At 35.8% G+C, this 72,089-nt stretch overlaps 1 pseudogene; it reads left to right on the forward strand.

The window, feature by feature from the left end:
• Nucleotides 1-9,582: 9,582 nt before the first annotated feature.
• On the forward strand, nt 9,583-48,628 carry LOC129498153 (cyclin-dependent kinase 2-associated protein 2-like; annotated as a pseudogene).
• The last annotated feature ends 23,461 nt before the right edge of the window (nt 48,629-72,089 follow it).

The raw sequence follows: 72,089 nt of genomic DNA on the forward strand, positions 1-72,089 counted from the left end.
TGGAGAGATAAAATAAAACATAGGGGAAAAGCTTAACAGATAGTTAATGTAGTTGAAGGCCATATACAATTTCATAGTCTTTTCTAGAAACTTTTCCATAAATTTGAAATTACTTTGGAAAGATGAATATTTCTAACAATTGATAATAGTAGATCTTATTAAGAAATTATGCTTTATGCTTTCTTTGCTTTTCCTTTGTCTTCCCAGCCCCTTCCCCTGCTTTCTTGAGATATAATTGATACATAACATTTCATAAGTTTAAGATGTATAAAGTGTTGATTTAATACATTTCTATACTGTAAAATAATTGCCAGCATAGCATTAACTAACACCTCTGTTCTATCATAAAGTTATCATTTCGTTTTGTAGTGAGGACATTTAGTTCTATCTTTTTTGGGAGGGAGGACTCCATTCTGACTTCCAAAGAGGCTATGCCAATTTTCATTCCCACCATCATTGTGAAGTTTCCCTTTTCTTCACACCCTCACCAACACTTGTTATTTCATCTCTTTGATAAGTCATTCTAACAGATTTGAGGTGATATCTCATTGTGGTTTTGATTAGATTTCCCTGATGATTAGTGATGTTAAGCATCTTTTTATGTAGGTCTTGGCCATTTGCATATTTTCTTCAGAAAAATGTCTATTTAGTTCTTCTGCCCATTTTTTAACTGGTTATTGGATTTATTTGCCATTAAAGTATAGGAGTTCTTTATATTTTGGATATTAACCTTTTATCAAATACATGATTTACCAATATATTGTTTCATTCTGCAAATTACCTTTCCATTTCCTTTGCTGGGTAGAAGGTTTTCAGTTTGATGTAGTCTCACTTATTTTGCTTTTGGTGCTTGTGTTTTTGGTGTCATATTCAGATAATTGCTGCTGAGAACAATGTCAAAGAACATTTTCCCTGTATTTTCTTCTATGAATTTTATGGTTTCAGGACTTAAATTTAAGACTTTAATTCATTTTAGTGAGCTGTGTAAGATAGAGATCCAATTTTGTTCTTTGGCATGTGGTTAGTCAATTTTTCCAACACCATTTATTGAAAAGACTATCTTTTCCCCATTAAGGGTATTTGACTCCTTTGTCAAATATTAGTTGACCTTATATGTGAGGGTCTATTTCTGGGCTCCTAATTCTGTTTCATTTGATTATGTGTCTATTTTATGCCAGTACCATACTATTTTAATTACTATAGCTTTGTAGTATAGTTTGGAATCAGAAAATGTGGTGTCTTTGGCTTTGCTCTTATTTCTCAGGATAGCTTTGACTACTTGAGAGGAGTCATTTCTAGCTCCCTACAAATACTAAGATTTCTCTTTCAAATTCTGTGGAAAAAAAATGAGCACTTGGGTGGTTCAGTCAGTTAAGTGTCTGCCTTTGGCTCATGTCATGATCCCACTGTCCTGGGATAGAGTGGCAAGTCTGCTTCTCCTTCTCCCTCTGTGATCTCTCTGGCTCTCACTCTCTCTCAAATGAGTAAATAAAACCTTTAAGAAAACATTCTGTGAAAACAATGCCATTTGAATCTTATTAAGGATTTCATTGAATCCATAGATAGATGGCTTTGTGTTGTATGGGCATTTTGACAATATTAATTCTTTCAAATTATGAATAAGGGATATCTTCTGATTGTGTATTCTTCAATTTCTTTCATCAGTGTCTTATCATTTTCATTGTACAGTTCATTTTCTTGGTTAAATTTATTCTTATGCATTTCATTGATGATGCTATAGTGAATTGAAATTATTTCTTCAGTTGTTGTTAGTGTCTAGAAATACAATTGATTTCTGCATGTTAATTTTATATCCTGCAACTTGGCTAAATTTATTAATTAGTTTCAACTGGTTTTTGGTGGCTTCTTTAGGATTTTCTTTATAGAGATCATATAATTTAAAAACAAAGATGATTTTACTGTTATTTTCCTATTTGGAAGCCTTTTATTTCTTTTTTTCGATGCAAACACACGCAAGGTTTATTTACAAGCTCGAGCTTGGGTCCAAGTATACCCGACACAGCAGAGCAGGGACCTGGACCCCGAGGTGGGTTTCACCTTAGTTTTAAGCTCTGTTCTTATTCTAATAGGGGCTTCCTGCCACTGGCTTGGGCTCTGTTCTCATTCTAATAGGGGCTTCCTGCCCTTGGCTTGGGCTCTGTTTTTATTCTAATATGGGGCTTTCTAGGATGTTAAGCTGTAAGCTGTTTTCTTCCCGTAACTGAAGTAAGGTAAAGTTCAGCTCTTATTCACAGGGGCCTGGAATGGCTGTACTTGTGATAACGCTGAACTTAAAATGGAATGGCCTTAATTTTCTCAGCCTCCACATTTTCCCCTCTCAGAGGAACCTAAGGAAGGACCCAATCATGGGTCCAGGTTGCTCTCAGAGTGAGCCAGGGGGAATGATTAAACCAGGATTCGAACCAACCTTGTTGCTGTTCTCGCTCTCATTTACATTCCAGCGAAGAAGGAACATCCTACGTTAAGGCAGCACATAACCCCCCCCACACCCTTTGTTGTAAGAAGACTAAATCTAATCCCCTTCTATTTTGAAAGACAACCTCAGACTAGGGAGTCTTGGAGGTGGGAAATAAGTGAGAACGGCACAGTCTTAGCTTTAGGGGATTGTCTTTGTCCGGTTGGCTTTTCCATTCTGGAACAAAGTCCTTGAGAACACCGTGTGGGTCAGCTGGCCACACGTGGGTGTAGTGGACCCATGGAGTGAGTAATCCTGTCGACCTTGAGAGCGGTGGGAGTGGTCAGGATCATGATGTAGGGTCCCTTCCAACTAGGTTGAAGGGTCTGGTGTTGCTATCTCCGCATGTACACCCAGTCACCTGGCCGATATCGATGGGGGTCCGGGGGTGGCCCAGTCTCGTAGAGGGCCCTCAGCTTAGGCCACACCTGCTCATGGGTTCGTTGTAACATTTGGAGGGAGAAAAGAAGTTGGTGATCATCAAATTCAGCAAGAATCTCAGGTTTTAAATTGGGGATAATAGGTAGAGGATGACCGAACATGATCTCGTAGGGAGTTAGTCCCATCTTATATGGGGAGTTCCTCACCCTATATAGGGCAAAGGGGAGGAGTCACCCAGTCCCCGCCAGTCTCCAGGGCTAATTTAGTTAAGGTCTCCTTTAATGTTCTGTTCATCCTCTCTACCTGTCTTGGGCTCTGGGGCCTATGTGCACAATGTAATTTCCAATCTGCCCCAAGTACTAGTGCCTCTCCCCGTGTTACCTTAGAGACGAATCCTGGGCCATTGTCTGACCCAATCTTTTTTTTTTTTTTTTTTTTTTTTAATTTTTTTTTATTTATTTACGATAGTCATACAGAGAGAGAGAGAGGCAGAGACACAGGCAGAGGGAGAAGCAGGCTCCATGCACCAGGAGCCCGACGTGGGATTCGATCCCGGGTCTCCAGGATCGCGCCCTGGGCCAAAGGCAGGCGCCAAACCGCTGCGCCACCCAGGGATCCCTGTCTGACCCAATCTTAACAGGAAAACCATACCTCGGTAAGATGTCTTCCAGCATGTCTTGGTCACGGTCTGTGCTGTTTCATGTTTGGTGGGAAATGCCTCTGTCCATCCTGAAAAAGTATCTACAAACACTAGTAAATACCTGTATCCGTATTTTCCAGGTTTTACCTCAGTGAAGTCCACTTCCCAGTAGGACCCCTCCTGGAGCCGGATGCCTGGGTTAGATCCATGGGCGGTGGCATTAGTTAACCGGCATGGGTGGCAGCTCACCACAATCTGCTCCATCTTTGCTCCAGAGTCTTTAATAGTGATCTTTGCATGTCGTGTGAGGTCTTCCATCTTCCTTGTTCCCATGTGAGTACTCCGATGCATTCTGGATAGAACTCGCCGTCCTAGTTCCTCTGGCAGGATGATGCTGGAGTCTGCGGCCCTCCACCAGCCAAGCAAGTGCTGGGTCATGGGCAAGCGTTTGATCCAGTGTAAATCAGTATAGTTGGGGCTGTCAGGCAGGGTCGGTGCCCCCAGATCGGGTCTCCGTTTCCATGGTTACAGCTGCCCCCGCATCCGATTCCTTCTCAGATGAAACTGCTGCCATCCGTGTACCAGGTGGCATCCGCATTCTGCAGTGGCTGGTCCTGGAGATCAGCTCTGATTCCATGGACCTGTGCCAAAATTTCTTGACAGTCATGCAGAGGGGGGGTCCCGGTCTGTGTTAGGGAAACGAGAGGCATGGGGTACTGGCGGAACCTGACATGGTTGGCCCCCGGCTTTAGTTATGGCCGGTCAGTGCCAGGCCAGCCCAATTCCCCCAGGTTCTGCCCACACTTGAGGAAATTCCTGCAGTCAATGGTCAATGTCAGTCATTGGGGCTGAGGGCGTTTGGTGGAGACAATATTTGTCTTCTGAACTCAAGAGAAGCACCTGAATCGGGTGCCCCTCCTTGTTTAGGATTTTTGCCCCTTCGCGATGGAAGCAAATTTGTGCCCCCATCTTGGTGAGCAAATCCCGACCTAACAATGGGTAGGGACACTCAGGGATGACCATGAAGGAGTGGGATACCTGGCCCATGCCAAGATCCACAGTTCTTCGGGTAGTCCATGAGTACTGTTTGGTGCCCGTGGCCCCTTGCACCCATGAAGTCTTGTTTGCCAATTTCCCTTGGGGTTGTAATAAAACTGAATGTTGTGCCCCAGTGTCCACTAGGAATTCAACAGGTTGCCCCTCCACTTTAAGAGTTACCCTGGGCTCGGGGAGGGGTGCCGAACCCCGACTCCCCTAATCGGCCAGGTCCTCCATTTTCAAGATCTTGGCAGGGGCCTTAGATCTTTTGTTAGGGCAGCTTTTTACCCAGTGGCCCTCTTCTTCTCAATAAGCACATTGGTTTTTGTTCAGCTTAGGGCGCTCCCGAGGGGGACCAGGGCCATCCTCCTTACCTGTCCCTGAAGCCAGCTTCTTGAGGTGCCTCCGTCTTTCCTGTGGGTCGTCCATGGTTGTGGCCAGCAGGATCTTGGCCAGGTTTTGGGTCTGCCGGTCACTTAGTTTGGTTTGTTGTTCTTCCGGACTTTCTCTATTATTATAGACTCGTTCTGCCACTATCACTAAGTCCTGCAAGCTCTTCTCTCCCAGCCTCTCTACTCTTTGCAATTTCTTTTTAATGTCTGGAGCGGCCTGGTTAACAAAAGCCATAATTACGGCCTTTGTTTCCGGGGCTTCTGGGTTCATAGGGGTGTACTGCCTAAAAGCCTCTATGACTCGCTCTAAGAAGGCTGCTGGACTCTCATCCTTACCCTGCCTCATATCCTAGACCTTGGCCAGATTGGTAGGCTTGCCCGCGGCAGCCTGGAGACCTGCCCCTAGAGTCTCGCGGTGGTCCCGGGGTCTCTCCTTACCTTCAGCCGAGTTGTGCGCTTTGGGGGGTAAAAAGGGTTTTAGCCAAGGAGGGGAATTCTCGATCATGTCCTGCCAGGCCAGGATGTTGGGCATCTGGTCAGGGTGGCCGTCCGGTTTGTCCCTGAAGATCCCAGCCTTAACCACGCGTGAAACCCTCCAGATGGGGTCCTGGGGGTTTCTCGGATCCCAGATGAGCCCCCAAATGTTGTGCCCAAGATTGCGAATCTGAGGAACCACCAAGGAGCCTACACCGATGCAAACACACGAGGGTTTATTTACAAGCTCGAGCTTGGGTCCAAGTATACCCGACACAGCAGAGCAGGGACCTGGACCAGCCTTTTTTTTCTTAACTAATGGCTCTGTCTAGGACTGAGCCACCCAGGCATCCCACGATTTGTGTGTTTTGAGCTATCCTTGTAACCCAAGCATAAATCTCACTTGATCATGCTGAATTATAGTTAATAGGCTGCTGAATTTGATATGCTAATATTTTGTTGAAAACCTTTTCATTGATATTCATCAGTAATACTTTTTCTTGTGGTATCTGTATCTGGTTTTGGTATCAGGGTAATGCTAGCCATGTAAAATATGTTTGGGAATGTCTCTTGTTCTTCCTTTTTTTGGAAGATTTTGAGAAGATTGGCTAGATTATTTAAAAGTTTGATAGAGGGATGCCTGAGTGGCTCAGTGGTTTAGTGCCTGCCTTTGGCCGAGGGCGTGATCCTGGGGTCCTGGGATTGAGTCCCACATCAGGCTCCCTGCGTGAGGCCTGCTTCTTCCTCTGCCTGTGTCTCTGCCTCTCTCTCTCTCTCTCCCTCTCTCTCTCTCTCAGTGTGTGTGTCTCTCATGGATAACTAAATAAAGTCTTTTAAAAAATTAAAGTTTGATAGAATCCATCAGTGAAGCAATTTTCCTGGGGCTCTTTTATGTTGAGTGGTTTTTTGATTACTGATTCAATCTTACTAGTAATTGATATATTCAGATTTCTATGTCTTTATTATTTGGTATTAGTAGGTTAGGTTTCTAGGAATATCCTATTTCATCTAGGGTATCCCCTTTGTTGGTATATATATCTTCATAGCAATCTATCTCATGCTCCTTTGTATTTCATTATTATCAATTGTAATTGATTGTAACTTTGTAACTCATTTCTGAGTTTGAGTGCTCTCTTTTTTCTTAGTTGAGCTAACGTTTTGTTACTTTTGCCATTTTTTTTTTTTCAAAAACTAGCTCTTAGTTTTATCAATCCTTTTTTTATTCTGGACTCTATAGCATTTATTTCTGCTCAGAACTCTATTTACTTCCTTCTACTAAGTTTGAGCTTAGTTTATTCTTTATTTGCCAGTTCGTTGAGGTGTAAAGTGAGGTTGTTTATTTGTGATCTTTCTGGTTTCTTAATGTAGGGGTTTATAAATTCCCCTATTAGAACTTCTATTGCAGCATCCCATAAGTTTTGATATGGTATGCTTCCATTTTCACTTGACTAAAGGTATTTCTTGATTTCCCTTTTGATTTCTTATTTGATCCATTGATTATTTATGAGTGTGTTGCTTAATCTCCACACACTGTGAATTATCCAGCTTTCCTCCTGTTATTGGCTTCTAGTTTCATAATATTGTGGTCAAAAAAATATTTAGTATTACTTCAGTCTTTAAAAATTTGCCAAGGCGTTTTGTGACCTATCCTGTGATCTATCTTATATAATGCCTTATGTGCGCTTGAGGAGAATGAGTATGCTACTACTAGTATTGGACAGAATGTTCTGTAATTGTCTGTTAGGTCCATTTGGACAAATAAGTGGTTGAAGTCCAGTGCTTCTTTGTTGATTTTCTGTCTGTGTGACCTATCCATTGCTGAAAGTAGGCTATTGAAGTCCATTATTATTATTATTATATTGTTATTTCTCCCTTCAGATCTCTTAATATTTGCTTAATAAATTTAGGTGTTCGGGGATCTCTGGGTGGCTCAACGGCTGGCCACCTTCCTTTGGCCCAGGGCGCGATCCTGGAGTCCTCGAATCGAGTCCCGTGTTGGGCTCCCTGCATGGAGCCTGCTTCTCCTACCTCCTGTGTCTCTGCCTCTCTCTCTCTTTCTCTGTGTCTAGCATGGATAAAAATAAATAAATAAATCTTTAAAAAAATAAATAAAAATAAATTTAGGTATTCTAATGTTGGGTGTATATGTATTTATAATTGTTATATGTTCTTCATGAATTGACCTTTTAATTATTATATAATGACTTTGTCTTTTCACTGTTTCTTATTTACAGTATATTTGTCTGATAAAAGGATAGCCACCCTCACTTTATTTTGGTTTGGACTTTCATGGAATATCTTTTTCCATCCCTTCACTTTTAACCTGTATATATCCTTAAGCTGAAGTGAGTCTTCTAGATGGCACATAGTTGGGTATTTTATTTATTTATTTTTAAATCCATCCAGCCACTTTGTATCTTTTGATTGGAGAATTCAATTCATTTATATTTAGATCATTTTTGACATTTAAAGACATACTAAACCCATCTTTTTCATTGTTTTCTGGGTGTTCTGTGGTTCTTCCCCACCCTCAGTCCCCTGCTGCTCTCCTTTGTAACATGATGATACATGATATTGTATGCTTTCATCTTTTCATCTTTCATGTATGTATTGTAGATTTTTCTTTGTAGTTCCCAAGAGGCTTGAGGAAAAAAATCATACGTGTAATTATAGTGTATATATTTTATGTATTATATATAATCATACATATGTCTATTTTATGCAGATAACAATTTAATTTTTATTGAAAACAAACTCTCCCCTTTTACTTTTCTCTCATTTGCTTTTGATGTCACCATTTACATAGTTTTTACTGTGTATCCATTTACAAATTACTTAAGCTATACTGTGTTTAATACTTTTGTCCTTTAGCTTTTATTGTGGAGTTAAGTAGTTAGCATATCACCATATTACAGTTAAGGTATTCTGAACCTAACTATATACTTACCTTTACCAGTGTTGCATATTTTCATGTGTTTACATAGTACTAATTAGTGATATTTTGCTTCAGCTTGAAGAACTTATTTTAACATTTCTTTTAAGGCAGGTTAGTAGAGATGGATTCCCTTAGCTTTTGCTTATTAGGTAAAGTCTTTATTTCTTTTTTTAATTCTGAAGGACAACTTTGGTAAAATATTTTTAGTTGGCAATCTCTTTAGTTCTTGGAATACATAATGTCATTTTTCTTCCAGACTTCTTCTGAGAAATCTGCTGGTAACCTCATTGGGGTTTCCTTCTATGAGAATTTGTTTTTCTCTTGCTGCTTTTAAAATGTTTTTTCTTTAGTCAGACAGTTTTATTATTATTATGTGTCTTGGAGAAAAAGGTTTTGGTTTCAAAATTTAAGGTGACCTATTAACTTCATGAAGTTAGGTGTTCAAAAATCTCCTCTAGTTTAAGAAGTTCTCAGCCATTATTTCTTTAAATAAGCTTTAAACCTTTGTGTCTCTATTCTCTTTCTGGGACTTCATTATACATATATTATTTATTTTGATGATACTTTTGCTTATTCAAGACTTCTATTAAGCTCTCTGTTGAATTCTTCAGTTCAATCATTGTATTCTTCAGTTCCAAAATTTGTTAGGTTCTTTTTTTTTTTTCTGTTTTCTTTCTCAAAGTTCTATTTTTGATGTTAAATTGTTTATATTCTTTTGTAATAGTATGGGTATCTGTATAATAATTACTTTGAATTTTTTTATTTCCATTTCTTTGAGGTCAGTTACTAGAGGTTTACTGTATTCTTTTCATGGATATGTTCCCCTGATTTTTTGAAGTCCCTGAGCCTTGTGTAGATGTCTGCACATTTGAATAAACACCCACCTCTTCCAGATTTATGGACTGATTTGGGTAATGGGAGTCTTTCCCCTGAAGATGCTGTATCATGCTGTGACCCTGGGTCTGGCTGTGGAGCATGCCATTGCAGGGGAAGCATGATGTCTCTTCAACTGAAGCCATCAGGGCCTACAATATTGACAATTATGTTGTACTTGTCAAGCACCATGAAGAGTACACAAAAGCTTCAAATGTTGTTTGGTCGTAAGTAGTGCCCTCAAGTCCAATAACTAGGAGCCAGGGCAGGGAGCAGTGGTGGCCAGAGCCAGTAGTTTTTACACAGTTAGCTGAAGTGGCCAGCTATAAGTGCCTAGGTAGTGAGAGAGGCCAGTTATAGACACGCTACAGTGATGGAGGTTGGGGAAGGTAACAAGGCTGGGACCAACTACGGACTCACTGGTATCTGTGGAGGCCCTAGTTGTCAGTGTGCTCTCCTGTGGCTTTACACTCCAACCCCGAGTGTGCACAATGCAGCGAAGACCAGTGACAGGAGTCATACTGGGGAGTATGCAGGTACACAGATGGAGATATGGGCTAATTGTATGTTGTCACACTGTGGCCAGCCACTGACAGAAGAAAGGACCTGATCTGGGCCTGTGAGAAGTTGTAGGGACCCACACTGTCAATGTGATCTCCTCTGTTGCACACTTTCCCTCTGGGCATACACACTTTAATGGTGGATGGTGATGAGGGTCAGGCTGAGAATATGCAGGTGCACAGTGGGAGTGTCAGTGAAGGACTGAAGTATCTGGTATTAGCAAACACAAATATCTGTGGGCCAACAATTGGCAAGATCTGAGGGCAATCCACAGTTTGTATTGGCTGGTGAATATTTCAGTAGCTGAAGCTGCTGAGCTCATTTGCAGAACAGATCTCTGTGACCCACAATATTACCTTGGCCTATCTGCTAATAATAGTCTCTGCTTCTCTGCTTTTCTTGTTTGTTCCTTTTTTTTCCTTCTTCTTTTTTCATTTTCTTTTATTTTTTTTTCACTTTTTTTTCCTTTTTTTTTTTTCTCTTGTTTATTCTTAACCCACTTTATAGGTATCAGCTTTTACAGTCTGGGTGGTAGAAAACCAAAGTATAATGCCCAAGGAGGCTTGTTGGTCACCCATTCTTCCTTTCTTGGTGAGAACTCTTGAGAGCTCAGAAGATGCTTCTTGGCAGAAAACAATGCCAGTTTGGGGAATATGATGATGCAGGCCAGATAGAGTCTTCCTCCCTTCTTGTATAATTGTTCTCAGGTTTGTTTTTTCCATGGTGTGGTTAAAATTTCCCAAATGTGCTTTCAAGGTCTTCTGGAGCTGGGGCACCTGGGTGGCTCAGTAGCTGAGTGTCTGCCTTCAGCTTCTGTCATGATCTCAGGATTCTGGGATCGAGTGATGCATTGATCTCCCCACAGGGAGCCTACTTGTGTCTATGCCTCTCTCTATGTGTCTCTCATGAATAAATAAATAAAGTCTTTTTTTAAAAAAAAGGTCTTCTGGAGCTACTTTTATTTATGAATAGCTGTCCAATCACTGATCTTCGTGGGGGGTTGGGGAAGCTGGGCTCTTGTACATTATCACTTTTTTCTACAACTGATTCCTTTTGTGTCTAAATGAAAGTACTTTAATATTAACCTCTAGCAAAGTAAAATGAACCATGAATCAAGAACTTATGAATTCACTACTGTCTCATGGAGTTTTATATTTTGTTACATTTCAACATAAAATTATTTTTCTACAAGATCCCTCCCCCCGCAATTTCTTCCAATACTACTTTTACAGTGAACAAAATTTCTATAGACCAGAAGTAGAACTGTGTGGTATAGTTCTCATACAGGCTTTAGACCAGCCCTGAGCGTGGCAAAAATAGCTTCTTTGTACAGTTAATGCATGATGTAGGTATAATTCATTCATGGAGAACCAAACACCTGTGATTCCATATGTTCTCATTTATTTCACTAAGTTGGAACCTCATGGATGAATTTCTGTATAATTAGATGAGCACAATAACTTCCCAGAAAGATAGGCATCCCTGGAATAAGTATTATCCAAGTGTTTGTGAGTTTAGAGAGAAGCGAGGATGGATATCTAAATAGTCATACATGTGTACTATGAAGTGAATTAACTTGACACAGCAAATAATTTCAATAATATTAAGGAAGTAATGAATGTTTAAAAATGTGATCCGCAAGTGTGCTTTGCTAAAATACTTCTTACAAAACATTAAATCTGACTGAATAGAAGGATTGTGCAGTGTAGCTGAATAAATCTTAGGCCTGCTTCAATTTGTGCCTCTCTGGGTTAGGTCAGTATTTAGATTCTTTAGAGAAATGTACAGCTCTACAGACATAATACAATCTTTAAGAAAATCACCTGCTGTCTTTTAAAAAATTGAAAAGACACAGGGATGCATATAATTTGATATTTTTTTAGCCAAGAGCAAAGGGATTTTTTTATATTCATGATAAACTCACTGAAAATTCAGTACATGATCTTGATATTAAAGAGATAGACTTATTGCAAATCTGAAGCACATACTTTATTATAGCTGCCAACTTTTCTTCCATCTAGCTAGATTTTGCTGTTATTTTCAGAAGAATTAAAACTAGAGTTCCAAAATAAAAATAAAGTCTAACATTCTGAACCATGAGATATAAAAAGTTTATAAATGATTGAAAAGTAAAAAGAACATGTTCCTTTGAAAATATAAAAGCCTAGAGAAAAAAATGATTTAATGGAAAAATAAATGAATTATAGAAATGTCATACACCATATATGCATTATAGATCTAACATTTTTAATCCTGTTGATACAATCTAAATATCAACAGAATGCTCTTATGAGAAACCAAATTGAGTTTTCAATGACAAGCAGAAAGTTACTGTACTATAATGTCAAGAGAGAACTGAAGTACTTTCTTAACTTGAAATATTGACAAATTAAAACCCTCCAGTTGGTGCATTAATAGCTTATAAAATAGATTCTGAGTACATAAAGTGGGTATAGAGAACCCTTTGATTACTTTAATATGCTTAAACAATTGTGTATTAACAGATGATTCTGAGCATATTATTTTCTCTTAACATGAATTTAATTTCTACTAATATCTACAAATTAAACATATAAATATTAATTACTTAAGTAAAAGGCTTGATAAGTTCCAAAAAACATGGGAGAAAGAAAGATGTAGAGGAGGAAGCAAAAAAGAAATGGACTTGAGGCTAGATAATGGAAATACAAGAACATCTTATTCTGTAGGGGTTTTTTTACACTAGGCAGTAAGCAATTCAGTGTTTACAAACAGGATAGAATTTATAAATGCTAATAGGGGAAGGCATAGGTAGAGTTAATTTTTTTAAATCTTCTGAAAGTAAACACCTTAAACATGTCAATAGGATGTAAATATAGAGTCCTAAAAAGGTTTGAATATTCAATGGCATTTCCTTTCACATCATTAATTTTTAGATCATTAATAAAAAGTTACCCTAACTACATGATGATTTAAAAATGTTTGGTCTTTGGATGTGAAAACATTTCAGCACTGGTGAGAAAGTTAAAGCAAAATATAAACTAATGTCTCATCATATGTATTGATTGTACTCAAAAAAAGTAAAATTACCTATGTTATGTTTCTTTCTTTAGAAACCATGCTGTCTTTTACCCAGATTTTATAATTAAAGATTCTGTGCTATTTTTAAATTCACCAGCTACCTATTTTCTGAAATGAACACATCAACTCTATCATTACTCACTAACTTTTTCTAGATAATTAAATCTCAAGTTAAAATTTTTGTTCTTAGTGCCACTAGCCACAATTCAAACATTCAATTCTGGCTGGTGGCTATCAATTCAGGTCAAGGACATTTTCATCAACACAGAAAATTATCTTAAGCAGGTAGGTCTAGAGTATACTATGTTTATATAATTCATTGCTTTTTTTGGTGAGGGGTGTTTTCTTCTGTATTTTTAAAATTGTAACAGAATTGACCTAATTGTATAAATTTAAGGTATAAAACATGTTGATTTGATACAGTTATACGTTGCAATATGATTACCATCCTAATTTTTCCTAATACTTCTATCACATCACAGAAGTTTCTTGTGTGGTAGGAAAAATTAAGATCTAATATTTTAGCCACTTTGAACTTTATAATATAGTATTGCTGTCTATAATCACTGTGATGTGCATTAGAGCTTAAGGACTTTATCTACTGGTTGCAGATTTGTACCTTAAACAGTGTATTTTCTAAATTCCCTATACCCCTGCCCCTGGTAACCAATTCTACTGTTTATAAGTGTGACTTCTTTTTTTTTTTTATAAGTGTGACTTTTTAAAAATTCCACTATATGTGATACCATACAGTATTTGTCTCTCTCTGACTTATCTCACTGAGCATAATGTGCTCAAGGTCCATCCAAGTTGTCACAAATAAGCAGGATGTGTTTCTCTTCCATGGTTGAATAATAATTGTGTGTGTGTGTGTGTGTGTGCGTGTGTGTGTGTGTGTGTGAAAGAGAGAGAGAGAGAGAGAGAGAGAGAGAGAGAGAATGATCACATCTTCTTTATCTGGCTATCCATTGATGGACGCTTAGGTTGTTTCCATATCTTGGCTACTATAAATAATGCTACAGTAAACACGGGAGTTCATATATCTTCAATATCTTGTTCTCATTTCTTTGGTTATATAACCGGAAATGAAATTGCGAGATCATATGGAAGAACTATGTTTAATTTTTCAAGGATACTCCATATTGTTTTCTATAGTGGTTGAACCATCTTGCATTCCCACAAACAACGTACAACGGTTGTCTTTTTTCCACATTCTTGCCAACACATCCCTTCTTGATGATAGTCATTCTAACAGGTGTGGGCTGATATCTAATTGTGTTTTTTTTTTATTACATTTCTGTGATGATTAGTGGTGTCAAACATCTTTCTAGATACCTCTTGGCTATTTGGCAGTCTTCTTTGAAAAAAAAAGTCTTATTTAGTTCCTCTGCCTATTTTTTCTACTGAATTTTATGAGTTCTTTGTATATTTTGGCTATTAATCCATTATCCAAGAATAGTTTACAAATATTTTCTTCCAATGTAGGTTGCTTTTTATTTTTCTGTTTCTTTTACTGTATAGTTGCCCTTAGTTTGATACAAGCCCACTTGTTGATTTTGGGGTTTGTTTTGCTTTGGTTTTTACTTGTGCTTTTGGTGTTCTATCTAAAAGTTAATTGTCAAGATGAAAAAGTCTAGAAGCGTCTTCCCTATGAACTCTTTTAGCACTTTTATAGTATCAGATCTTATGTTAAAGTCTCTAATATATTGTGAGTTCATTTTTGTAAGACAGAGGTCCATTTCATTTTTTCTGCATGTTTTCCTAACACCATTTGTTGAAGAGACTATCTTTTCCCAACTGACTGTTCTTGGCTCCTTTGTCAAATCTTAGTTGATCATAAATGTGCAGGGATTTTTATTCTGAGTTCTCAATTTTCTTTGATTGATCTATGCATTTTATGCATGTTTTGATTATTATAGATTTATAATGCTAGTTTAATATCAGAAAGTGTGATGCTTACAGTTTTGTTCTTTGTTCTCACTGCTGCTCTGGCTATTCAGGGTTTTCTGTGGTTTCATACATATTTTAGGATTGATTTTTCTATTTCTGTAAAAAATGCCATTGGAATGGGAGGGGATTGCATTGAATCTATAGATAGTTTTGTGTAATATGGACATTTTAACAATATTCTTCCAATCCATGAACAAGAGATATGTTTACATATTCATAAATTTCTTTCATCGAAGTTTTTATTGTACAGGTTTTTACTTGGCCAAATTTATTATTTTATTGTTGTACTATTGTGAATAAGATAGTTTTCTTTATTTTTCAGAAGCTTTGTTGTTTGTGTATGGAAATGTATCTGATTTTCTGTATGTTGACTTTATAGTCTGCAACTTTGCTGAATTTGTTGATTAGTTCCAATAATTTATTGGTTGAATCTTTAGGGTGCTCCTTATCTAAGATCATAGTACCTGCAAATAAAGACCATTTAAATTCTTTTATTCTGATTTGGATGATTTTTATTTCTTTGTCTTGCCTAAATGCTACAGCTAAGACTACTAATACTACAGTGAATAAGAGCAATGAGAATGGTATGTCTTGTTCTTTGTCTTAGAGGAAATTTTTTCAACATTTTACCCTTGAATACAATACTAGCTGTTGGTTTGTTTTATATGGCCTTTACTATGTTAAATTTCTATATCAAAGCTAGTGAGAATGTTTATTATGAAAGGATGTTATATTTTGTCAGATGCTTTTTCTGCATCTATTGAGATAATCATCTGATTTTTACTGTCTATTAATGTGGTCATCTGTATATGCTGAGACACCTTTCTATCCCAGGTATTAATTCTACTTGATCATGGTGAATAATCCTTTTAATGTGTTGTTGAATTTGGTTTACTAATATTTTGTTAAGAATTTTTGCATTTGTTTTGTATCAAAGATATTGGTCTTTAGTTATCTTATATCTAGCTTGGTAACAGGGTAATCCTGACTTGAAAAATGAGTTTAAAATGTAAAGGAGTTTGAAGAGGACTGATGTCAATTCTTGTTTAAATGTTTGTTGGGGGGTGGCTCAGATGTTTAAGTGTGTGCCTTCAGCTCAGGTCATGATCCCGGGGCCCTGAGATTGAGTCTGCATTGGGCTCCCCACAGGGAGTCTGCTTCTCCTTCTGCCTATGTCTCTGCCTCTCTCTGTGTGTCTCTCATGAATAAATAAATAAAATCTTTTTAAAAAGAGAAATATTTGTATTTTTAAATGTGTGTATTAACACTATAAACTTTCAGAACTGCTGTTGTAGCAGTCCATAGATTTTGGTATGTTGTGTTCCCAATTTCATTTGTCTCAAGATACTTTTTGAATTCCTTTTAATTTTTTCTTTGACCCACTCTTTGGTCAGGACTATGTTTTGTAATTTTTGCATAATTGTATATTTCTTGTTTTTCTCTTGTTAATAATTTCTATTTTTGTACCATCATTCTTTTTTATGGCTAAGTAATATTCCATCACATATGCACACCTACATCTTCCTTATCCATTCATCAGTCAATGGATATTTGAGCTGTTTCCATAATTTGACTGTTTTAGATAATGCTGTTTTAAACACTGAGGTGCATATATCCTTTTGAATTAGTGTTTTTGTATTCTGGGGGTAAGTACCTAGTAGTACAATTGTTAGATTATAGAGTAGTTCTCTTTTTAACTTTTTGAAAAACCCCCATACTTTTTTCCACAGTGGCTGCACCAGTTTGCATCTCACCAACAGTGCAAGACTGCCCTTTCTCCACATCCTTGCTAACATCTGTCATTTCTTGTATTGAATTTTAGGCACTCTGGCTGGTGTAGTTTTGATTTGTATTTCCCTGATGATTGAGTAATGCTGAGTATCTTTTCATGTGTCTGTTGGCCATCTGTATATACTCTTTGGAAAAATGTCTGTTTATGTCTTCCATCCATTTTTAATTGAATTATTCATTTTGGGAGTGATGACTTTAATAAGTTCTTTATATATTTTGGATACTGTTATCAAATATATCATTTGCAAGTGTCTTTTCCCATTATCTGGGTTGCCTTTTAGTTTTTTTATTCTTTCTCTGTGCAGAAGCTTTTTATTTTGATGTTCAGTATTCACAAATCAACATGACTTACCACATTAATAAAAGAAAGGATAAAAATCATATGATCCTCTCAATAGATACAGAAAAAGAATTTGACAAAGTACATCTACTTATGCTAAAAAAACACTCAACAAACCTATGTCAATATAATAAACACATCTATGAAAAACCTATAGCTCATATCATTCTCAATGGGGAAAAAAAATGAGGGCTTTTCCTCTATGGTCAGGAACAAGACAGGGATGTCCCCTCTAACCACTACTACTTAACTTAACTACTATAGAAGTCCTAGCCACAGAAATCAGAAAATAAAAAGAAATAACAGGCTCCCAAATGGTCAAGGAAGAAGTCAAACTTTCACTACTTGCAGATGACATGATACTTTGTTTAGAAAACCTGATACATTCCATCAAAAACCTGCTAAAACTGATAAATGGATTCAGTAAAGTTGTAGCATACAAAATCAAAGTACAGAAATCTGTTGCATTTCTATACACCAGTAATGAATTAGCAGAAAGAGAAATTAATCCCATTTACAATTGCATCAAAAACAATAAACTATCTAGGAATAAACCTAACACAGAGGTGAAATACCTATACTCTGCAACCTCTAAAACACAGATGAAATTGAAGAAGACGCAAAGAAATGGAAAGGCATTCCATGCTCATGGGCTGGAAAAACAAATATTGTTAAAATATCTACTACTCAAAGCAATCTACACATTCAATGCAATCCTTATCAAAATATGAACAGCATTTTTTACAGAGCTAAAATAAATAATCCTAAAATTTGTGTGGAACTACAGAAGATCCTGAATAGCCAAAGCAACTTTGAAAAAACATCACAAAGCTGGAGGCATCACAATTCCAAACTTCATGTTATATTACAAAGTGTAGTGATCAAGGTAGTATGGTACTGGCACAAAAGTAGACGTAGATCAAATGAACAGAATACAAATTCCTGAAATGAACCCACAACTATATGGTCATTAATCTTTGAGAATGCAGGAAAGAATATCAGTAAGAAAAAGACACTCTCTTCAATACATGGTGTTGGGAAAACTGGACAGCAACATGCAAAAGAATGAACCTAGAGCACTTTCACCACATATCAAAATAAATTCAAAATGGGATAAATACCTGAATGTGGGACCTGAAACCATAAAAATCCTAGAGGAGAACACATGCAGTAATCTCTTTGACATCAGCTATAGCAAATTCTTAATAGATATGTTTTCTTAGCACTATTTACTGAAAAGATAAACTTTTTTTCCATTACATATTCTCATCTCCTTTGTCATACATTCATTGACCATATAGGTGTGACTTTTCTCCATCTCATTTCATTTATCTATAAATCTCTTTTTTGTGGCAGTACCATATTGTTTTGATTATTATAAACTTGTAGCATATCCTGATATCTAGGATTGTGATATCTTCAGTTTTGTTCTTTTTTTTTTTTTTAATCAAGATTGCCTTGACTATTTGGGGATCTTTGTGGTTGCATACAAATTTTAGTATTATTTGTCCTAGTTCTATGAAAAATGCTGTTGGTATTTTGATAGGGATTGCATAGAAACTGTAGTTTACTTTGGATAAAATGGACATTTCAGCAATACTAATTCTTGCAATTCGTGAGCGTGGTTTATCTTTCCATTTGTGTTGTTTTCAATTTTTTCTCACAATGTCTTACAATTTTGGGTATAGATCTTTTGTCTCCTTGGTAAGATAATTCCTTGGTATTTTATTCTTTTGGCTGCAATTGTAAATAGAATTGTTTTCTTAATTTCTCTGTTACTTTGGTGTTACTGTACAGAAATGCAACATATTTCTTCATATTAATACTATATCCTATAACTTTTGAATTCATTTATAACTTCTAATATTTTTGGTGAAGTCTTTAGGATTTTTTTATGTATCTAGTATCAAATCATATGTAAATAGTGAAAATTTAACTTCTTCCTTGGATCTCTTAATTTCTTATTCTTGTCTGATTGCTGCAGCTAGGACATCCAGTACTATGTTGAATTAAAGTTATAAGTGGACATCCCTGTCTTATTCCTGACCTTAGAGAAAAGTCTTTTAAATTTTTCACCATTGAGTGTGATGTTACCTGTGGGGTTTTTATATATGGCCCTTATTATGTTAAGATATGTGCAAATATTAAGCCACATTTGCATCCCTGAAATAAGTCCCTCTTGGTTATGGTGAATGATCTTTTTTAAAGTATTGTTGGATGTGGTTTGCTAATATTTTTTTGAGGATTATGAATCTACCTTTATCAGAATTATTGGCCTGTAGTTTACTATTTTTGTAGTGTCTATGTGTAATATTGGAGTAATATTGAGTAATTTGAGAGTAATATTGGCCTTGTACAATGAATTTGGAAGCTATCCTTCCTTTTATTTTTTCTTTCTTTTTTTTTTGAAATTGATTTGAGAAGAATAGCTCTTCTCTATATTTTTTAAAGACTCTTTTTATTTATTCATGAGAAATTTAAGAGGCATGGACATAGGCAGAGGGAGAAGCCAGAGAGCCTGTTGGAGAACTCAAACCCAGGATCTTGGAATCATGACCTGAGCAGAAGGCAGATGCTCAACCACCGAGCCACACAAGTGCCCCAAGAATAGCTCTTCTTTAAATATTTGGTATAACTCACCTGTGAAGACATACAGTCTTAGGTTCTGTTTGTTGGGAGATTTTTACTATTGATTCAGTTCCATTATTAGTAATCAGTCTGTTCACATTCTCTATTTCTTCCCGATTTAGTTTTGAAGAATTTTGTAGGAATCTATCCATTTCTTTTAGGTTGTCTAATTTGTTGGCAAATAACTTTTCGTGATATTGTCTTATAATTCTTTGTATTTCTGTGGTGTCAATTGTTATTTCTTCTCTTTCAGTTTTGATTTTGCTTGAGTTCTCTTTTTTTTTCCCCCATTGAGTCTAGTCAAACTGAAGTAAGGTTTACCAGTTTTGTTTATCTTTTCAAAGAATCAGCTCCTGGTTTCATTAATCCTTTCCACCGTTTTTTGTTAGTTTGTTATTATTTCCTTCTTTGAAGAAGTTTGGTTTGTTCTTTGTCTAGCTTATTTAGCTGTATGGTTAGGTTATTTATTTGAGATTTTTCTTTTTATTGAAGAAAGCCTGTAGCACTATGTACTTCCTTCTTAGAACTGCTTTTGCTATTTCCCAATGATTTTGGATCATAGCATTTTCATTTTCATTTGTTTCTGTGTGTTTATTTTATTTCCTCTTTGATTTTTTTATTGTCCCATTGGTTGTTCAGTAGCATATTACTTAGCCTCCATGAGTTTGTTTTTCCTTTTTTTTTTTCTTGTAACTGATCTCTAATTTCATACCATTATGGTCAGGAATTATGCTTGTTTCATTCAACCTCTTAAATTTATGGATACTTATTTTGTGACCTAAAAGTTATCTATCCTGAAGACTGTACTTGAAAAGAATATGTATTCTGCTCTTTTTTGATGAAAAGAATGTTGGAATGTTCTCTATTTGTTAGGTACATGTGCTCTTATATATGGTTCAAAGTCATTGTTTCCTTGTTGATTTTTTTACCTGAATGACTTATCCATTGATGTAAACAAGGTATTAAAGTCCTGTACTATTATTGTATTACCTACCATCAGTTTCTCTCTTTATGTCTGTTAATATTTCCTTTATGCATTCAGGATGCCCCTATGTTGGGTGACTAGATAATTATACCTGTTATGTTCTGTTGATTTGATCCCTTGATTGTTATGTAGTACATTACTTTATCTCTTGTTGCAATCTTTGACTTAAAGTTTATTTTGTGGGATGCATGAGTGGTTCAGCAGTTGGACACCTGCCTTCAGCTCAGGGCATGATCCCAGGATCCGGGATCAAGTCTCACATTGGGCTCCTCTCAGGGAACCTGCTTCTCCCTCTGCCTGTATCTCTGCCTCGCTCTCTCTGTGTCTCTCATGAATAAATAAATAAAAATCTTTAAAAAGTTCTTTTTTAAATAAAGTTTATTTTGTGATAGAAGTATTGCTATGCCCACCTTTTTTCCCTCCACTTCCATTTGCATGGAATATCTTTTTCTATTACTTCTTTTCAGTCTATATATGTCATTAGGTTTGTAGTCAGTCTCTTGATATAGATAGGTCTTTTTTTTTTTTTTGGTTTTTGTTTTTTTCTAAATTCTTTAGTCACCCTTTTTCTTTTAATTGAAGCATTTAGTTTGCTTACATTAAGTAATTATTGACAGGTAGTTATCAATTGTCATTGTGTTTTCTGGTTATTTTTGTAGTTCCTCTCTGTTTTTTCTCTTATTGTTTCTTTTTTGTGATTTGATGGCTTTAATGTTATGCTTGGATTCCTTTCTTTTTTATGTATCTATTACCGGTTTTTGATTTGTGGTTACCATTAGATTTATATTTAACAACTTATGCATTAAGCAGTTCCTAATAAGTTGATAATTCCTTAAGTTTAAACAAACTCTAAAAGCATTAAATTTTTACTACCCTGTCCACATTTTATTTATATTATATCATGTTTTACATCTTTGTATTTTAACTTTTGTAGATATAAAGCCAGTATGGAGGTTAAAACACAAAAGCAGTAAAAATCTATTATAAGTGGTTAATCTAGTACATTTACCATGTTTTCTTCTAACTATGATTTTTTTTTCTTTTCAAAATATTCTTAGTTACGGTAATGGAACTGTAAAGTGCCTGAGTATACCTGAAAGAGGATTATCAACGAATCCTAAAATATGTACCAGAGGAACAGGGATCTGAAGGAGATTTCTCTAGGCACAAAAGGGCTAGTGGGTGCCATTTCTCTTCACCACTGCCAGAATAGATGGTGTAACTCAGATGCTTATGAAAGCCAACAGCATCAACTTAAAGAATTCCCTTTTCCTTTCCACTTAAAGAATTCCCTTTAACATTTCTTGTAAAGCTGCTTTAGTGGTAATGAACTCTAATTTTTGTTCATCTAGGAAACTATCTCTCCTATTCTGAATGATAACCTTGCTGCATATTCTGAGTTGTAGGGATTTTTCCTTTCAGCATTTTGAATATACCATGCCATTTTATTCTAGCCTACAAATTTTCTGCTGAAATATCTACTCATAGCCTTATAGGTTTTCCTTCTATGCAACTGTTAACTTTTTCTATTGCTGTTTTTAATATTTTCTCTTTATCACTACTTTTTGCCATTTAAATTATTATGTGCCTTGCTGAGCTTCTCCTCAGTTTCATCTTGTTACAGGCTCTTTGTGCTTCCTGGACAGGTTTCCTTCCCTAGATTAGAGAAGTTTTCAGCTATTTTTCTCTCTCTCTTCTCCTCTTGGGATTAATATAATTTTTCTTGATGATGCTGAAGAGCTCCTTAAGCTATTCTCATTTTTTATTATTCATCTTTCTCTTTGCTGTCCAGTTTTGTTTCTCTTTCAGATTTCTAATCCATTCTTCTGCATCTTCTAATCTGCTGTTGATATGTTCTAGTACACTTTTAAACTTCATTTATTGAGTTCTTTAGTTCTCACAGGTTATATTTTCTATTTCTTTGTTGAAGTACTCATGGAGTTCATCCTCTCTTCTGTAGTCTAGTGAGTATATTTATGAACATTACTTTTAATTCTTTATCAAGCATATTGCTAGTTTCTGATTATTTTGGGGTTTTTTTACTGTGATAGTTTATTGTTCTTTCATTTTGCACATATTCCTCTGTCTCTTCCTTTTGTATGACAATTTATTTCTATATAGTACATAGGTCTACATCTTCTGGTCTTTAAAGTAGTGGTGTTGTGTAGAAGAGATCCTCTGGTGCCCTGTAGTATAATCTCCTCTGATCACCAAAACCAGGCACTCCAGGGGTATCCCTTGTGTGGGCTGCATGCATCCTCCTATTGTGGCTGATACATAATTGCCTTCTATTCAGTTGGCTTCAGTTCATATTGCCTGCTCTATGGTTTGCTCCCCATGCTATTGAGAGGTCTGTTTATGGTGACTGCTTATTGATGGGCAAGCTGTCTGCATTTAACCTCTCTGCCACATCTGCAGGACTCAGTTGTGGGAACTGTGGGCATGTTGGTGGGTGGTCTTATTTCTCTCCTTCCCCAGCACAGGAGTCATTTTGGCATGACACCATTCTTAGCTGGGGCTGCCTGCAGGTGTGGTGGAATATAGTGACTTTGAAGGGATACCTTCTAAGGAAGGTAGAGTTGGAGGGGTGGATCCACAGGGGAATGTTGGGGCTGGGCACATGGTACAAACAAAGTTGATGCTGTTGGCTTTCATAAGCATCTGAGTTACACCATCTATTCTGGCAGTGGTGAAGAGAAATGGCACCCACTAGCCCTTTTGTGCCTAGAGAAATCTCCTTCAGATCCCTGTTCCTCTGGTACATATTTTAGGATTCGTTGATAATCCTCTTTCAGGTATACTCAGGCACTTTACAAATCTCTCCTTCTGTGCTGTGTTTTTGGCCAAGTTATTTTTATTTGCTGATTTTTTTAAGGGTAGTATCTCAGTTTCCTATTGCCCCCTGGCTATCCTGGAGTTGAGCCCCATTGGTTTTCAAAACCAGATATTATGGGAACTTCTCTTTCCAATGAAAGTCCCTAATGCCTGGAGTGTGGTCTAAGTCACTCACTTCTCCATTCTTGTGATGTTCTTCCTGTTTATGGTTAGTTAAGCCGGGGGTTTTGTTCTCATCTGTGTCTCTACACCTCCTACCCTTTTTGATGGTAGCTTTGTTCTATGGTTAGCTGTGGAAGGTCTCTTCTGCAGTAGTCAGATCATCTGAGTTAGCTGCACAGATTGTAGCTATTAGGTTGGGAGATGAGCTGAGCTTCATTCATATCATCCTACTCTGACATCCTCTCCTCATTAGCGTGTTGCTTCTTTTTTGTAATTTCTATCTCTTTGGCAAGTATCTCATTTTAAAGATTTTTTTCATGATTTCATTTAATTGTCTTTATTTTTTTATACCTTTTTGAGTATCTTCAAAACAGTTATTCTGAATTACAACTAGATTGTAAAATTCCATGCCTTTGAACCTGGTTATTGCAGAATTATTACTATCTTCAGGTGATAACATATTTTCTCGTTTGTTTATTTTCTATGTTCCTTATAAATCTGTGTTGTTGCTTTCACCTTTGAAGTATCAGCCATCTCTTTGCCAGTTGTCTTCAGATGGGGTTATTCTATCTTTGGTTGTGGTATTATTTGGGGGTTTTCTCTGCCTTTGTATGAATACACCTGTTTGACTTTTATTGTTTCTTCTGGAGAATTCTTAAGCTTCAGGAATTTTAAATTTTTAGGAAGAATTCTTAAACTTTTAGAACTTCTCTAGTTCTGCAACTCACAACTATATAGAAGCCTCTATAAACCTGCCTTTTATTTACCAGAAGCGGCACTTTGGCCCAAACTTGTGGTTTCTCCCTTGCATACAGGCCCTCGCCTGTTTTCTGAGCATATTCTCTGTCTACTGCAGCTTACTCTCGCCCATACACTCAGGAGCATATACAAGATGGCTGCAGAGTTAAGAAGGTGTGGGTAGCACTCAAGGTGTTAAGAGGTGCCTGCAGAAAGAGTATGGCTATCACCATATACGGTACTCCCAAAAGCTTAGGTGTGGCTTTCCTGCAGGATGTGTTCAGCGAGAACTGTCTTGTTCTTCTCACCTGCCTTTTTCTTGATCTTTTCCTCTAGTCAGTCCTGGAGATCCCAACTCAGTACTTTGGGTGGTATCAGAGAGAAACTGCTTTTTTGTTGTTTTTTTGTTTTTTTGTTTTTTTCCAGCAGCATGCCACATTACTGAGGTAGCCAGGCACTGGATCACTGCTCTCCTTTTTCTCTTGCTGCCACTTGATAGTTCAGCATTGTTCAGTATTGCCTTTATGGGTGGTCGGGGTGGGGATGAAGTTCTGTGTAGCACCTCTACTGCATCTAAACTTGTAATGTGTATGTAGGTGTGCACACACACACACACCATAGAATATCCCTTCAGAAAGGCTGGACTTCTGAAATTTCTTTCTTGTCTGTGGTTATCTGCTCAGGTTAGCACTCTTGAGGGTGGGTTTTTTTTCCCAACAAAAGATTTTTGGAGCAAGTTTGCTGCTTTGCTGATGCCACAGTTCATACTGAACTGTTACTGGATTTGCAGGTGAGCAAGATGCCTCTCAAGTCCCTCAGCAAATGGTGCTAGATCCTACAACTCTCACAAAGCTACATTTGTTCATGAATAAACCTCCAATTCTTTGTTGAAAATGAGGGATTAAAAGGCATTAAGTCTTAAACCACTTTCATGATGACATCATTCCTATAATTACCCACTTTACTATGTTTTATACTACACAACCTTTCTCCTATATTTCTCCTGCATTCTTTAGTTATACTCCTAATGTCTTACTAACAGAAACAAATATAATGTTTTTTGATAACTATTATCCAACCTCATGTACATTACATCTTCCTGGGTTTTATTGGCACAGATAGTCTTACTCTGTTTATATTTCCTAGACAAAGAATTCATTTAAAACCATTTTCTAGGGATCACTGGGTGGCGCAGCAGTTTGGCGCCTGCCTTTGGCCCAGGGCGCGATCCTGGAGACCCGGGATCGAATCCCACGTCAGGCTCCCGGTGCATGGAGCCTGCTTCTCCCTCTGCCTATGTCTCTGCCTCTGTGTGTGTGTGTGTGTGTGACTATCATAAATAAATAAAAATTTAAAAAAAATAAAATCATTTTCTACCTAATGATTTCTTATTTGATTTCAGCTACTTATTTAATAGTTACTAAGCCTTTCCTATATGCTGAGTATTATAATAGATCCTTCACTTTGGGTTTGTTTTAAAATTCCCACAACAAAATATAGTATTATTTCCATTTTATAGATAAGGAAGCTGAGATTGAGGGGGCTGATGATGTATATAAGGAAACAAAGTTGGTTTTTGAATTAGTATTCAAATATAGAACATAATCTGCCCTTTTCACCATTGTGATATTTCCTTTATGCTGGCTACCTTAGTACCTTTTCCCTGCCTGTGTAAAGAAGGAATGAAGAGAAAAGAAAGCAGCTACAAATTAATAAGACAAGAAACATGTCAGAGAATAATAGATAAGCCCACGTCTGCAATAGAAACAGGAATGGAAGCTAATAAACATGTTTCCCTCTGCTGTGTAGATACCTTCAAAAGGCAATATAATTGTACACAAATTGAAACACTGGGTCACTGGTCTAAGAGGAATCAAGGGACTAATTATGTCAACTTGTAGATAGGAGAATGATGGCAAACAAAAAGCACAATATTCTGGAATAAGGCCAGAAGCACTTTCTACTGAGTGCAAGAATAACAGGACAGATAAAATTCATCTTCTGTTACCTGAATTACCCTTCTTTGCATTTTATATAAATTTTAAACCAGCCTCTTCACTTCCAAATAAAGGAAAACAGGTAGACATTTTAGACATTTTATTGGGATTACATTAAAGTTATATGTCAATTTTTGTAGGACTGACATCTTTTTAGTATTGAGACTTTCAATCAATAAACATCATAAATCCCTATATAGGTTTCCCTTGCTATCTGAACGTAGTGCGTTCCTGTGAAATATTTCATAAACTTCAATGACATAAAGCATAGAAACAATTGTCATGAATTTATATGGAAAAATCAAAATCACTCCGAAGCCCAAAAATAACCTATCTTAGGTTTTTCTGGTTCCTTAGGATATATCTCACTAACAGATGCACAAAATAAATTGAGATAAAACACACATGCTTACAGGCACAGGTCAAAGCCATGGAGGCTTGATGCAGATGCTAAGTGTAGGTCTGGGGAAGATGCTTGGTGCTACTATTCTAGCTTTTTACCTTTTTGTTGTTGTTCTCAAAGTGAAAATATTCTTCAGATTTCTTTTGATTAGCAAAAGTAGTAATTTAAGTCCTTTGTGAAAGCAAAATGTTGTAACACAAACTTTCAAAAACAGAGAATACCTATATGCAGGTCTTCTCTTGAAGTTACGCCACTTTTTAAAATTATTGTATACAGTGGTTTGTATTATATTGGTGGTAATAGTACTATATTGGGTAGTTTTATAATGTTGCTGTTGAAAAATTCTTGATGTGGAGACATAGATGTTTGTTGAGTTTTATCTATTGTAAGATAATATTTTCCCTACTTGGTTGATAACTTTTTAAAATATCATTTCTGGGATGCCTGGGTGGCTCAGCGTTGAGCGTCTGCCTATGGCTCAGGGCGTGATCCCAGATCCCTGACTTGAGTCCCACATCGGGCTCCCTGCATGGAGCCTGCTTCTCCCTCTGCCTATGTCTCTGCCTCTCTCTCTCTCTCTGTGCTTCTCATGAATAAATAAAGTCTTTTAAAAAAATAAAATAAAATATCATTTCTGCTCTGTTGCTGAAATAGTAACATGGATTGTTTTCATATACTGATCTTCTATCAGTGACCTTGCTACATTCACTTAATTTTAATTTTTTTTTTATTTATGATAGTCACAGAGAGAGAGAGAGAGAGAGAGAGGCAGAGACACAGGCAGAGGGAGAAGCAGGCTCCATGCACCGGGAGCCCGACGTGGGATTCGATCCCGGGTCTCCAGGATTGCACCCTGGGCCAAAGGCCGGCGCCAAACCGCTGCGCCACCCAGGGATCCCAATTTTAATAATTTATCCTTTTGGATTTTCTCTATTCGGTCATATCATCTATTAATAATGATAGACCTTTATCTTTCTAATACAAATTTGTTTTTATATATTTTCCCTTTTTATGATTTACAGAACTGGTTAAGATGTTTAATACAATGTTTAATAGACATACCACAAGCTGACTCCCTCCTCATATTCTTCATCTCAAATAGAAAGTCTTCAGTATTTTGCCATTAAGTATAATGTCTATCAAACATTCTTTTTAGAGATAAGGTTTGTCAAATTAAGGAAATTACCTTAAATTCCTAGTTGATTTTTTCACTACTGAGTGTTAAAGCTTAACAAATACTATTTATATATCTAGCAGCAATGTGATCATATGTTTCTCCTTTAGTACATTAATTTGCTTGGTAAATGTGTACATATCCTTAAATTAGTAGTTTTTCCAGACAATCAGACATTACACACTTTTGAAATTAGATTTAAAACCCACTGAAACTCTCACATGGAAGATTTTAATCTGTGTTAGAAAAATCTGTGTCTAAATGTCTACACTTATAAATCCATAGAAGATTTTTTGATGATACATATCTGAATTAGCTTTAAAATCATGTAAGAGTGGAAACATTTTAAATGTCCATTTTACAAAAGCTTTCTACAGAGTTTCTCTTACATTTACTTTTGCTAACTTTCAAAATGTTTGATCATCCAAAATTTTGACAATACATTTTCTTGGCAAGTTTGAATAAATGAGCATCTCATAAACTCCCAGTAAATATATGAAAGTTAATGACACTGGTCTTGGAGGACAGTTTATCCATATCTATAAAAATTACTGCATTTATATCTTTTGACTTAATCATTCCACTTTTGAGAATTTAAACTCACATCCACTTACACATTTTCAAAATGATATGTGTATGACATTATAGTTATATTTGTTATAGCAAAAGTTTGAATACAAGTCATATAATCAGGATGCACTAGGTTATGCTGAAGTAATACGCAACACAAATTTTAATGGTTTAAAACAGTAAAGTGTGGGGGTACCTAGGTGGCTCAGTCAGTTGAGTCCCGTATCAGGCTCCCTGCTCAGTGGGAAGTCTGTTTCTTCCTCTCCCTCTCCCTGCAACTCACCTTGATGGTTCTCTCTCTCTCTCTCTTTCTCTCTGTCAAATAAATAAAATCTTCTTTAAAAAAATTAATAAAACTTTACTATTTTATTTATTACCCGTGGTATATACTTCAGTGAACATTTTTGCATGGATACTGCTTGAAGAATTTATTCTCCCTTTCAAATCAAGTTTCTGGAAAAGGAATGATCTGGAACATGAGGGCTGCAATGAAAAAAGAAAAAGGAATGTCAAAGTGTGCCCTATATAATAAAGATTTTTATTACATAATTCTGTGTACATTTATTGGTAAAAACAGGGCATATGGCCAATTTTGGCCCTAATGAAAGAAGAAATCTGAACATAATCCTCTGATGAACTATAATAGGATTTACCATAGGCTTCTGTTCAATTCAGCAAATCTTGAGGTCCCTCCCTCTCTTGCTTATATACTCACCTCCCAAGGAAACCTACACAAAACTCCCCTCCGTTTCCTCTCTTTCTAGGAATTCACTACCTACAGACACCCTCTGCCACATCAATCAGATTCAGAGCAATCACACAAGGAAAGCATACCTGCTATGAACACTTCCATTCAGATGGAGAAACATGCACTCATTGCTCATATTTAGCAATGCCAGTTCATATTAGCCATATACAGAAATGGGCTTCTTTCCTAGTTGGGTGGAATAATCCTTGACAGGGATTATTTGTCCTATTAAAGGTAATCCCCCAACCATTGCTGCCTATGGTCCTTGAATGCATTCGCTTCAAGGTAATTTTTATCCATCATCTTCCTCAGTGCATTTTCTGCTAACAGAGAGTTGGAGCACAATAGTCTAGTTTCATACAGCCTACTGTTCCTCTTGATAATAATTTATGGGCCTCTTATTTACTTTTTTAAAGATTTTTTTATTTATTCATGAGAGACACACACACACAGAGAGAGAGAGAGAGAGAGGCGGAGACACAGGCAGAAGGAGAAGCAGGCTCCATGCAGGGAGCCCGATGTGGGACTCAATTCTGGGACTCCAGGATCACGCCCTGGGCTGAAGGCAGGAGCCAAACCGCTGAGCCACCCAGGGATCCCCATGGGCCTCTTAGTTAATTTCAATCAATATTATGTGCAAACAACCACACTGACAATTTTTCTCAAGATATGTCTCTTTCTACATATAAATAATCGCATATACCTTGAACTGCCAAGACTTTAAGAAAGTCATATTCTTAATCTTTTTTCATAAAAATCACCTTTCCAATGAAAATTTAGCAATTGTTTTATACAATCTTTTCTACAGGAGTTATTTCAAAGACTTTTGCTGTTAGAAATTAAAACAATCTTCCTTGCAAACCTCTAGTCCTAACTTTCAGGACTGTCTCTCACACTTTTCATTTCTCCTTTCAAACCTGGCAATTTCTGCTCTGGGCTTATCTTTTTGTGTAATTCCTTTTCAAGTATAGTCAACAGTAGTATTCTGTTTGCCAATGTTTTCATCAAATGATAAAAAAACATTACTGACTTTGCAAGTTATTGAAGGTGACGGTTTTATCACTATTTCTCCAAAGCATAAATGTAGATCTCCATCCTTCCAGCTTTAACAACACTTTTCTTTCCACTCACCTTCTACCGAAGACAACATTGACCCATAGGTTCTATGTTTTGGTAGCACATAAATTCTGCTACCGTATCAATCATTGTCATCTAGAAAAAGTTATGTTAACAAATTAAAATATTCTCTTTATGGATAAACGTATTTCTTATTCACATCAGGTGTTTACCATGGGTCCTAATTATTGTATTCCTTCTAGACCCCAGGTTGAAACAGGAGAAAACACCTGCAATTGTGCTGGTTTTGTCATCTGATTAAGGAAGAGAGGAGAGAAGGAGAGAATATGGCAAAGTATTCATTCTCTCTAAAAGTGTCTCTATAAGTGATATATCCCTGTCACTCATATTTCATTGGCCAAAATCAGACACAGGACCAGGCCTTTCTTTACAAGGATAGAGAAATGTGATACCAGGTAATAGGAAATGGATATTGGTGAACAGTGACAATGCCTACCACAAATATTCTCCAATAGGGAATAGTAAATTAATTATGGTGAATCCATATAAAAGAATATCAAGCAGTTATTTTTTTAAAAAGTCATAGTATACATATTGATATAGAAAGAACTCTAGACTATTATACATTCTGTGTAAAAAGAAGATAAAAATGCTTACTGCTTTTTAATATAAAAAGTGTCTGGAAGACTATGTAAAACTCTCTAGTTTAAGTAGAAGAAGAGAAAGTATTCACTCTATAATACCTTATATTTTTGCATTTTGAACCACAAAGTAAATGTCCTATCTACAAGTTCTATTAAAAAGACTAAGCTATAATTTGAAGGGATAAATGGTTCTAAATGTAAAGGGAAAATCTATTAGGTAGCACATTTCTGACAACTACAATGTCACAGAAAATGCCAGCTCATTTAGAATACCTGGCTTCATGAAAAGAAAGTGTTCAACTTTAGTTCTGCCAATTCTTTTTATGTTTTCACCATAATATTAAGGTAATCTTAAGATAAAGGTTTCTAAGCTATTCCCTATATCATTACATAGTATTTTTTTTAAAGATTTTATTTATTTATTCATGACAGACACAGAGAGACAGAGAGAGGCAGAGACACAGGCAGAGGGAGAAGCAGGCTCCATGCAGGGAGCCCGATGGGGGACTTGATCCCGGGACCCCACGATCACATCCTGGGCCGAAGGCAGTGCTAAACTGCTGGGCCACCAGGGCTGCCCATTACATAGTATTTTAAAGATTTCACTTTTAAGGTCTTATTTGCATAAAACAAACCATACAGATGATATCCTGCAGTATTTTATTCACTTTGTGCTTCCATGTATTTGTTTCTGAAGTGTTTCTCTGAATGATGTAAGGAATGCTTTTCAGGTATATAGTTATAGCTGGACATTTACACTAAATTTTTTTTAAATCCCAAGTAAAACAGCTCCAACATCTATGATGACACTAACAAATTTGTACCTAAAAATATAGTATGAAATGAAACCATTATTGTCAATATTTTCTCTGGTATTTTAGCATCCTATAGAAAAATAATGATTTATGAGGAAGATAAAGTATATCTGTATTAAAACATGCTACTCAGTTTGGGAGTTTTGCTATATGGTGGCTGAAAAATACATTGCCTTGGGACATTCGTTAAATACATTTGTTTCTTTAAATTTCAGAAATATTTTGTTTTCTAACACTAGATGCTAACTAATATGTAACTAGTTGGGTACCCTAGTGTTTAATAAATATTTTAAGGAACGTTTACTCAATTAGAAAAATGAGTAATTCTCCAATGGTATCTGATATTTTACCTTTCCCTACGGTTTGCTAAACATTTATCATCGGGTTTATCGAAGATATCTTTAAAGTACATTTCTTGTGCTGGTATAATTTCAGCTATCGCAACTGAAATAAATTATAAAATTCTATCTTATATTACTGGTGCTTAGCTTTTTAAAATTTCACTAATTATGATGACTTCATACTGTCATGAGCTCAGCACTGTACACAAGTAAACAAGGTTAATCATTAATCATAGACTACTAAAGAATCTTTTTGGTAACTGAAATTTTACATAGACTTCTTGCTATTTTTTTTATTTTTTAAGTTACTTTAGGTCTCAACTAGAGACAAGAAGAGACTATTCTAGAGCTAAATGAGTCAGCATCTCTCTCAAGGTTTTATTATTCACTAGTGTCTACATTACATATTGCACAATATACATATGATACTAATGTAAGGTAAATTTGGTTTTTAATATAATCCATCAACTAATGAAACTGGATGACAGAAACTATAATGAATTACAATGAAAATTTCCCTTCTGCATACTAATAAACCTACTTTTTCCTTAAAACAGCCCAGGAGCTATATTTGGCATAAGCTGTCTGATGTATGCATCAAGAGATGGCACCACTGTTAGTAAAATCTTTTATTTTGGGATATATGGATTATTTAATTTTTTAATAAATATAAATAAAAATTGCCTCATTCTCCAATAACCTTTTTTATATCTAATGCCACCAGCCCATGCACATAAGTCTATGAGTATGATTACCATTAGGGACTATATAATATTGGAAGGTCAGTTATAGCTTGTAAAAACTGAGTTTACTGCAGGTAAACTACTCCTCTGGCCAACACATTCAAACCAGAATAACTTACCAATTTATTAGCTATACAAATATTTATTGAATATATAAAATATAAAAGTCTACATTTAATTATCAACTAAGAGAAGAACAAAAGTAGTTCTCATCACTAAAAATGTTTGTGTGAAACATTTTCATATAAAAACAAAAAAATACCCTGCAATCCACATTGGAGATAACATTTTGAGTGAACTTTCCATATAGTGAAATTAGGTCTCTTTTCAAAGAGTACATTTAAACTATATATTTTGCTACAAACTAACATTACTTAGTTATTTTTCTATAAGCTTAGTTTTTATTCAATGTTATTTATATTATATACATATTTTTACATATAGCTGTGGTATATTTTCCCTGCTTTAAAGTATATAATTGAGGGGATCCCTGGGTGGCTCAGCGGTTTAGCGCCTGCCTTCCACCCAGGGTGTGATCTTGGGGTCCCGGGATCGAGTCCCACATCGGGCTCCCTGCATGGAGCCTCCCTCACCCTCTGCCTGTGTCTCTGCCTCTCTCTCTCTCTCTCTCTCTCTCTCTGTATCTCTCGTGAATAAATGAATAAAATCTTTTATATATATATATATATAATTGAGTATATAGCCTATAATTTATTAACCAATATTTGTGATGGCCATTTGTTTTTCTCCAGGTTTTCTTTCAATCACAGCAATGCTGCTAGAAACTTTTTTCATAAATCCTAGTACATATTTTTCATAAATTCTAGTATATATGAGTAATTTTTCTCTATGAGAAGTTATTTTGCTACATAGACACACGTTCAAGTTTACTAGTTTATTCTTGTTTTCTGTGCTACTGCTAGCAATTTACAGGTTTGCTTTACACTATATTGTCAAAACACTTTGTAATTTTAGATGTTAATTTCTGCTAATCTGGAACATTTGAAAGATGATCTCAGAGGAATGATACATAGTAAATTGACAAGCTTTTCAAATCCTAAAAAAGGTGAGTGTTGTCCAAATAATGTATTTTTTAAAATAGATTAACCTTTACAAAATTACTATTACGAAACAAAATTTTGCTCTTATGTATATTCCTCTTAGGCATCATTCAATGATGCTCTTGGGGTAACTGGGACTTAAGCTGTTTAAGGTAACCTGAGACCATGTAGTACAAGGACATACAATTTTTCCTTCTCTCTTAGTAGCATTTGCTCAGGTTGCTCTCTCCTTCTATCACTGTATGCGCCCCTGGTAGTGCCAATACTGTCTTAGTGGTGGCTTCCAATTGGCAGTGAGCTAGGAAATGAGATAGCCAATCTTGTTACTTTGAAATATAGAACGATGGACATAGATGTCTGGCTCTAAGTTATTAGGCCTCCTCTACCTAAAAACAACTTAGGCTTTTTGTTCATGGGTTGTGTCAGTTATTTTTTGCTGGGTTTATCAGACAAACTCTATGATGACTGTTATACTGAGAAAGATTTTTTTCCCCAACTTATTTCAGAGTTTTAGATATTTCCTAGAGATTTGATGTTGTTAGTGACTTAATTCTGGGTAAGTTTTTAAAAAAATTAATAAATGTTAAGAAATGTTTCCGTGTTTGATAAAACAAAATTTTAATACTTGATTTTTAAAAAGTGTTTTCTTCAAAAAGCCAAAAATCATATTTTCACATTTTTGTTAAACTATAAATGATTTGCCTTTCAATATTTGTAATCTGCCTGTTTTAATTTTATTATTGAGAAAAATACATACTTAATCAGAAAATAATTGTTTCACCTATCCTATACATAAAAAAGGAATTACTTAAGAGTGAATCATTGAAGTCTTAGCACTAGAATAGCAGAAAAGTGGCTGGGGCTCTAAATACTGGCTGTCATTGTCATTCTCAAGAACCTTGCAACCCTATCAAAGTTCTACAGACTCTACTGACAAAAAGAAGTAGATATCTACTTAGTAATTGTTCTCATAGCCTCATCCATTAGTATCTAATTTCCCCCTTCCTGTATTTAGCATAATATAAGTGCAAATGTAAACATTTTTCACAATATACCAAGAACTCTTGGAATAGATGATGCATAAAATCAGTTAAGGTAATTATCTACTATGTTTACTTTAATTTTCAGGCTTACCTCTCATTGTGAACATTAAAACATATAACTAAAAATAAGCTACACCTTGAAAAACAATATGTAGCATTATACCTTTATTTAGAGTATAATAATCCTCAGTCATGTCAATCAAAATAAAAATCCCTTGATTTACCTAAGAATGAACAAAAACTTCATAGAGGATTATGAAACATGAAAATTAAATCTTTTATTAACTATGATGAATAAAAATAAGTAATATATAATGTTTGAAGATATTATTTTAAGTAGGATCAAACCTGATGCAGAGCTTGAAATCATAACCTTGAAATCAAGACCTGAGCCTAGATCAAGATTTAGATGCTTAATGGACTAAGCCACCCAGGAGCCTCCTGAAAATTAATTTAAATGCATATTAATACATTAAATTCTTTTTCCAATATATTTTTAAATGTTTTTTGGAAAATGAAAATTTTCATATTTACACAAGTGATAAATTAGGATATTTTGATCTGTAAGATTCTAATATTTATAAAAAAGACTTGTTTCATAAAGGCATTTCTTTCTTTGCTCCCAAAAGAATGTAACATTTCCTAAAGTGTGCAATTCTAAATTGGAAAATAAATTCTTAAGAGTAAAGTGATTTATTTAAAAGGTAAAAAGCTCTGTTTTAGCTCAAAAATCTTCTCTCATATGCTACTTCGGCATATTATTGTAATTTGAAGAGATTCTGAAAATAGAGGCAAAGACTGTTTCGGCTTGCATGCTGTGATAAGATTTTCAAATGAACTTGCTCAACAGGCAGAGAGAACCTCCTTTCTTCAAAGACAGAAGAGTACTTGTTCAGCAAGAGGAAAAAGTCTAACAGCATTCTCTGAAAGGGGCACGTTGAGTATACATGTTATTGCTGCCCTTATTAATTGTATGCTGCTCATCAGAAGATGCCAAAGAAGCACAACATGTGCCTGTCACAAATGAGAGTAAGTTTAAAGAATAAGCTAACCAGCTGCCTGGGAAAAAGATATACCATAAAAAGATGAGATCACTTGATTTGTACATTTTGTGGTCTGAAAGTCCAAAAGAACCAGTGCATAGCATATCAGTATTTTCTTCAGTGTTCTGCAGACAAACCTGGAAATGAATTACATTCTTCTTGAAACAAGGTTTTAGACTTGCTTAAATTTTGAGTCTAGGTTGGGGGTGAAAAGGGTTATAATAGTAGAAAATATTTCCCTACTCTTCTGTTATTCAAGTTTTCTATAATGCATTATTTTTAGCTCTTCAATAAAAGCAAAAGTTATTTTATAAGAAATATACATTTTCAATTTCGAATCAGAGTTTCAAATTATAAGCCTTTTATATATTTGGTAAGCACTCTGCTAAAGTACTATATCACTTTGTGGACTTTGCATGTGGGAGTAACTAAAGGAAAAGATCAATTAGCTCCAACTGAGAATGTTTCCATGTATGTATTTGTTACAGGCTGAATGTTCTCTAAAATTCATATGTTGAAATTTAATTCCCATGGTGATGCTATTTGCAGGTGATCTTAGTAGAAAAGGTCAGAGAGCTAGCTCCATTTCTTTCTCCCTTGTGTGAGAACACAAGGAGAACTTGGCAGTCTGCAAATATGAAGAGTATTCACACCATGCTGACAATCTGATCTCTAAGTTCCAGCCTCCAGAACTTGAGAAGTAAGTTCTGTTTGTAAGACTTCTATGAAGCAGCTAAAACTCATTCTTTACCCAGGCATTATTTGATTAGACTTTACAGTGTGAAGAGGTAATTGTGAATACATGAAGGGATATAGGTGCGTTGAAGAATTTGTTTTTTAAGAATTTAGAGAAATAAAATGGCAGGATGATCTAAATGTGAAATGTCTCTATAAAGGAGTGACAAATGGCATCATGATGGGTTGCCTTGAACTACTCCAGAATGTGAAATAAATGTTTTGAATGAATGAAACTAGTATCAAAGGTAGTAGGTGATGGCAAACCTTACCCACTTCAGCAAAATAGATTCTGGAGAAGATTTGTTATATATATTGTTAAATTTATTCCATTTTCTGAGCTACTATTTTCTTTTTTTTATAAACATTGTATCTCTCATTCCTTTAATAATAGGTAGTCCATGAGATTATTTACATGAATGAAAAAAGTTAGGTTCACTCAACACTACATCTCCTGATCTGTGTGTATTGTGCAGGATATCAGTTTTGGTGGCAACATGATCAGGTCACATTTTGCAAGTAGACTACTGCATATGTTTGGTGCCCAAACACTGCCTACAACAGGGTAATAGTTTTAGGAAACTCAGTGATAACAACTTTCACAGTAATAAGGATATCAGGGGGGACCCCTGGGTGGCTCAGCAGTTTAGCTCCTGCCTTCAGTCTAGGGTGTGATCCTGGAGACCCGGGATCGAGTCCCACATTGGGGTCCTACATGGAGCCTGCTTCTCCCTCTGCCTGTGTCTCTGCCTCTCTCCCTCTGTGTGTCTCTCATGAATAAATAAATAAAATCTTAAAAAAAAAAAAAAGGATCTCAGAAGAAGAGATATAAAGGGGGCAGAAAATTTGAAGAAATACTAGCTGAAAACTTCCCAAATCTGGGGAAATAAACAGACATCCAGATCCAAGAGGACCAGAGATTCTACAAAAATTTCAACTCAAGGAGGTCCACACCAAGACACAAAGTAATTAAAATAGCAAAAAATAGGGATGAAGAGAACAAAACCAGCAAAAGAAAGCAGTTACATGCAAGGGAAATCCCATAAGGCTTTCAGCAAATTTTTCACAGAAACTTTATAAATCAGAAGGAAGTATCATGATACGTTTAAAGTGCTCAAAGGGAAAAATCTATAGCCAAGAATACTTTATCCAACAAGGCTATCATTCAGAATAGAAAGAATTTTTCAGACAAAGAAAAATTTAGAGTTCATGACCACGAATTCAGCCTATGAGAAATAGGCTTTCATGGGGAACAAAACACCATAAATGAGAGTATGAAAAGTAAAAAACACAAAGCATTAAAAATGAATATTTTAGTAAAAAACAGTCAAAGGATTCACAAAGTAAAAAGTATAGGGTATCATATTTTACATCCTAAATATGGGAGGAGAGGAGTGAAGAATGGGTTCAAATGTAGGTGACCATAAACTTAATGCAGACTACATGCATGCATGATGTTATACACAAACTGAGTGGTAACCGCAAATCAAAAACTAGTATTAGATATGCAAAGGATAAAGAGAAAGGAACCTATATCACTAAAGAAAGTCAACAAGCCATGAAAGAGAACAAAAACCACACAAAAGTAACAAAATAGGAAATGCTTATCAATAAATATTTGAATGCAAATGGCCTAAATGTTTCAATAAAAAGACATAGAGTGACAGAGTGGATAAAATAACAAGACCCAGGACACCTGGGTGGCTCATCAGTTGAACGTCTGCCTTTGGCCCAGGCATGATCCTAGAGTCTTGGAATCGAGTCCCTCATTGGCTCCCTGCATGGAGCTTACTTCTCTCTCTGCCTGTGTCTCTGCCTCTCTCTCTCTGTGTTTCTCATGAATAAATAAATAAATAAAATCTTAAAAAAAAAAAACAAGACCCATCTATATATTGCCTACAAGAAACTCATTTCAGACTGAGACACCAGCAGATTGAAAGTAAAGTGATGGAGAAACATTTATCATGCAAATGTCAAAAGAAAGGGTAGCAAATGTCTGTCACAGAAGATAGACTTTAAAACAAAAGGGAACAATCCAATAAGATAAAACAATTGTAAATATTTATGCACCTGACATAGGAACACCCAGATAAATGAAAGAGTTAATAACAAACATAAAGGAAATTATTGATACAATAATAGTAGTGGACTTTAACACCCCACTTGCATGGATGGATCATCCAAACAGAAAGTTGACAGGGAATCAGTGGCTTTGAACAACACACTGGACAAGATGGATTTAACAGACAAATACAGAACATTCCACCCTACAACAGCAGAATACACATATGTTTCTAATGTACATAGAACATATTCAAAAACGCTGAAATCATACCATGCACCTTTTCTGGCCATAATGCTAGGAAACTAGAAATCTACCAAAAGAAAAAATCTGTAAAGAGCAGAAAAATGTATGAAAAATATATGAAGTTAATTAAATAACATGCTACTAGGCAGAGCCAGGCACAGCACTGTGAGGATCTTCTCCAGGGGGAGAACAGTTCCCTATCTGGCTGGGTCCTTTAAGATTTTGAGTTTGATCTCTGACATGCAACTGGGATTCAAAATAGAATTGTGGCACCAGATATGCAAATGGCCCAGACTCAGACAGGTTGAAGGCAGAGATAAGATAGAGGCTTGGACTATAGGAGAAGAGATTGTTGGCTTTTCTGTGAGGGCTTCCTGAGTAGTGGTGGCTGGGAGTTTCCCTCCCCAGGATGAGAGGGGGAATGTGAAGCCATCTTCCACCTCTCCCTCCCTTCACCTTGCCCACCAGCATGGTCAGACTTCAGAGAAAAACAGAGCACCTCCAGTGGTGGTTGTAGCTGCTTATACCAAACTCCATCCTTCTGTGCCCTGCAGGGGCATCTTTACCAGAGAATGTCTGATTGTGAGCCAGGGCAGACAGCCTCTCCCTCAGAGGGCCAACACAGGTCCCCCACATGTACCAAGACCACTGATCATAGAGAGTTCCAAAGCATCAGCTTTAGTCCTGGTGGAAATAGGAAAAGGTTTTCCCCTATTTTTTTTTTTTTTCCATTGGAATCAGGCTTATAGGTTTTTGCTGGTTTGTTCCCTTTTTCATTTTGTGGATCAGGCTTCTTTTTTTCTTTTTTTGGACCAGGTTTTTGTTTGTTTTTTTCTTTTTCATTATTTTTTTTTCTTTTATTGGGCTCATCTTAACAAACAAATTAAAGCACATCTAGTGAAAGTCTCAAACACTCCCCACTGCAAGCAAGGAAGGACTCTGCAGATGAATGACCTATGGAAAAGAGCAGTCAAAACACATCATGAAGTGTTTCTTATGTATGCTGTGTGCTCTGCTGAAGTGCCAGGTCCTGGAGAGTGTATAACCCCTTTTTAGTACAGCATTACTCTGAGTAGCAGGAAGCATAACAAAGCCTTCATAAAACAAAAGATAGAAACTTAGCCAAAATGACAAAATGGAGGAATTCTCCCCTAAGGAAAGATTAGGAAGAAGTCACGGAGAGACTTGCTCAAAACAGATATAAGAAATATATCTGAGCAAGAATTCAAAACTTTCACTCAAGAATACTAGGGCTTGAAAAAAGCATAGGAGATACCAGAGAAACCCTTACTGCAGCTATAAAAGACCTAAAAACTAGTAGGCAGAAAAAAAATAATGTTATAACTGAGATGCAAAACAACTGGATATAATCACAGTGAGGATAGAGGAAGCAGAAGAACTGTAGAAGTACTTTAAAAAGATAAGAGAAAGGCAGAAGACTTAGTATCTGAGTGATACATGTAAGAAAGGCTTGACCAGCCATTACTAGCTCTAAAAATGGAAGGAAAGTATAAGAAGCACAACTAGCTTTTAGAAGCTTGAAAAGAAGAAGTTTCCACGAGAGCTTATTCTAGGAATAAAGACCCAGAGGTACCTTAACTTTCAACCAGTGAAACCAATTTTAGATTTCTGACCATTATAATTGTAAGATAATAAATTTGTTGTTAAAAGCCACTACATTTGTGGTAACTTGCTATGGCAACAATTGGAAAATAAAGATTTCAACACTAACAATTTTAACAACTTGTTAGAATTAGCTGACAAAAAGTTTAAAGCAGCTATTTAAAAATATGCTAGAAAAATAATTACTTGCTTTAAAAAAATTAAAAGCCTCAGCAAGGAAATAGCAAGTTTCAAGAAAAAAAAATAGCAGAATCAAATGGAGATTTTAAAACTAAGTAATATATGGAATAAGAAGCTCAAGTACAGGGACACCTGGCTGGCTCAGTGGTTGAGTGTCTGCCTTCGGCTCAGGATAAGATCCCAGGGTCCTGGGATCAGGTGCCACATTGGGCTCCTTGCAGGGGGCCTGCTTCTCCCTCTGCCTGTGTCTATACCTGTCTCTGTCTCTAATGAATAAATAAATAAAATCTAAAAATGAAACAAAAAACAAAAAGAAGCTCAAGGACAGACTCATAAGCAGAGTGAAGGAGACAGAAGAGAAAATCCAAAAATAAAAATTAAAAATCCCTCAATTTAACTGCAGAGAGAATTACACTGGGGAAAAATCCAGTATCATGCAGAATTATTATAAAAAAAAAAGCTCTAATATGCATGTCCTTGGAGTCCCTGAAGAAGACAAAGAAGGAAGGAATGAAGAAGTCCTTGACGAAACAACTAAAAACTTTGCAAATGTGACATGAAGAATAAACCTACAGATTAAAGGAGCTAACCAAACCCAAAATGAGATAAATCTATATAAATACACATTAAACTTCTGAAGACTAAAAATAAAGATGCAATATTGAAAAAAGCCAGAGAGAGAAAAAAAAAACCTATAGGGGAAAAAATTTTCAAGAACAGTGGATTTTTCATCAAAAACAAAACAAAAATGAGGGTCAAAACGACATGGCACTATATTTTTCAATAATTGCAAGAAAAGATTTGTCAATCCAGAATCCCAAATCCAGTAAAACATTCCTACAGAAATGAAAGGGAAATTGAGACAATGTGGATTTAAAGAATACTAAAAGATTTGTCACCAGCAGATCTATCCTAAAGGAATACCTAAAGGATGTACTTTAAATTCAAAAAACAAAATTATAAAAGAAGGAACTTCGGAATGTCACCAAAAAAGGAAATAACATGACATGTAAAAATATGGATAAATACAACAGATTCTCCTCCTCTTCATTTTCTAAGTAATATTTTACATGTGAGGCAAATTATAACACATTCAAATGTTTCTAAATGTATGCAGAAGATAGATTTAGGACAATTTATTATAAATAAGGAGGATGAAGGAACTTAATGAGAACTGTTTCTATATTTCACTTGAACTGGTAAAATGATAAAACAAACAACTGTTTATCCAGTCCAAAGTTCTAGAAAATCCCTGAACTCATCTCCTCTACAAACACCTATGTAGAGGGCAATTTCTCCTAAAGAACTGAGGGTTATCTGAATAGCTCCTACATAACCAAAGAGAACCCACATGGAAGAACAGCAAAAGAGAGCATGATTTTTTTTTTTTTAAAAAAGGCAACTTCTATCCATGATGCTGAGAATTGCAGTGGAAAGGGATAGTACTGGGGGATTATGAACAGATTCATCTGCCCTGAGTAAAGGAAAATAAACGTGACTTAAAGGCCTAAAATATAAAGGAAGCAAATCTAGAACACTGCCAAACAGCAGAGGAGCTACTGGAACTCTTTAAATTGGAGGGGCTGAATGAACCCCACTACTTATATACCCTTTACCTTTATAACAAAGACAGAGCAGAGTCCAGATGCCATAGCCAGCTGGCTGCTTCAGCAGGCCATGATCCCCTAGTCTACACCAGCCCTGGATCCCCGGGGCCAAAACAAAACAAGTGCCACGTTTGTTTGTATTTTTAATATTTTTTAAATTTTATTTTTGTTTTTATTTAAGATTTTTATTTATTTATTCATGAGAGACACACAGAGAGAGAGGCAGAGACACAGGCAGAGGAAAAAGCAGGATCCCCATAGGGAGCCTGATGCGAGATTTGATCCCAGGATCCTGGGATCATGACCTGAGCCAAAGGCAGAGCCTCAACCAGTGAGCCACCCAGGTGTACCAAGTGCCATGGTTTAAAAGAGAAACTATAACATAAAGGATCTAACTCCAAACCCCAACAAACAGTGAGGGAAACATGGGAATGCTCTCTGAGTCAGAGGGGCTGGTGAGTGCCACAGTTTATATTTCCCTTTAACCTTGATAGCATGGATAGGAACAGGGTCCAGGTGCCTTAGCCAACCTACTGCCAGAGTGAGCCCCAGGCCCCTATCCTATACCAGTATAATCCATTCCACTAAGGTATACACAAGGACACCCCTGGTCAGCACTCACTACAGTTCCAATCATCTGGTCAAAGTGAAAGAGGCACAAAGCTCCTCAGAACTCTCTAGGCCAATACCACTTTGGCTCCAGCTGCCCCACCAGGGTACTCACTGTGCTGACCACTATGGGATGCTGGCATCCTTTGTACAGAGAGGCCCAGGACTGCACTGGCCCATGCCTATCTCAACTCCAGCCATCCCACCAAGTAAGCCCCAGTCCAGGTCAGCTATAGCACCAAGCAGGCAGGCACACAGAGTCTGTGCAGAAAACCAACATACATATCACTCCTTTAAGTTTTAGAGAAATAGCTATTCCACCTAATTCATAGAAACACAAGCAAAATGAGAAGACTGGAATTTGCTCCAGTGAAATACATGGCAAAACCTCAGAAAAGAACTAAATTAAAGAGAAATAACCTATCTACTTGATAAACAGGTCAAAGATAATGGTCATAAGAATGCTCACTAAACTGGAGAAAAGATGGGAGAAGTTAGTAAGAACTTCAACAAACACACAGAAAATAAAATAACAAATCAGACTTGAATACAACAACTGAAATAATAAGTACACTAGAGAAAATCAACAGTATATTAGAGGATACAGAAAAATAGTTCAGCAATCTGGAGACAGGATAATGGAAAACACCCAAGCTGAACAGCAAAAAGAAAAAAATACATTAAAGTTAGGATAGGTAAAGGAATCTCTTTGACAACATCAAGTAAATAAACATTTGCATTACAGGGATCCCAGGAAGGAGAAGAGAGAGAGAAAGAGGCAGCTGAAAACTTCCCTAATCTGGGAAAGGAAATAGACATTCAGGTTTAGGATGCACAAAGAGTTCCAAACAGGATGAATCCAAGAAGATCCACATCACAACACATAATAAGGAAAATACCAATTATTAAAGACAGATAATTTCAAAAGCAGCAAGAGAGAAGCATATAATAACATGCAAGAGAATCTCTTAAGGTTATCAGCTGATTTTCGAGCAGAAACTTTGAATATATCATGCCAGCCACTTCTGGCCTACAAAGTACTAGAGGTAAAAACCCTAGAACAAAGAATACTCTACATTGCAAGGGCAAGGTTATCATTCAGAATTGAAAGGTGATAAAGACTTTCCCACAGAAGTGAAAGTTGAAGGAATTCATCACCACTAAACCAACATTAAAAGAATGTTGAAGGACTTCTCTCAGTGAAAAAGAAAGGGCTATAATTAATAAAGGAAATTATGAAAGGAAGAAGCATCATGAGTAAAAGCAAACAACAGTAAAGGTAGTAGAGCAAACACTTATAAAGCTAATGTGAAAATTAAAAGTCAGAAGTAGTAAAATTCAATTTTATCTAATAAACTACATAAGAAGTCTCACAAAATGATAATGTAAAATGTCTTAACATATACATAAAACTTGGATATGGGTAGTAAAAATGAAATTCATTTAAAATGTGTTCCAACTTAAGTGACCACCAACCAAATATAGACTTCTCTACATTTAGGATGTTATATATGAACTTCATGGTAACTGCAAACCATAAACCTGTAATAGACACACAAAAAGTCAAGCATGACACTAATAAGGTCATCAACCATAAGGAAAGAGATCAAAGAGAAAAAACCCAAAACTATAAAAATAGTGAAAAATCAACAAAGCTGTAGTCATCAAAACAGTATGGTACTGGCCCCCAAATAGTCACATAGATCAGTGGAACAAGATAAAAAAAACCTAGAAGTAAACCCACAACTAGATCATCAATTAATCATCAACAAAGGAGGCAAGAATATGTAATGGGAAAAAGAAACTCTCTTCAATAAAAGGTGTTAGGGAAACTGGACAGCTACATGCCAAAGAATGAAATTGACTTCATTATGTAGTACACGAAATAAATTCAAAGTGTATTAAAGACCTAAATGCCTTTAGGATATAAAGATCTTCAGGAGATCTAAAATAATAAAAGTCCTAGAAGGAAACATATTCAGTAATCTCTTTGATTTTAGCCTTAGCAACAGTTTTCTAGGTATATTGCCTAAAGCGAGGGAAACAAAAGCAAAAATAAACTACTGGGACTACATCAAAATGAAGAGCTTTTCATAGAAAGAGAAACCACTAACAACACGAAAAGGCAACCTATAAATGGCAGAAGAATATATCATATGCAAGTATTCATGCGGGGTTAATATCCAAGATATATAAAGAACTTGTATAACTCGACTCCAAAAAAAAAAGTCTGATTTTAAAACAGCAGAGGACCTGAATAGGCATTTTTCCAAAGAAGACATACACATTGAATAGACACATGAAAAAGATGCTCTACATCACTAATCATCAAGGAAATGCCATCGAAAATGATGAGAGATCACCTTAAATCATTCAGAATGGCTAGTATCAAAAAGATGCAAAATAGGGGCAACTGGCTAACTCAGTAGAGCATGTGATTCTTGATCTTGGGGTCATGAGTTAGAGCTCTACATTGGATGCAGACATTACATAAATAAATAAAGACAAAGATTAGCAAGTGTTTGTGAAGATGTGGAGAAAAAGAGACACTTCTGTGTTGCTGGTATGAATTTAAGTTTGTTCAGCCACTATGAAAAATAGTATGAAGGTTCTTCAAAAAATTAAGGATAGAAATACCACATGATCTAGTAATTCCACTACTTGTTATTTACCCTAAGGAAATGAAAACACTAATTCAAACAGACATGCAGTCTGTGTTTGTTGCAGCATTATTTGTAATAAACAAGATGTTGAAGCAACCTACGCGCGCACGCACACACACACACACACACAGTGGATTAGTCAGCAATAAGAAAGAATGAGATCTTGCCATATTCAACAACATAAATAGATCTAGAAGACTAATGCTAACTGAAATAAATCAAATGGAAAAAAGACAAATGCCATTTGATTTCACTTACATGTGGAATCTAAAAAAAAAAAAGAAATAAAAAAGTAGAAACAGATCCCTAAATACAAAGAACAAGTGAATATTTGACAGAGTAGAGTGGGGTGAAGAGATGAGAAAAATGGGTTAAGAGGCATGGGAGGTACAGGTTTTCAGTTATGGAATGAGTAAGTCATGGAGATAAAAAGTACAGCATAGAGAATATGGTCAGTGGTATTGTCATAGCATTGTATGGTGACAAATTGTATCTCTACTTGTGGTGAATATACCATAAAGTATATAATTTTAAAATCTATTTGTACACCTGAAACTAATATTTTATATCAATTATACTTCAATTAAAAAGTTGTTATGTTCTGTCTGTAAAATATTTTGAACTAAGTAAAAATAAAAACACTTTTTCAAAATGTGTAGGCTATACTAAAACAATGCTTAAAGGATGTTAACAGTCTTAAATACATACATTAAAAATAGATCTAAATTTAATAACACTAATCCATGCTTATTACTGTGGCTTGCTGAGACAAAGGAGTTGATGATATACTTTCTTAGGAATATCAGGAAATAACCAATCCAGATATCCAGGCATTTCTTATCATTCAGTAACTTCCCATTATACTTATCAGTATAGTGACTAGTATACAGGTACTGATGGAAATGCTTATTTGTTAGAAAATCTTCAGCTAAGATGAAATCAGCAAAGAGGTATTTCTGCATCAGATTATTCCAAAGACCACTGACTTTAGCATTTTAACATTTTTCAAAACAAATATTAAATTAAGCTCACCTATAAAAATCTTCAAAGTACCTATTTCCCATAGTCTGCTTCAGAACTGAAGAGTAGAGAGAACACTTTAAAACTCATCCAATAGAATCAGAGCGCGCATAGATCAATGGAACAGAATAGAGAACCCAGAAGTGGACCCTCAACTTTATGGTCAACTAATATTCGATAAAGGAGGAAAGACGATCCACTGGAAGAAAGACAGTCTCTTCAATAAATGGTGCTGGGAAAATTGGACATCCACATGCAGAAGAATGAAACTAGACCACTCTCTTGCACCATACACAAAGATCAACTCAAAATGGATGAAAGATCTAATGTGAGACAAGATTCCATCAAAATCCTAGAGGAGAACACAGGCAACACCCTTTTTGAACTTGGCCACAGTAACTTCTTGCAAGATACATCCACGAAGGCAAAAGAAACAAAAGCAAAAATGAACTATTGGGACTTCATCAAGATAAGAAGCTTTTGCACAGCAAAGGATACAGTCAACAAAACTCAAAGACAACCTACAGAATGGGAGAAGATATTTGCAAATAACATATCAGATAAAGGGCTAGTTTCCAAAATCTACAAAGAACTTCTTAAACTCAACAGCAAAGAAACAAACAATCCAATCATGAAATGGGCAAAAGACATGAAGAGAAATCTCACAGAGGAAGACATAGACATGGCCAACATGCACATGAGAAAATGCTCCGCATCACTAGCCATCAGGGAAATACAAATCAAAACCACAATGAGATACCACCTCACGCCAGTGAGAATGGGGAAAATTAACAAGGCAGGAAACCAAAAATGTTGGAGAGGATGCGGAGAAAGGGGAACCCTCTTACACTGTTGGTGGGAATGTGAACTGGTGCAGCCACTCTGGAAAACTGTGTGGAGGTTCCTCAAAGAGTTAAAAATAGACCTGCCCTATGACCCAGCAATTGCACTGTTAGGGATTTACCCCAAAGATTCAGATGCAATGAAACGCCGGGACACCTGCACCCCGATGTTTCTAGCAGCAATGTCCACAATAGCCAAACTGTGGAAGGAGCCTCGGTGTCCATCGAAAGATGAATGGATAAAGAAGATGTGGTTTATGTATACAATGGAATATTACTCAGCCATTAGAAACGACAAATACCCACCATTTGCTTCGACGTGGATGGAACTGGAGGGTATTATGCTGAGTGAAGTAAGTCAATCGGAGAAGGACAAACAGTGCATGTTCTCATTCATTTGGGGAATATGAATAATAGTGAAAGGGAATATAAGGGAAGGGAGAAGAAATGTGTGGGAAATATCAGAAAGGGAGACAGAACATAAAGACTCCTAACTCTGGGAAATGAACTAGGGGTGGTGGAGGGGGAGGAGGGCGGGGGGTGGGGGTGAATGGGTGACGGGCACTGAGGGGGACACTTGACAGGATGAGCACTGGGTGTTATTCTGTATGTTGGTAAATTGAACACCAATAAAAATTAATTTATTAAAAAAAAAAATAGAATCAGAGCGCGGCTGGGTGGCCAAGCAGCCAACCCCGGAGGAGCGCCGGCCGGCGTCCACTGCACCCAAGAGTTAGGGATGTCCTACAACCCATTGCCCCCGCCCTTAGCAGCACCCCCGGCTCCAGCACCCTTGGGCCCGCCACCCGGGTCCCAACAGCCAGAAGTGTCCCATCGCCGTCGGGCTCGGTGCCGGGAGCCGCTGCCCCTTTCAGGCCCGTTTAACGACTTTGGACCACCCTCCATGGGCCATCTTCAGGCAATGAAGCCCCCTGGCGCCCAGGGCTCCCAGAGCACCTACACGGACCTACTGTCGGTCACAGAGGAGATAGATGGGTAAAGAGATCCGGCCCACCTATGCTGGCAGCAAGAGCGCCATGGGGCGCCTGAAGAGAGGCATCATCCCTGCCTGGCCCTAGTCCGAGAGTGCCTGGCAGAGACAGAGAAGAACGCCCGCACGTAACAGAACGCAATTCCACCGCCCAGTCTGGACCTTTCCTGGCCACTGCAGAGCACCTGCTTCTCCCTGGCCTTCACCCCGAGTTGCACTTCCCAACCTGGGCTTCCAGTCCTGTGTCCGTTGGTGGGTGCCCTCCAGGAACCAGGGAGTGTCTCTCACTCCAGCAGACAGCACTTGATTGGGACTCTTTCAAGAGTTAGCAGCGAGGTCACTATGAGTCCCGCCCATGACCTGCCAACAGTGTTGATCCAACTGGAGCTTGCTGCTTTCTGTGGCCCCCACCACTCAGCACTTACCCAGGACTTGTCACCACCTTTCCCAGACTCTTCCCCTAGCAGGGCCTCCCTAGACCTGTCACCTCCCTGCCTTGTCTCCTGGGCCATAGCAATTCTTTTTTCAGTGTCTTTTGCTAAATATGCCTTTTTGTATAAATAAAAGATAATTTGGAGTTGTTCTCTTATCTCTAAATAAATAAATAAATAAACAAACAAACAAATAAATAAATCTCATCCAATAACTCCAAATTTATTCTGATAGCAAACAAAATAAAGACAGTACAAGAAAGGAAAATTATAGACCAGCATCTTTGATAAGTATAGATATGAAAATTCTCAACAAAATATTAGCAGAGTAAATCCAACATGTATAAAAAGAATTATACACATGACAAAATGGGATTTATTTCAGGTGTGTAAGAGTAGTCTAGCATTCAAAAAATAATCATTATAATCTACTACATCAACAGACTAAGGAAGAAAAATGACAATCATACCAATGGATCCAGAAAAAGCATCTGACAAAATTCAATATCCATAATAAAAAAATCTCTCACAAAGTTAAGAATAGGGAAAAAATGCTTCAACTTGATAAAGAACATCACAAAATACCTGCACCCCACATGGCACAATGATGAGGAACTGGATGTTTTTCCTCTAAGACTGGAAACAAGGCTAGAATATCTTTTCTCCCCAGTCTTATTGAACACTGTCTGGAAGTCTGAGCTAATACATTATGGTAAGGAAAATAAATAAAATTATACAAATTGAAAATGGAGAAATAAAATTATTTTCATTTGCAGATAGAATAGTGGTCTAGGTATAAAATGCCCTCAAATTGGCAAAATAATTAATGAAACTATAAGTGAGTATAGCATGGTCATAAGATAAAAGATTAATATGCAAAAATCAATTACTTTTTTATATATCAGCAAATAAACCTGGAATTTGACCTTTAAAAAACAGTAGTATAGTAACACCAATAAAATGAAATAGTATACAAAGTATGGACAATATCTGTGGAAAACTACAAAACACTGATCAAAGAGATTACAGATTTTGGTAATTTGTTATCCCACATTTATGTAATAGAATACTCAATAATATTAAGATGTCAGTTTTATCTTAATTCCATCTACAGATTCTCCAATTCATATTCAGTCAAAATTCCAGGAAAGTATTTTATAGTTATCAACAAATTATCAAAGTTTTTATAGACAGGCAAATGATTTGGAATAGAAACACAATAGTCAAGATGTTGGAGGATTCACAGAATACAATTTTTAAATTATCACTATGAAGCTATAATCAGCAGTCCAGCATGGTATTGGCTAAAGAAGAGATACATAGATTAATGGAATAGAAGAAATAATCAATAATAGACCATACAAATATAATCAACTATTTTGACAAATGAACAAAAGCAATTAAATGAAGAAAGAATGGTCCTTCACAAAGTTGGTGACACCAAGATGGTCATGTGAATTATTCCCAATTTTGCTCCTCCTCACAAATTTAAGAACAAGATACCACTGGGAGAACCTTAGAACATAGGGATGAGGCTGAAGCACCCTGCTCTGCACCAAGCCAAGACCAACTGCATTAGAAGGGTAAAAGAAGAGGCTAGACATTGACCACATTGTCCCTCCCCCATTGTGCAGCACCACTTGGGCAGGAACCTGAGCCTCCAGTAGAAAAAAAAAGAATACAAGGAGGCCAACCACCCTGTACATTAGGAATCAATTCATGAGAGCACTTACTCTGATTTCACACTACAGGGTTTGCAAGGGAAACCCTTTCAGCTCAACCACTGGGAACTGGCAGAGAAGGGATGGGGGTGTTGCAAAACTAGCACACAATCTTGGCAGACCAAATTCATTCTTGCAATACCCAAGTAGTAATTTCAACCAGTGGCTTTGCTAATATGCAAAACCAAATAGAAGCATGCTCTGATCAGGGAATTCTACAGGGTGCATCTGCTAGATTTGGATCCACAAAGTTCCTAGAATCCAGTTTGCCACACCCAATCAAATTGAATCACAGCCCTACCTTCCTGTGGAGCATCTCCTACCAGAGGGCCTGGTGACAATTCCTGGAACCAATGTGACCCAGAGAAGCAAGCAAAATTGACTACCCCTAGAGTAAATCCAATGCTGGATGTGTAGTACTCCCCATCTTCTCCTAGACCAAGGGGATTAATTCACAGTCAAGGATAGGGTAGCTCCCAGCACCTCCTACCCAGAAAGCCTATGTGAGAGTGATATGGAGCAGCTACTCCCCCTACCCATACAGGCAGTAATTTGGATCACAGTCCTGTCCAACATGAGAGTGTTTTCTAGCCCTGTCCAACCACAAAAGCTACCAAAAATTCCTCAAAGTTGTGCTGACCAGCAGCACTTACGCAGTGAGGTGGGAGGTCAAAAAGAAAGCTTGCAGAACAAAGCTCTGTTTGGTCAAAAAACTTGGGATGCAGGTTGACTGGAGTTAAGGCAATAAACAGAGAATTTTACCAGCTTTAGAGTTACTTCTCCTAACTATATCTGGGCAGGGGGAACCTAACCAACTGGGGAACCTAACCAGAGTACAAAGGTAGCCACTCAACAGCCCTGTGTACAGAAAGCACTTGAACAGCAGGGCCATGACTTACCTTTTCTATAGAGTAAAACCAATGGCCTTACCTGATCAGAGAATTCAGTGTATAGTCTGTCCAGATTTGAGTCCAGTTGCTCTACCCAGGCAGGAAAGCTAATTCAAACCCCCACAAACATATGCCAATTCCCACTATCTAGTAAAATTAACCAGAGAATCCAGGCAACCATGAATCCCACCCTACAGCTTCACTTGGATAGGAAACCAACCCAGCACCTATGCAACTCTTCTCAACCAGGGGCATAACCCTGGTTGTTTTCCATCCTCAAAGGTCAGACAGTTTCCTTGCTCAAAGGTCAGACAGTTTCCATCCTCAAAGGTCAGACAGTTTCCTTGCTCAAAAGTAGACCATAATAGCATCCCCCACCTGCTGATAACATTACCAGCAGACACACCCAGAAACTGAGATGACTGGTAAAGAACTCTTTCTTCCAAAGAAAAACTGTAAAGTCTGGGAGAGAGGTTCTATTATTCAAAAGCACAGATACCAATATAAGGAATAAAGAAAAAAGAAAAATGAGGTAAATATGACTCCACCAAAGGAAACTAATAAAGCACCAGTAATTGGCCCTAACTACTTCAGATATATAAAATGTTAGAAAAATAATTCAGAAGAATCCACTTACAGATAAATAATGAACTACAGGAATATACAAATAGCAAAATTAGGAAAACAATGTACAGATGAAACAGGATGTTCAACAAGGAAATAGCACAATAAAAAATAAGCAGAATCCTAGAGTTGAAAAATAACTGAAGAATTCAATAGAAAGTTTCAAAAGTAGACTCGACAATGCAGGGAAAAAAAATCAGTGACTTGAGGGATAGGACATTGGAAATTGGAGGAACAACAAGAAAAAATAATGAAAAAGAGTGAAGAAAGCCTATGAGAATGACAAGACACAATGAAAGAAAATAATGTTCTTATTACAGGAATTCTAGAAGGGAAAAGAGAGAGGATATTAAAAAAAAAAAAAACAAAAAAACACACAGCTGAAAATTTCCTGAGCCTGGGGAGAGAAAGGGATATCCAGATCCATGAGGCCCAAAGGACCTCAAACAGGCTGAAATTGAATACGGCTACACTGACACATTAAATTAAATTTCCAAAAGTCAAAGAATTTTAAGAGCAGCAGGAGAAAAGAAAGAAGTTAGATACAAAGGGAATTAAAATTATTGGTCAATTTCTCAACAGAAATTTTTTAGACCAGGAGAGAACGGAATAATGTATTCAAAATATTGAAAGAAACTAACTGTAAACTAAAAACTATATCCGGCATAATTGTCCTTCAGAAATAAAGGAGTGACAAAGACTCCCAAAAAGGAAAAGCTTCCTCCCTAAAGGAAGGAGTTTATTACCACCAGATCTGCTTTAAAAGAAATGTGAAGGGAGTACTTGGAGTGGAATTAAAAGAACCCTAATTAGCATTGTGAAAACATAAAATGTAGTATAAATCTCACTAATAATAGTAAATATAAAGTCCTAGTTAGATTCTGCAATATGGTGCTAATTGTTCATAAATCATGACTCTAGTTTAAATTTTTTTTAAATGGAGTAAAAACAACTATAAAAAAATGGAGTAAAAACAACTGTGTCTTGGTTACACAATATAAAAAACATGTAACAGCAATAACCTAAAATAAGAAGAGGAAAAGTAGAAGTGTCAAGTTTACAAACTTCAGTGGAGTTTGTAGCAGGGTATAAATGTTTAAGATATTTTACACAAACTTCAAAGTAATCACATGAGAAGATTTTGTAATCATTACACAAAAGAATACGATAAATAAGTTAAAGCACACTGTTACCAAAAGACAGTAGGATGAGAAACAACAAACAATGGATCTATAAAACAAGCAGAAAACAATTAGCAAAATGGCAGTACTAAGTCCTTATGTATCACTAATTCCTTTAGGTAAAAAGGAATTAAACTCTCCCTACTTCCCCCAAAAAGACATAGAATGGCTGAATGGATCAAAACAAATAAGATCTAATAATATGCTGCCTACAAGAGACTGATTTTAACCTTAAAGACACCCAATGTTAAGGGATAGAAAAATATTTTGAGCAAATGCTAACCCCAAAATGCAAGAGTAGCTATGCTTATATCAGACAAAATAAACTTCAAACTAAAAATAGTAAAAAGAGACAAGGTCATTATATAATAAAGGGGTCACACAACAAGAATATATAACAACTGTAAATATTTATGTGCCCTACACTGGAGCAGCTAAATATATAAAACAGGGATCCCTAGGTGGCACAGTGGTTTGGCGCCTGCCTTTGGCCCAGGGCGCGATCCTGGAGACCCGGGATCGAATCCCACGTCAGGCTCCCGGTGCATGGAGCCTGCTTCTCCCTCTGCCTGTGTCTCTGCCTCTCTCTCTCTCTCTCTTCTCTCTCTCTCTCTCTGTGACTATCATAAATAAATAAAAATTTAAAATATATATATATATATATATAAAACAAAACTAATAGAGCTAAATAATAGTGGGGGACTTTAATATCCTACTCTACAATGGATAGTTTATCCAAAAAATCAAGTAAGATACAATAGGTATGAATGACACTGTAAATAGACCTCACAAACATATACAGAACATTTTATCCAACACTGGCAACATTCTTCTCAATTGTACATTTTCTAGGATCAACTATATGCTAGGCCACAGACAAGTCTTAGCAAATTCAAGACTACAATCATACAAAGCTTCTTCTCTGACACGCAGCATGAACCAGGAAATCAGAAGAAAAATGAATAATTCATGAAGACATGAAAATCAAACAACACTCTCTTGAACAACCAGTGAGTCAAGAAAGAAATTAAAGGGGAAATTGAAATTTTTCTTGAGGCAAATATTTCATGTTCATTTACATATCAGAACTTGTGAGATGCAGCAAAAGTAGTTCTAAGAGGGGAATTCATAACAGTAAGCCCCTACAACAAGAAAAAAGATACCAAATAACCTAACTCTATACTTTAAGCAACTAGAAAAAGAATAACTGAGCCCAAAGTCAGCAGAAGGAAGGAGATTATAGAGAGCTGAAATAAATGAAATAGGAAACAGAAAAACAAAAAATTAACCAAGATAAGAGTTGCTTCTTTGAAAAGATAAACAGAATTGAAAAACCCTTAGCCAGACTAATCAAAAAGAAAAGCAAAACAGTCCAAATCAATGAAATTATAAATGAAAAAGGAGACATTACAACTGATACCACAGAAATAAAAGAATCATAAGAGGCTACTATGAACAACCAACTATACCAATATTCTTAGAAACATACAACTCACCAATTTTATCAGGAAGAAACAGAATATTTGAATAGACAATTACTACTGAGCAGATTAAATCAATAATCAAAAACCTCCCAACAAAGAAAAATCCAGGGCCAGATGGCCTCACTGTTGAACGTTATCAAGCATTTAAAGAATTAACAATTCTCAAAACCTTTCAAACAAAAATCAGAGAAGAGGTAACAACTCTCAAACTCATTTTACAGGGCCAGCATTATCCTGATACCAGAAAAGGACACCAAGAAAAGAAACTACAGGCCAATATTTCTGATTAATATAAATGCAAATGTTCTTAACAAAATACTAGCAAACTAAATTCAACATTAAAAAGATCATACATCATGATCAATGGGATTTATCCCTGAGATGCAAGTTTTGATACACACAATATAATATGTCACATTAATAAAATAATCATATAAAGTTCTCAATCAATGCAGAAAAAAGCATTTGATATAATTCAAGATCCATTCATAATAACAACTTAACAAATTAGACATTGAAGAAACATATCTCAACATGATGAAGGTCATGTATGACAAGCCCACAGTTAACACCATACTCTAGGGTGAGAGATTGAAAGATTTTCCTATAAGATCTGGGACAAGTCAAAAGTGGGCAGTATCGCTACTTCATTCAACTTAATATGAGAAACTTTGGCTAGAACAATTAGTCACAAAAAGGAAATAAACATATCATAATTGGAGAGGAAAAAGTAAAATTGTCTCTATTTAGGATAACATAATTTTATATATAGAAAATCTTGAAGACAAAATACTTTTAGATCTAATCAATGAATTCAGTAAGGTTGTAGAACACAAATTTAACATAAAATATTAATAGTGTTTCTGTACACTGACAGATCTGCTGAAAAAAAATAAATAAATCCCATTTATAATAGCATCACAAAAAATAAAATCTTAGGAATAAATTTAACTCAGTAGGTAAAAGATTTCTATTCTGAAAACTATGAGATATTGATTAAATAAATTGAAAAAGACACAAATAATTGGAAAAGTGTTCATAAATTGGAAAAATCAATTTTGTTAAAATGTCAACACTATCAAAAGGAACATACAGATGAAATGCAATCCTTATCAAGATTCCAATCATTGGAATTGTAATCTTGGGCATTTTTTTTTTTTTACAGAAGTTGAAAAAACTCCAAAAATTTTATAGGACCATAAAAGACCTTGAATAGAAGAAACAGCCTTCATAAATAAGAACAATGCAGAAAGCATCACACTTGATAATTTTAAAATCTGCTGTAAAGTTAGAGTTATCAAAACAATACAGTACTAGCAGAAAAACCGATGGAACAGAATCAAAAGCACAGAAATAAACCCAAGTACATATGGTCAACTAATATTTGCAAAGGGAGCCAAGAATACTCAGTTGAGAAAAGATAGTTTCTCCCATCAATGATGCTGGAACAATTGGATGTTCACATGTAAAAAATGAAACTGGTCTTGCATCTTACATCAAACACAAACTTAATTCAAAATTGCTTAAAGACTTAAGTATAAGACCTGAAACTATGAAACTTCTCTAAGAAAACATGGAAATAAAACTCCTTGATATGGGTCTTGATAATGATTTTTTTAAAGATTTTATTTATTCATGAGAGACAAAGAGAGAGGCAGAGACATAGGCAGAGGGAGAAGCAGGCTCCTCACAGGGAGCCCAATATGGGACTCGATCCCGGGATCATGGGATCATGACGTGAGCTGAAGGCAGACGCTCAATCACTGAGCTAGCCAGGCGTCCTGCTTTTTTTTTTAATGTGACATGTGAAGCATCCCAGAAGCAACAAACATACCTAGCACCCAGACCTTTGTTTTTAGTACCTTTCTCTAATAAAACGAACTAAGTCTCCTTGGGAAAAATGGCTGATTTGGAGGTTGGGGCAGGGAACTTATGAGTTTGTAGCATCTTATAATACTAGAAAGTAAAGAAGTACTCTTGTAAAAAGCCACAGTGATGAGGCTATGTCAAGGGACATAAGGGTCAGTTTAAAGAGCTCCCAATTGCCAAAGCTGGAACAATTTGAGAAACAGGAGAGAAAAGTGACATTAAATTATAACTGAAAGTATAAAATAATACTTACGAGTTCATACTGACACAAATACATGATTGAATAAATTGAGAATAGACATATCTTCCTCACAAAAGAGTTCTACATAATTATGTAGATAATTTACTCTCAAGAAGGTGGAGCATAACTCTCTTGTACTTAAGTTTGTGCTGCATAATAGTGAATTTCTTCTGAAGAGCGAATTTCTTCCCAGAATTTCCCCAAAGGGGAAAAGAGAATAAGTTTACAGTGGAAAACCTGACAAACCTACTTCAATCTTGGTGATAAATGCAACACATCAATAGTTATTAATCATGTTTAGAGTGTATATCCTTGATGTGATGAGAATGGTACTTAATCTCTGTGGTTTTCCTCCCCAAAACCCATAACCCAAATCTAATCATGAGAAACACATCAGACAAATCCCAACTGAGAGATATTCTATAAAATATCTAGCCAATACTCATCAAAACTGTCAAGGTCATCAAAAACAAGGAAAGTCTGAGAAACAGTCAAAACCAAGTGGAACTTTAGAAGGCATGACAACTAAATGTGATCTCCTAGATGGATCATCTGGAAACATAGCTAGGTAAAAACTTTGAAAAGGTGAATGAAGTATGGATTTTGTGTATAATAACATGCAAATATTGTTTTACTGATTGGGATCAGTGTGTTATACTAATGCATGATGCTAACAGGCAAAACTGGGTATGGGATCAGAATTCTTATTATATCAGAATTCTTATTACCTTCACAACTTTTTTGTAAATAAGAAACTATTCTTAAATAAAAGCTTCATTTAAAAAAATACATGGGTCTAACAAGCACATATTTCTCAAACTTTTGCAAAAGTTCCACATATAACTAAAAATGTATTCACTTACTTCCCAAATTCAGACAATACAATGTCACACCACAGTTGTATTTAAATTCAATCCCAAGATTTTGGAGTATTTTTCTTTGCATTGGCAAATTGTGTATGAATAAGAGCTTCCCAGTCCTAGTGATGCAATCTGCAAATTTTCTAAAAACCCAGTTTCTGGCATCACATAACCCATTGTGGATACCATATTTACCAATTACCAATTTTCTGACTTTGATATGGCTTAAGGATAGAGGACAGCTTTGCAGGAATTGCTACAGAGTATGAAAAATCACAGCTATTTTATATACAAATTTCTTGTCAATAGGATTCCTTACAAGGTTTATGAAAACTTAGAGCAATTTGTATTTGTTCCACCCCAGAGGCCTTCTTGAATCACAATTCCTATATCTACAGATTAGTGTGGAAATTGTTTTTGTTAGTAACAGGCTTTGGTGTTATTGCCACATCACCACCCTACTCCCCAACTCCCTAGTCAAGAACTCAGCTTAATGTCTTTGGTCTTGACCTCTCAGAAAGTGCAAAGCATGACAGCCTAGGATAGGTAGCTACATTCTCTCCTTTACTCTAATGCTAGATCCCTTTAGGTGACTCCTTCTGACCTCAGCAATTTTCAAGTTTGTTACAGCAGGGAATATCCCACAAAGAAAGACTAAGAGAGATACATGGAAGACAAAACAGTAAAGAGCTTACTTGTAAATTATGGAATCCATTATTGCATCTCATGGAAAGTAAAGTTATAAAGGACTAGCCTGCTTTAAGGCACTGTCTCTGAAACCTGGGATACAGACAGTCATGTCTGAAATACACTATGTGAAAATAAAAAAAATGTGGACGTTCCTACCAGATGTCAGAATTAGTATTAAGCAGAGCAAGCAGGAAATACCCACTACCATTCCCTTCCTTATGGTCTAAAGTTTTATTCAATACCTTATCATGAAATCCAAGCCTTGGCTTCTCCATGACCATTTTTTTGGGAAGTACAGAGGCTTCCTGCTTCTGTTTACCCTACTCAAATTTATACGATCGTCGTATAGCTAAATATAATCATTTGTTCATACTACTCCACTGACTCCCAGGAACAATATGAGAACTCATTAGGTTACAGCTGTGAATCACATGGCGTATTTATGAGGATAGTGTCCATTTAAATATTTACAGTCTTATTCTTATTGAATAATTTTTGCTATGATTTGTGTTCTGAACATTTCCACTTGTTTCTCTTTATAGTTAATGATAAAATATCATTCAAGCAACAATTGAAAAAGAATTTAAAGCAGATGTTAAACCAAATAAGTTTAAGACTGATTTTCTAGGTGACAGATAGGAAAAAAGAACAATGAAAATAATTCTAGCATGGAGCAAAAAAGCGTTGATATAAATCTGTAAAAGAAATAATTTTCCAATAAAAATTGTAATGTAGAAATATGTGTATTTTCACACATAGCTCAGAGATCACATAAATGCCAAAAGAAGTGACAGTTGCTGAAATAAATGTGTTTTTTATGAAAAGCAAAGTAGTAAAACAAGCAAAATAGATGCATAAAATGGGTAAATTTTCAGTGTATTAGTTATTGCTGCCTCAGGGCAGCTGTAAATTACAAAGTTGTTTTTAACTTTTTTTGCGGGGGGTTATTCATGAATATATTCTAGATATGTTCTTCCTTCTACAACCCTTGTGATTTGACCCTTTTCAGATTTATTATCTTCTTTAAAGTCTATAAATCAAAGGGTACCAGATATTTGGGTGGGTAGATTCATAAGAAAACTAAAAGATGATGGTGGATAAGATACTAACTTTTGAAAATATCATTTTTCAAAAATAAGTTGAAAAGTTCAAATTGAGTGTGAGATTTTATTTCCTCTTCCCCTATCTGAAAATGTGTTTAAAAACAAAACTTGTTATTTTGTCTTTTTCTTTCAAAAATGGACAGTGCTACTTACAATGACTATGAAAGGTTTAAATGATAAAGTCTTATTCATTTGGCCATACCTTCCTTCATAGGTCAAAGCGATTAACTCTGCAGTGAAAACATTTGTGATGAAATACAGAGAACAACCATAAATTAAAATGCTTTTATAGCATAGCAGTGAATCCTTCAGACGGAAGAGTCATTTTACTGTCTTACATATATGCCTAAGTATTTTACCACAGACCCTAGAGCTACAGCAAACAAAACACAGCAAATGCATCCCCGAATGGAATTGCCCCCAGAGGACTACACACCTTAAAGTTCTTGCCTGGCAACCATGTATCAAGTTGCAATTAGAAATTGAAACAAAATGGCAAGAAATATTAGCTATTAAAAATGTTTGATTCTCCATTTTTAAGCAGAAAATTAATACCTACAACTGAACTTTAAGTAACTGCCAAAGGTACAGATTTTAAGAGAGTAAGAAGTTATACAACAGCAACTCTACAGTTAACACATCATTTTTCCCCTCCCCTAATCCCTCCCCCAGGCTTATTGAAAATTATATATATTTGAGATATTTTGACAAATGTATACACTGTTGAATGATTACTATAATTAAGCTAATTAATATATTTATCACTTCACATACTTTTATGTGTATGTGGTGAAAACAATTGAGACCTACTAAGTAAATTTCAAGATAGAGTGGATTATTATTAACTGTAGTCACTTGCTGTAACTTAGGTCTCCTAAAATTATTCATTCTATAACTGAACATTTGTACCCTTTGACAATATCTCCCTTTTCCCCTTACCTCCTGGCCTCTGGTAACTGCCATTCTCCTCTATGCTATGAGTTTCTTAGATTTCCCATATAAGTCAGATTATACAGTATTTGTATTTCTATTTCTGGCTTATTACATTTAATACAATGCCCTCCAGGTTCAATCATATTATTACAAATGGCAGAATTTCATTGTTTTTTAAGGCTGAACAATATTCCATTTTGTGTATATGTGTGAATAGATAGATAATTCCATTTTCTTTATCCATTCATCTGATGTTGATGAACATGTAGGTTGTTTCTACGTCTTGGCTACTGTGAAAAATGCTGTAGTGAACATGGAAGGGCAGATATCTTTTTGAGATTATTAATTTCATTTCCTTCAGATATATAACCAGAAGTAAGACTGTTTGGTCATTCAATAGTTCTATTTTTAATTTTTTGAGGAGCTTCCATTTTGTTTTCCATAATGGCTGCACCAATTTGAATTCCAACCAACAGTGTACAAGCGTTCCCTTTTCCCCACATTATCACCAAGACTTGTTATCTTTTTATTTTTTGATCATAATCATCTTAACAAATGTGACATAATATCTTATGGTTGTTCTGATTTGCATTTGCCTGGTGATTGGTGATGTTGAGCACCTTTTCATGTGCTTGTCAGTAAGTTGTATGTCTTCTTTGAAAAAAAAAATCTCTATTCAGGACATTTGCCCATTATTTAATTGGGTTGGTTTGTTGCTGATTTGGATGAGTTCCATATATATTTTAGATTTTAACCTGTTATCAGATAAATATTTTACATATGTATTTCTCCTGTATAGGTTGCTTTTCCATTTTGTTGATTGTTTCCTTTGCTGTGCAGAAATTTTTTAGATTGCTGTAGCCCTACTTGTTTAATTTTGCTTTCTATACCTTCTTTTGGTGTCACATAAAAAAAAAAAAAAAAAAAAAAACATCTTGCCAAAGCCAATATCGAGGAGATTTTTTTCCCTATGTTCTCTTCTATGAGGTTAGGATTTCAGGTCTTATATTCAAGTCTTTTAGCTATATTGAGTTGATTTTTGTTTATACTGTAAGATAAAGGTCAGATGTTATTCTTTATGTGGCTATCCAGTATTCCCAACATCATTTATTAAGACTATTCTTTCCCCATTATGGTTCTTTTTTTGGAGACTTTGTTGAAAATTAAATGTATATGTGGAATTTTTTACTGGGTCTTTATTCTATTCTATTGGTTTGCAGGTCTATTTTTATGCCAATATCACTCTATTTAAGTTACTATATCTTTGTAATATAGTTTGAAATCAGAAGGTATGATGCCCCCAGTTTAATTTTTCTTGCTCAAGACGGCTCTATTCAGAGACTTTTGTGGTTCCATATGAATTTTAGGAATTTTTTATTTCTATGAAAAATGTTGTTATAATCTTGGTAGGGATTGTATTATATCTGTAGATGGTTTGGGATTGTATGGACATTTTGACATTATTGATTTTTCCAATACACAAAGACAGGAATCTTTATGTTCATCTATATCTTCAATTTCTTTCACCACTGTTTTATAGTTCTCATGTGTAGAGTTCTATAACATCCTTGGATAATTTTTTCCTAAGTATTTCATTCTTTCTGATGCTACTATAATGGGATTGTTTTCTTTATTTCTTGTTTTGAATAATTCACTGTTAGTATGTAGAAATGCAATGCAATTTTATATGTTGATTTTGTATCTTGCAATTATACTGAATTTGTTGATTAGATCTAACAGTTTTTGGTAGATTCTTTAGGATTGTCTCTACCTATACAAATATATACAATCATGCCATCCATAAGAAGAGACAATTTTACTTCCTCTTAAATTGTGATGCCTTTTCATTTCTTTTTCTTGCCTGAATGCTCTGGCTAGGACATCCAGTACTATATTGAATAGAAGGAGTTAGTGTGGCCACTTTTATCTTGTTCCTGATCTTAAAAGAAAAGCTTTCAACAATTCACTATCAAGTATGATGGTAGCTTTGGACTTGTCATTTATGAACTTTATTTATATTGAAGTGTATTCCTTCTATATTTAATTGTTGAGAATTTTTCTCATTAATGAATGTTGAATTTTGAGAAATGCTTTTTCTGCATCTATTAAAATGATTATAAAAATCACTCAAAAATCATAAAAAAGTTCATATAATTTTTATCTTTCATTCTATTAATTAGATGTATAATATTTATTGGTTTGCCTATGTTAAACCATCCTTGGATTACAAGGATGAATTCTTGATCATGGTATATGATCTTTAGCATGCTACTGAATTTAGTTTGCTAATATTTTGTTGAGGATTTTCATATCTATATTCATTAGGGAATTGCACTGTAGATTTATTTTCTTGTGTCCTTATCTGGGTTTGGTATGAAGGTATTGCTTGCCTGAAAAAAATAGTTTAGGGATATTCCCACCTCTTTGGTATTTTGGAAGAGTTTGAAAGAGAAGGGTGTTAATTCTTCTTTAAATATTTGGCAAAATTCACCAGGGAAGCCATCTGGTTTTAGGGTTCTCTCTGTTTGGAACTTTTTTTTTATTCAATCTCCTTACTTATTAATGGTCTGATCAGATTTTCTGTTTCTTCCTGATTCAGTCTTTGTAGGGTACAGGTTTCCAGGATATTATCCACTTCTAGATTATACTGTTCATTGACATATAATTGTTTATAATAGTCTCTTATGATGCTTTGTATTTCATGCTCTCAGTTTTAACATCTCCTCTTTGCCTTGTCCTAAATATAGAAAGCCTCATCAAGATTTTCTACAAATACATAGGCTCTCAAAGATATTTCATCCCTATTTTCTATGCTGGATGAACATTATAAGACTATACTGGATTTGCTGATTCATCATCTTTCACAGAAATATTTCTAATCTCTGAGTATAGAGGTAAGCACTTTCCAAAGTTACAAAGTCATGATTAAAATCTTCATTTCTCCTTGACCACTACTTTCCAGACCTTATATCATAAGGTCACACACCTGTTATGTTTAAATGCTCCCAATACATTTTTTTGTACAACATTTTTATTTTCTCAGTTATAAGATAATGCTGATCTAAGCCACCACACTTTGACCACTCTGAGTCACCAAACTCTCTTTATGTTGGTTTTCTCCTAACAGCTTCCTAATCAATCCTTAATACTTTGTCCTTACTTATTTATAGCAGCCAGAGTCATCTTTGTAAAATATTAACCAGATCATCCTGCCCATGCCTAATCCCTCCATTGGCTTTTGTCCTTACTGAGGCCTGTAGGATATTCAGAGTTTGGTCCTACTGTTTACCTCCCCAGTTCATTTCACTCCCAGCATTTTCCAGCTGCAACACAGGGTCAGCATGTCAGAAATGTGGTGGGGAGGATATTACATAGAGTTCTGCTATTAGCAATTGGCCAAAAAACTGAGAGCTTTTGGTAACCTTACAGATTTAGCCTGGAGAGAAACTTTCTATGTCTCACTTGACTGAGAAAACTGTTGCTCTAAAGCCCTTGTGCCCTGATTCCCTCTGAAGTTCCCTGAGCAGCAGGCCTGCAACCTGGAGGGATCCCAAGGAATTGTTTTTCTCCTTGTGGTCCCTTATGCAGCCTGCCTACAATCCACAAGACTCTCACTGAGCCTCTACTAGTATTGTACAGCTCTCTTGTAGCTAGCTCAAAGTGTTTCCACCCCTCTGTACACTTCTACTATTAGTTATTAAATGCCTACTCCATGCCTGTACTTTAGCAGCTTGCCTCCTGCTTGTCCAGTGACCACAGATCAGCCTGTCTCTTCTATCCAGTGAGCTGGACTATACCTTCTTCAATGAGGTCTAAATCAATCTCTTAATCTCCCTTTCTTTGTGTCCCTCTTTCTGTGTCTCTCTGTGTATATGTGTGTATGTATGTGATTTAGTTATATAGTTGTTATATTTATATACTATACATAATATACATGTAAAATTTACTCTTTATCAGTTTGATTATTCTTTATATTTCTTTATATCAAACTACTCCTGTTTAATCTACTGTGTTTCTATCTCCTGATTAGATGTAGAAAAATACACTACATTTAACCAATTCATATGGTGAACATATATGTTGTTTCTAAGTTTCCACTATTTTAATGAGAACAACAAAGGATGTCTTTGATCCTAAATTTTTGCATGTGTCTGTGATTATTTTCTTAGAGGAAATTCCTAGAAGAGGAACTGCTACTTCAAAAATTATGTGCATTTTTAAGACTTTTGACATATTTTTCCAAAACACCCTCCAGAAGGACATAAAAAATGTAATAAAATATACTTCTAGAGAAGTGTAGAATGCCTAAGTCCTGCCACCTTATAATAAGCAGTTTATAAAGAAAAAAGAAAAAAATGCACTAAGATTGTTCAACAGTATCCCCTTTGTCTACAAAACATCTACCAAAGGTAAGCAAACCCATTTATCACAACTTACATTGGACTCTCAGAGGTTATTACCTGGAGAAATAAAAGTAGTTTTGAATGGAAAATTATTTCTAGGTCCCTGTTGACTTGTAAACCCTCTACACCCCAGTGCCTACTCCATTTTCACTTCCACCAGAAACTAGAACGTCTTCACACCTCATCTCTTCCTTATTAAAAACCCCAAAGGGACTCAGAAAGCATACAAGCTAAACCACAGTGTGAGTTCAAAAAGCTTAGCTTATCAATCACCTTAATCATTACTTATGATTTTTCTGGGGAAAATAACAATTCTGATTTCTAAACATATTGCCATAATTTAAAAGTTTTTTTTCAAAGAAAACACTTTTACTAATAGAATATTACACTTTCTTTTTAACTTGAGGAAGAACATGATTCAGTTCTGAGAATGAGGGACATTTATTTGGTTTGCCACAGAAACTAAAAATCTGAAATTCTTTATTATCTGGAAGTCATGGGTTATGATAAGGACCAGGTTTAAATCAATAGACATTTCTTTAAAGTAATAATAATAGTCCACAGAATTGTGGACAACAGATCAAACTTTTACAAACTGATAGTAAAATTTAAAATTTAACTAGGAAAAGCAATGAGTTGAGAGGACTCTACACTTGGAAATCAATTTACTAACCTCCCAGTAAACTGTACTTAGAGCTTCTGGCTCTTTCTCAACCATTAAGTCCAGAATCACCTATTTTTTTTTTTTTCAGAATCACTTATCTTTAATAGGGAATTAGAAAGAGGTATGTTTATGCCTCAAAGTATAAAACACTTTACTGTTCCTAAATATTTGCTATTTACTCAAACACCTGGGTTCTGGCCCTTAACTCTTTCAATGCTCATCTCATCATTTATTCCAAATATAGTGACTGCTTTGCCAGGTACACAGGCTCCCACAATGACTTGATTAGTAGGCTTAAATCTGCTCAATAACTCCTCCTTTGTTTCACATGTTTTTCAGACTTGGTGCTAAATGATTACCCATTTAAGCTTACAAAAAAGAAGAAGATATAAATCTTCAGGCTAGTTGATTTGGTCACTTGTATAGATGTAACCTTTATTTTTTTGAAATAACAGTTTTCTCACATTCTGGTCAATTAAAGTGTTAAGATTAAGGGTTTAATGCTTTTAAAAACTTTTTGGCGTCCTCAAAAATAAGATCTTACTAAAAAGCATGGACTCATTACACTTTCATTGTATTACTCATAATTGCACAAATGAGATGAGAAAGCTAGTAACCTAATTCCATTCTCATTAGTTTCAATGAATCTACTATCAACTCTTGGTTAGAGCCTGGCACTGTTCTATTAATAGACCTATGAAAAAAAAAACAAGGAAAAAGATAGCATTCTTTTGAACTTGGACTCTTCTTGTTGATAGGAAATGAAAAGAGTAGGGGGCTTTTTTGTTTGGTTGGTTTGGTTTGGGTTTTTTTTTTTTTTTTAGAAGTCCCTGTACTCAGCAACCCCAAAGCTGTGGCTGTTTCAAAGAGGCTTCCAGCAGAGTGACGGACTCCCTTCTGAGGAATAAAGATGGGAATGAAAGCTCTTCTGGATCTCAGCATCACAGGCTCCTGTATATGGCAGTATTTCAAAGGCTCCCTTATTCCCTTCAATGGGACAATGTCACTTTAGTAAAATGCACACAGGTAGAAAAGTAAAGCAAAATCATGTAGCATTTGTCTCCTACTCAGCATCTCTGAAGCTCTGCCATCCTGCTCTCTGTGGAAAAGATAAAAATGTTCAATCAAGCATTGGGGGCCCAAGAGTTTAGAACTCACAATTTGACCGTGACATTTGCAGAACTGTGGAAAGCTGAATAATGTCCCCAAAGATGTCTACAGCCTAATTCCTGGACCCTGTGAATATGCTACTTTACAGGGTAAAAGGGACTTTGCAGATGTTATTAAGTCAACCACCTTGAGATGGTGTTATTCAGGGAGGCCAAAGTAATCAAAAGTGGTTAAAGTCAGAAAAAGGAGATGTGACCATGGAACAAGAGCCTAGAGTGATGAACTCTGAAGATGGAAGAAGGAACCATAAGCAAATGCATGCAGGTGGCCCTAGAGGGGCCTAGAAATCTGGGAAACATATTTTTTTTTTCCTGAAGCTTCCAGAAAGAATACAGCTCTGCCAACTTCTTAACTTCTGACTCTAGAACTACAAAAATATAACTTGTGTTTTACACTGAGCTTATGGTAATTCGTTACAGCAGCCATAGGAAACTAATACAAAAACCAATTAGCATGTATCAAGTGTCTACAATGAATTTAGGTTTGTGACTGTTTAGGGATCTCATAAGGAAAGATATCTGTGATAAAGTATGAGTGCCGTAAAATCTCTATATACACGTGAAGGGAATGGCATATTGAGTCTAGGAGCTAAATGGTGGCCTGAGTTAGAGGCCAAAGCTGTCATCCTACAATCCATCCCATTATTAGGTCATGTTCCCACTTGAAAAATCTTTGGCCTAATAGGTTACTATTAAAAACACTGATATTGATATTAAAAGAGGTTAATAATCTGTTTCCAATTTTTTTCTAGAAACTCCCCTCCCTCTCCTGCACAGTACAGCCGGATGCATTCCCTGAACAAACTCACTGGTGCTAGGCCCACTGACTAGAATGCCTGACATGGTAATATTATCTACTATGGACTTCAAGAGGTCCTTTTCTAAAAAGCTTTTGCTGACTCTACATTCCATCCCTCATGGTCTAAACACTTTGTTTAATGAAATATTATAGCGCTTTCAATTTTATTATTAACACAATTTATATTATGAGGTAATTTGTATTTTTAAAAATCCTCTTATCCCTATTTGATTATGGTCTTATGGAAAGAGAAGGAGAGACGATTTCTTTGATTCTTGATACATCAAGTTTGGCACTCAGAAAAATGAACAAAAGTTTCAAGAAATGAATTAATGAATGGGCGAATAAACAAAAGAAGAATGCAAGTTTTTAAAGTACAGGTTTTTAAAGTAAAATGCCTTATATTGTACTTAAAATGATTTAATGAGTTAATGAGATGATTTAATGAGTTCAATTTGTGTGCAGACATCTAGATTTCAATATGTTTTGTGGCAACAAAAATCCCAACTCCTGACCATGGTTAGCAGTACTCTGTGTAACCTGGCTCCAGCCACTTCAGCCTTCCCTCTGCTACTTTTCTCTGCTTTCCAACATGCTAATTATCTTGCAATTACTCAAAGTCAATATTCTTTATTCTTGTCGTAGTAATTTTGCAAATGTCTCTGCCCATTTTACGACCTACTACTCCATTTTAACCTTCTCTTCCACACTCTGTGAGCTCTTTTCTATTCAACAAATCTCACACTGAATACCAATTTTCATAAAAGCCTTCTGTGACCACCCCATTTAAAGCAGATCCCTGTTATTTTCACTCATATTGTTTTCCTTTATATCAAGACTTATATTCTTTTTTGTTAAATTTAGCTCTCCCCCAGGGAGTTAAGTTTTGTAAAGGCAGAGGCCATGTCATTTTTCTTCCTCACTACTGTGTTCCTAACACCTTACAGAGACTGTTCACCAATACTGTGTTCAAAATATTTGTTGAATGGCTGGCTAAGTGAAGAATACATGCATGAATGAACACATATGTAACTTAATGATCAACGTTTCGTAACCAGAGACAGATACTTTGCCATACTTTCTTGTCACAATCAGTTAAATGAACACAAATTGATGAATACAGATCTATTTTATAAGTATTCTGATCTGTCAATTTTAATTCCAGATTGAAACACGGACTAGATATGATGGTAAATAGGTGCTTTATGTTCGTGTTATTTATCTCATCTTAGAGAACTTTATGGTATTGCATCACTATCGTAAAGATTCTAATTCCCAAAAGCCATGAATTCTCCATTCTAGAGTGATGGCTCTACTACTGCACTCTCCAGAGCATTTTATAAGGCACAATCATTTTAAGAGTGTTTTTAAAAGGTGAGTGTGTTGATTGTGATGCCTACCGTAATCACCTCCTTGTTTTTAAAATAATCTCTTGTTTTCAAAGACAACTTGAATTTCTGCTATTTTGTGGGGGCTAAGAGATTAAGAAGTATATACAGGGTAATGATAATTATAATATTTACTTGTCTTTTTGTTCTTGAATATAAACATTTATTCTTACTTGAGGCTTAGAAGCATATAAATATTTGTTTTGTTTTTATTTCATGTTCCTTTATCATAATAAACATCTTTTTCACTTAAAACTTTATAAACACCGTTTATAGTTATCTATATTTGTGTATTTATTTCCCACACCAATAAGAATTCTGGTTTACTCAGGTGGTATCACAACTCTCTATAATGCCTATCACACAAAAGACCCCCAATAATATTTACTGAATTGAACAGACTGGAATAGTGGTTATAGATATCAAATATCTTTTAGAAATTAGAATTCTAGATTAAGTGTGTAATCTACTTACCAGTTAAAATTTGGGAGGTAGTAAAGTAAGAACTAGAAATTACTTATCTGATATCCTTAGTAAAGTTCTTTCCACTGAATAGCATTTTTAAATATCTTTTGATACAAAATAATATATTTACATATCCTTAAGAATTAGAGGTCAGGGATCCCTGGGTGGCACAGCGGTTTAGCGCCTGCCTTTGGCCCAGGGCGCGATCCTGGAGACCCGGTATCGAATCCCACGTCGGGCTCCCGGTGCATGGAGCCTGCTTCTCCCTCTGCCTATGTCTCTGCCTCTCTCTCTCTCTCTCTCTCTCTATCATAAAAAAAAAGAATTAGAGGTCATTGGCAGAATAGAGAGAAGGACTTTAATTCAAAACAATATAATGTATAAGTATATAAAATACCTTTTCTTTGAATAGGTTTTAAGTTAGTACAGTGGTTCAGTCATTGCCTATATAGTTTTTTTATTAATGATAGAGGAGGGAAGTCTTGAGCATAAAAACAATGATTGGAGTAGGTAACAGCTGAAGTCCCTTTCAACAAGGAAATTCCATGGCTCTATTTATTCCAGATACTTGCACTTTAAATGAAAAAAAAAAAAGGAAAATAATGCTGCTCTATATTTTCTACCAATTATTTGTAATCACTAAAAAAAACCAATTAGTCAGAAAAAAACAGTAGATTCTAATCCAGAAATAGGGTTCTAATTCTGATACTGTTGATCTGAGAAAAGTAGTGATAGCAGAGAGAAATGATTCAGAGTAGGAGATCTGGAATTATCCTTGCTGAACTTAAGTCTTGACTTCACTTCTGTGTCCTAAGCATGCAATTTAACCCCCTTAAGACTCCATCGTCTCCTCTGTAAACTGAAGATGATGCCACTATAATGTTCCCATCAGGAGTGAATGAAGTAATAGCTGTAACATGCTTAGCAGAGTGCCTGATCTGAAATCCAGTACTGTCTCAATAAATGCCATTCATCTTTCCCAGCATGGTTCTTCAGAGGTAAAATTAAAAAATTGTATTAGATCAGAAACATCAAATACGATAGTAAGAGTAACACCACTCTTACACATTTATCATACATTTCTAAGCAATTACCACATGGATGCTGAGAAGCCAGCCTGGTTTTGAGAATCCTGCTCAACACAACCACACAACCAATAGCCACTAGCAGCTGATCAATACTGACAGAAGAATCAGAACCTACATGTAACTATTTAGAGGGGACGTCACTAAGACTACCTGTGATTCTTCTGAACAAAGTAGCAACTATACTAAGTGATACAGGGTCATGGCATTATAGATATGATGCTGTCATTTATCCTACGAAACTATTTGAATACCTAGTAAATCCTATACACTCACAGTCATGGTATATTCTAATGAATCCAAACCTTTCCATTGTCCATATTAAAAACAAAAAGAACCCCACTTCTCCCTCTTCACCATCATCATCTTCCCAAGGTCATGGTGAGGGAGTTTTGTGGAGAATGGGCTGATGTCTGAATGAGGAAGAAAATTCAAAACTTGCAGCATTAATTATATCATTTATACCATACATGTACCTCACAATCATGCCGTATAAATATATTGGCTCACAATCAAAAGGAAGAATACATTTTCTTTTCAGCAAGGTCTGACCTGTATTGTCATAGTCAATTTAGATTATGTTAAAAATCTTCACTTAATATACCATCTCAAAAAAAAAATACCATCTCACTTATTTTTATCACCTGTGTCTTTTTAGTTGTGGAGATATGTTGTGAAGTAGTGGGCACAAACTGAAAAAAAAGGATTGAATGCTATTATTTAAGGTACATTTGCTGGTAATTCATACACAGTTAACATTTCAAATGAAAGAGAAAATGGTGCTAGTGACTAAAATTAGTGGAAACTGACCAGAATAATCTGTTCCCTTTGTTCCTCTTATTGAAGCTCATTGGTACCTACTGTCTTCTTAATCACTGGCTATCAGTCATTTAAGTAGAATACCTCTTCCATACACATGGCTGTCAATCATATGGCAAACTGGGTGTGGGAAAATAGAAAACCTGAGATTTTAAATAGAGTGGCCAGGTAGATCATCAAAATCCATTTTGTTTTCTGATTTTACATATGAAAACCACTACTGTTTCGGGTAGAGAAAATTGTGAAAATTAAATTCTCCATCTTTTGACTCTGGCTCTTATAATGATACAAAAATGTTTTAGATATTGTGATGATTGTTGATGACTGTCTTTAGATGCAATCTGATAAGCATTTGATTCATCTATCCAAACTGTATAGCCAACACAGAAAGCAGCATTTTAACAGAGACATTTGAAGAAAAAGCTGTCTTGGTTTGGTTCAGTTTTAATCACATATTAGGAAATCTTAAGGTCTCTCAGGTATTGGCACAATTTACGCAGAGTTTTTTGTAAAATCGTAATTCATTTGGATTTATATTTTCTGAAAGCAGTAAGACTGCCTGCCGACATAAACACTAATGGTGTAAATAAAGGAAGGTATCCAACATGGAGAAGCCTGAAAAGACTGTGCATTTCATGAGGTTTAGTGGTTTGGAAATATTTTACTTGCTGAAAACACCAAAGAGTATATCAAGAAAGAAAGAGCAGGAAAGGAAAAAAAAAAATCAAGAATCAAACACTTCTCAAATAGAAAATTTGCCTCTCTCCAAATTTT

The sequence above is a fragment of the Nyctereutes procyonoides genome, unplaced genomic scaffold (genome assembly GCF_905146905.1).
Source record: "Nyctereutes procyonoides isolate TBG_1078 unplaced genomic scaffold, NYPRO_anot_genome, whole genome shotgun sequence".
Taxonomy (NCBI): Eukaryota; Metazoa; Chordata; class Mammalia; order Carnivora; family Canidae; genus Nyctereutes; species Nyctereutes procyonoides.